Source organism: Orbicella franksi, chromosome 6 (assembly GCF_964199315.1).
Source record: "Orbicella franksi chromosome 6, jaOrbFran1.1, whole genome shotgun sequence".
Classification (NCBI taxonomy): domain Eukaryota; kingdom Metazoa; phylum Cnidaria; class Anthozoa; order Scleractinia; family Merulinidae; genus Orbicella; species Orbicella franksi.
Genome location: NC_138150.1, coordinates 10,217,150 through 10,288,874, shown reverse-complemented (window position 1 = coordinate 10,288,874; position 71,725 = coordinate 10,217,150). Strand labels below are relative to the sequence as shown.

Here is a 71,725-nt window from a genome sequence, read left to right as displayed (position 1 = left end):
TGGCTCGGAAAAAACAAAACAACGCGCGCTGTTAACTTTGGATAACTAATAAACCATTCAGACAAGCTATTCGCTTTTAGCGACGATCCAGTTATTAAATTATCAATATGCAGTGCCTTGGGGCAAATTATTTGATCTTTTAGTTGACCCGTTCATGCCTGTACTTTCTGCACAACTTGCTCCGAGTCATCTGATGTAACGCGAGCAAACGGGTTCGTCTAATCAGAAATCTAGAGTAACCTGCGAGCATGCGCGGGGAGGCCGATGGTCAAGCGGAACACGTACACATGGAGCTTTGTTTCTTCTTATCGTACTTCAATATACAGGCAGTTCGTTAACAGAATTGTTCATTCAAGGTGAAAACAAAAGTACCAATAGACCCTTTTAGCATTGGCGGTTTGTTAATGCTCCATTTCAGACCATGTGATGACACTCTTGAGAATTCGTTTTATCAAATCATTAAATAGTCTCGTATATATGAATGAATAATTTTTAGATGAATAAAAGAATAATTCTCTAAAAAATATCACGCGGTCTGAGATGGGAAAACAAACCGGCCAAGCTAAAAAGGTTTATTTCTTCAAGATCCAATTAAAACAAGAATCTACACCGATGCACTGAAGACACCCTCTAATTCAATGAAGCTAGATACGCGGAAAATGGCATTTCCGAGCGCCTGAGAATAAAACTTTCTTTAGGTGGGAGGGGGGCGGATGCCCCTATCCTCCCCTAGCTTCGCGCGTTCTCGGCGCTGGATCATCAACCTTCGGTCGGGGCGTACTCCATAGAAAATGCACGCTCCGCTCCTGTGAGTGTTGTATCGTCAATTTTCTTGGACGACATCCAACGTATCTGGTTATTAACAGGATCCGACGACTGATAATTAACATGCTTGTCTGGTATTATGACAGCGGCAGACATATCGCAACTGGATACGGGTTTTCTATCATTTTTTTGACAATTAGAAATCGAAAACGAAACTGAACGATTTTATCGAAAAGCTTGTAAGAGCTGTAGGAATGAAGACTTTTGTTTCACATTGTAGATCCACCGTTTGACGCCGAGTTTGATTAACTAAGCTTGGAGTTGATAAGTGTGAATATAAATACTATACTGATTCATTAATGCCAAAGGTCCTTGTGATTGAAAGCTAGGAAACAGTACCAGGCAACTGTTGCTTGTTGTTTTTGTTTGATGAAGGGCTAGAGTGCTTGACCGAAACATCATTTCCAATGCGGCGGTTAATTCACCAGTTCTATGAATTTCACAGAGAATGTGAATGAAATATAATGAAATCTCAACGCAAGAAATGATGGGATATTGAATCTCAGCTTATCTCCTCAGCTGTAATCGAGCTATATGTTGTCCAAGGTTATGATATACCGGGGGGGGGGGGGGTACTCCCAGAAAAATTTGGTGGGAGTAACCTCCCCCCCGGGTGATATACTACTGCTACTATTACATAATCAGCATGTTTGGGCAAACATCTTTCACAAAATTTAGGTTCGCTGAGATCGAAGAGACTGTAACAATTGACAGTTTATGTAGTAATTATTAGTCGTGGCCAATTTGACTTTTGAGAGGGTGTGTGTGGGTGATTGGTTATAGGCACGAATTTTTTTAACGTTTTCATGCAGTAAGAAATTTTCTTTTTGAGACGTGTATGTGCATGATATTTTTTTCTCCGTGTAATGTTTCTTTTTTTGGCTCACGTGCGTGAATATGTTTTTTTCGGTAGTGGTCGTGTGCATGTGGTACAAGTATGTTCTCAGGATATATCTTTTTCATAATCACCCTCCCCTCCCTCAAAAATCAAATGGTCCACCCCTTATAACTGAATGCTATGTCCTCAGAGGCACAAAATTCTGTTGTTATCTCTTTGAAGCTCCATGGAATATATAAAAAGAAACTGTCCGTGGTTTTACAATGGAAAATTCTGGATAATTTTCTGGTGAGCTTTGCGCATCCACCTTGACTATTTCAAATTATACAGAAGGATAAAGAAATAGAGGATTTATTAGATTTAAAATAAATACAGAGAAATAACGATATAGAATTTCAATTTTCGGATAATCACTCATGGATTAACCTCTTTCTGAAGTGCTCAAGTTTTGGGAGCTAGTAGTCGAACGAGAAAACAGAGAAGCAAAACCTATCAATAATGAAGTTCAACCTTAAAGGTTGAATAGCTTATGGGTCTTTCAATGATCGTAATGTATTAAAGACGATCTTCGCGCCTGGTGCAGCGATAGGAGTACAAAAACAACTTTGTGGGAATGCCGAACATGGTAAATCTTCGTTCAATTGACAAGAAAGTAAAACAAGGGCTGAATTGAAATAAAATTTAAGACGTTACTTACCTGATGTATGTTAGCTGTCCGAGAATGCTTTGTTATCCACGGGAACTGACTAGAAAAAAAAGAATCGAAGCTTCAATATGTCTTCAAACACAAGGCTCCGCTCTTGTAAAAGCAATGTTTACCCAAATTTTACGCAAACACTTACTGGAGAAATTGTTATTACTCAGTATTTAACTCTAATATAAACAATACCCAATGCTTTGCATTGGTCAATATTTATGGAGCACGGAGCCTCATGTCATGTCACGAGAATTTTCATAAAAAATGACCGACACGCGCTTAAGACAACTGAGCTTCACGTGGGAATCAAACCATTTTATGGAATGAGTGCACATGCAATTAGTTAATTGATTAGCTGTAGAAGCCACTGAAACAGGCAAGCATAATCCTGGGCCGCGAAGTCGAAGAGTCACTAACGCGAAAGATACCTCGAGATTTAACAAGCAGGTCTGGACTCTTAGATCTCAACTCAGACTGTTCACTAATTCAAAATGAAGGTTGATCCTTCCTTTTTTTGGCAGACATATGGTATTTTACGTCTTTTTTAAACCGTAATGATACAGAAAATTCACACTTAGCCAAAGAAATGCTTAAGATACCCCGATGAAAGATTTACTACCTTTCTCTTGATCCGTACATTGAACCCGGTTAATATCTCTACAGCGTGTACAATGCCACGCAATACGAACGAGCACTAGATAAATCAGTTATGTAAAATGCACCAACTCGTTGGACTGTTTTGTTCATCAAGATATGACTCATTATAAAAGTGTTCAGTTTCATTAATCTAGATGGCAGATTGTTTTTATCACTGTTTTGAAAAACATATGACAAATTACTACGGAGTATTTAGAAATCTTAACTCTGTTCCTCAAATTACGCGCGAGAAGAGCGCAATTTGGCTCGAAAATATGCTCAGATACTTGTAACATCTCGGATAATGTGAGATTCGAGGAACAGGTAATGTCCAAGGACAAATATCCGGGCATATTTTTTAAGTCAAATAGAGGCTGTTGTGTTTATTATCCTTCAAATATTTTCGTAGCACGCGGGATTTTCTGAAAATTTGGGGATATCATCACAAAGATATTTCCCAGTTTTAGCTGGGGCATATTCAGTAACGTAACGTGTTAAGTCCAATCGCTTGCGAGCGAAAATATTTTATTGATTATCATTCACAATATTTTTATTCTGGGAGATTTGTTTAACAGGTGTTTTGTTGTTTTATTAGTTCTCCGGATCATAAGCGTCCGACACACAGTTCAAAGTTTGGGTTTCAGTGAAGAAGAGCGTGGGCTAATTTATAGTCTATCATGAGACATCTTGGTGTGAAGGTTGTTTACACATCTTACTCAAGTACTGCAATACGTGCACACGTAAACATATCCGGCAATACGACACACTAAAATGTGGAGCGTGAAGATATTAATGTCAGAGCAAAAACAACTTGTCCATAAGCACTACTCAAGGAATATGGATAAACCTTAGATCTACGTACTCACGTGTAACTTCCGAGCACTTCATGCACAAATAATTATTAAGACCCTACTAAGGGAACTTCAATTCTTCCTGGTGGAGTTTGCAAAGTGATTTCAAATCGTCAAAAATTGCCAATCCGGTTCAGGCTCCACCTTAGTGGCCATGATAACTACAGAACAAAACTCAACTGTATTTGCAAGAGGCGCAATGCTCGTAGCGTAGCGTAGCGAGTTTTACACTAAAAACGTTTGTCCCTGTCGCAGTCTCCTGAGAAAGAGCATAGGAATAGCTACAGTTTCAGCTAAAAAAAAAAGCACACTGGTGAACCAGCCTTAAGAATCAGTACAATGTTGATTGCCTCTCTTATGTAATTCTTGCTGGGAATCCCAAACGATCGCTCCTACTACTCGCTCCCTGACAATCGCACGTGCCCTGTAGCGTCCTTACGCATTCTGTCTAGCTTGTACCAACGTGACACTTGAAGGCCATTACCAACTCATGACTCTAACTCATTTGTTGTCCTTTGATCTGAGTGCATGTCACGCAGTAAATTTGTCACTTCTGTGTATTTATGTCACCTGACGGCTCTCTCCCTGCTCAGTTACAAGTACGTCAGTTTGATGATCAGTCAAGTTTATAAGTGAATACAGCGTTTAGTGAGTTGGGTCCCCGACCTTGACTGGATAAGACTGTGTATAACAGAAAAATTTACGCCGTGCTATTAACTGGGCCTATCATTAGCAAAAGGCGCACTGGGCGTAGCAAAGCGAATTTCCACTAAGAACTGTCGCAGTCTACTGAGAAACTGCACAGGAACTAACTGACGCTAAAAAGCTGAAAAGGTATACTGGCCAACCAGCCTTACGATTAGAACGACGTCGATTGCCTCTCCACTAATTAACTCCTACTACAGTGTACTCGCTTCCCGATAACTCGCACCTGCCCACTAGCATCTAACGCAACCTGTCTCTCGCTTCAACGTGACACCAGGGACCTCGGATCACGACGCCCACGTGTACTCATTTTTTTATCCTTTGATCTGCTGAGTACACGACAAAAAGTAAATTTATCACTTATGTGGTATTTCGGTCACCTGATTTGAGCCCTATCCCTCAGTCCCTGGGTCAGTCACGGGTATGTTTAGTTTACACTCTTTTTTTATAAAAATACTGCTTTTTCGGCCAAGGCTGAATATTCTTGTTTTTCTACCAATTTTAGGCTGAAAATGTTCTTGTAGATATTCTTAAATTATAGCGTATGATATTTCCGTTTTAAAATATATTGGAATATCAATTACAAGTGTTTGGTGTCTGAATGGCGTTTTGGAACGCGGGGCATTTGCTCACGTTGTCAGTCCCGGGGGTGGGGCATCCGCAATTTTATCGCGGCCCGGGGGCTGGGCATTTGCGTACCCCGGGGCGACCCCCCGGGCATTCGACACAAGTGTTTTGGAAAGTGCCATGGATGAGTTCATCGTGAAAGACGAGGCGTTTGTCGAACAATGGCTTGTCCGTCAGGGACTAGAGAAACTTGCAGATGTTTTTAAAGTACGTTTTCTCAATTTTAGATATTTCTTCATTACTTGTAAGCATATAAATAAAAGCGACAAAGTGAGCTATATTTTGGGATGGGCACTGCTGGAATTGACTGATGCATAACTTCTTGCGGAAATGTTGTTAGCATCGAACATACAGCTAGTGCTATTTTTGTTGTTTCTTAGCTAGTTTACCTTTTAGAGAAAAGAAGAATTTCATACGGTTTAGTTTTAAACATATAATTGTATTGTAGTTACAACTTTTCAACACAACAAAATTATATTCATACTTTGGAAAATCTCAGCCTCGGGTTTAGTCTTAATATATTCTTAAAATTTCGCAAATTTCAGCCTGGATATTCTTATAAAATATATTCTTGTATGAAAAAAGGGTATAGCTGATATTCCACATCAATCCATGATTACTCAAGTTTTCAAGTGTTTACTCGACATGAGCAGATTAATTAAAGGAAAGAAGATTAGTGATTCGGAATTCTTCGACCTTAACCGGCCAAGGTTATGGACATAAAAAAGCGTGCTTTCAGCTAGACCTTTGAATTTACCCTGAGAACAACTGAGTCTGTCGCCGTCTCATGCGAAACAGCATAAGAATAGCTACTAGTCCGGCGTCAAGAATTAGTTCCAAGTTGTGTGTTTCTATGTTGTTAATGATTTTGTCACTGTTGGGTAACTCTTGCGGGGGAATCCGAACTGCTCACTTCTGCGCGCGTCCCGACACTCGCACGTGCACGTGCCCACTAGCTAGCGTCTGCACGCGCCTCATGCCTTGTACCAACGTGAGAACAGATACTTTTACGGGCTTTTCCTGAATCATGACGCCCACTCATTTGACTTATTTTTTCCAGTGCTTTAGGTACACGCAACGCAGTAATGTGTGACTTCTGTGGAACGTTTTTCGGCCGTCTGAACTGACACCGAGTCATTAAACGGCGGGTACATTTTGTTGCTTGCAGTTTTTTCGTTCTTGAAATACTCTCCAGGGCTCGTTGCCCGGGGGGGGGGGGACTCCCATATGGAATGGACGGGGATGCTCGTCGTCTCGCTTAGGGGTGTAAATTTCGGATTTTCGTCTCGCTTAGGGTGTTCTGGGCAAAATGTCATTATTTTTAGCCGTCAAGGTCTCGTTAAGGGTTGCACACGAAGAAATAACAAAACAGAAAGAATTTTGATTCTTTATATTTACTCAATTCATATAAACAAATTCGCCATCATTAAATGTCACTGTACTTTTTATTTGTCTGTTTTATAAACTGGTCTCTTTTAGGGGTCTGCATAAGCTTCGGCCACGCCCAGATTGGTCTCTTTTAGGGGTTAAATTCAAAATTTCCGACGAGCATCCCCGTCCACTCCATATGGGAGTCCCCCCCCCCCCGGGGCTCGTTGTGACAAGAAATGATGTTTCATGGAGTGAGGTGAGGTTTGTCATGCGGTCAGTTAGAGCATTACTTCTTGTCCTAGCATATCGATCTCGACTTGCAAAGTTCTCAGTTATAAAATGTGTTCTACAAAAGAGAGTTAGTGATATTCCAAATCACTCGATGATCACTCAAGCTTTTAAGTGGATACGACATAAGTAGATTAAAGGAAAGAAGATTAGTGATCCGGGACCCTTCGACCTTAACTGGCCGATGATACAACATTAAAAAACGTGCTTTCAACTGGACCTTCGAATCTACACTGAGAACAACTGTGTCTGTCGCCGTCTCATGCAAAACAGCATAAGAATAGCTACTAGTCCGACGTCAAGAATTAGTTCCAAGTTGTGTGTCTCTAGGCCTTTCGCTACTGTTAGGTAACATTCTTGCGGGGAATCTCGAACTGCTCACTTCTAAGCGCGTCCCGACAATCGCACGTGCACACTGGTTTCTGCACGCGCCCTATCTCTTGTACCAACGTGAGACCAGAGACATTCACAGGCCATTCCCGAATCATGACGCCCATTTACTTGATTTTACTTATTTACTCAGTACTTTAGGTACAATAAATGTTTCACTTCTGTGGCGCGTTTTTCGGTCATATGAACCTGGGTACGTATCGTTGAGAGGCCATATCACTCACTTGCCCAAAGTCCTGTTTACTCGCCGCTGTTATATACTGTCCAGTTGCAGTTTTTTCATTCTTGGAATAGTCTCTTGGGCTCGTTTTGACAATAAATGATGTTTTATGGAGTGAGGTGAGGTTCGTCATGCGTCACTGGAGCATTACTTCTTGCCTTAGCCTATCTATTTCGACTTGCTAAACTCTGTTCTCCAAGTCGGTCTAGTGGATTTACTGCGATTGATTATCACACGACCCTTTTTTTCCTTTTTAAAAAGAAAATTTAGTTTATCTGTACCAATCAACTTCAATATCAAACTTATCTTGCGCACTTTTTTTGTAAGAATACCTAATTTTCTTGCCCTTGAAAGGTTGGAAACATCCTAGGTTGAAAACATCCTAAATATAGTTCTGAAATAACAGAGTATAGAAAGATTGTCTTTGTCTTGCCATTTTCCTTTTTCATACTTCTAACAGTAAACATCTATAAATGACCTGAGCTGTGCAACGAAAACAATAAAAATGATACATATTTTGGAGCGGTTCAGTGTAGTGGGCAAATGACGACTTGAACCCTTTAAGGAACACAGGAATAACGAAAAAGGTTTATAAAGAATATTACTGGCCATTGAGGTTTCTCCACCTTAGCTGTTCAAGACTATAACAGGAAACTTCACGCCGTGTTATCATATTAACTGCACCTTTGCGAGAGGTGCAATGCGCGAATCGGTCTCACTAAGAACATGATACAGCTGCCTCTGTCACCACCGCTTGCCAGTGAGATAATTCATGTACATAGCTAACTCTCAGCTATATAGGAAAGAACACCAGCAAACCGGTTTTAAGAATCAGTGCCATGTTAATGCCTGTGTGCCGTTTACACTCTCGCCCCTCTTACGTAATTTTGGCGGGGAATCCCAAACAGTTCCCCATATGCGCGTCCCGGCAATCGCACGTGCCCACCAGCCCCAGCCACCAGCCTTCTCTTGCGCCAACGTGAGACTACAGACTTGAAGACCATTACCAACTCATGACTCTAACTCATTTGTTGTTCTTTGATCTGAGTATATGTGACACATAAACTCGTCACTTCATTTTTTTCACGTGAATTGAAACTTTCACCCGCTTCCCCGGGTCAGTCATGGGTGCGTATTGTTGACAAGCCTCATCATCACTCAATGAGCCAAAAGACCTGCTAACTAGCTGCCCTCATGTAGTGCTTGCAGTTTTCTCGTTCTTGAAATAGTCTCGTTGTGACAAGAAATCATGGTGTTTTATGGAGTGAGGTGAGGGGCGTCATGTGGCATTAAGGCATTACGTCTTGCCTTGGCATATCAATCTCGAAGTTTCTCAAGTCAGTCTGGTCAGTATAGTACGTAGCTTCACTGCAATTAATTATGGCACATCCTTTTATTCCTTTTTAATAGAAAATTAAAAGCAAAAACAACTTCAAGGAATATAGATAAACCTTAGACCTACTCACGTGTGACTTCCGGCGCAACGGGGTAAGATACACATGTGCCGTTTTTCCTTGCCCGAGGCAGGAGGCCATTACGCAATGAGCTACTACCAGGGGTAAACATCCTTATTTTTCCGCTGAGTTTACGTTGAAAACATTCTTTACAATACATCCTTCGATTAAAGAGTTTAGTACGATCACATCTTTGTCTCATCATTTTTCTTGTACTCACTTGTAACAGTATTACTGTCACGAATAACCTGAGGATCCCTGAGCTGTACAAGATTACAAATTGCTGTATTCTATGTTAAAATGTTCCATGTTAGTAAGAGTTCATTTACCTATCTCCATTAAGCATGCGCCCTTCGTCACAGTCGTGCTTTCGCGCTCGTACAATGCACGGTCGAGGGCGCACAGTTTTAGAAACAATTTTGTAAGGAAATAGTCGACTTGCTCCTCGTACATTGTTGCGTTATATATAAGCGCTTGTGAACTGTGTTTGAGTAGGAAACGCTGGGAAGAAAGTACAAATAGCATAAAGCCTATCATGATATGCAAACGTAGATGACTCTTGAGAAGATAGCAGCCAGAAAGAAGGTGGAAGAGGTGTTGAACTGCTGCAGAACGAGAGCCAAGAAAGCAGCAGCCCAGATCAGATGCTTTGAAACCAAGAAACATCAGAGAGAAGACGTAACTTCGAATCTTGATGACCATAGAAGATAGACAGAGGAAGAAGCAAGCATCTAAAGACATCTAAAGCACGGAAATGCAGTTTGTGCCGATGGCATAACATCAGGAACCATAAAGGCAGATTTGAACACCTCGACCAAGATGCTACAAGAACTGTTTGGCAAGAGCTAGGTAACGATCGAACTGAGTTACAAGATCTCGGTGATTTGAAAGACAGCTACCTGATCAAACTTACGAAGAAGGGATATATGAAGGAATGCAAGAACAGAAGAGACACAATGCTGCTATCGACTCAGTGCCGGAAATGTGGCCGGTGAATAGAATAATCTTGGAGATAATGAAAGTGGAACTGAATAAAATGTTACAGGATGAACAGGCTGGGTTCCGGAAGGAATGATCGTGAACAGATCATATTGTCATTTTGATTATCATCTTGGGGCAAATGCTGCAAGGAATTTTTTTGTTTACGCGACTTTTGAGGATTATGAGAAAGCCTTTGACGGCGTCGACAGTACAGTGTTGTGGAAGCTGCCAAGTTACTATGGCCGCATCCCAGTGAAATACATGGTGATCCTCATCAGTATGTTCAGAAGACCTATAAGAAATACACCTGCAGAGTCAATCACAACGGAGTTCCCTTGGAAATGTATGAGATGCTAAATGGAGTGTGCCAGGGATGCTTCTTGTCGGTCTTTTCAGTTCCGGCTAGTCATCAACTGGATCGATGCGGACGACAACGGAGAAACATTAAGATGGCATACAGTGGACTCTCATGACCCGGCTAGAGGGTCTGGACTCTGCTGACGACATTGCGCTCCTCTCAAATAACCGCCTCGCAGAAATAATCTCAGCCAAGACGAGCCTTAGAATCAGCAACCTCACGACAAAGGTGACAAGGGTTAGCAACAGGAATGCAGACAACATGGAACTGGATGTGTTAAAATGTTAAATGTTGAGCTTTAAGTGGTCAATGCGCTTCGCTACAACTTCGGATAAGCCATTCAAAGTTGATGGTATTAGCATATCGACCAAGGTGGGGGAAGCACTAGTTGATAAAGTCAGTGGAGGACTTCGCATACCTTTGCAATAACATTATCCAAGGATCATGGTTCTGATCTGGATATATCTGGGAAGGCAAGAACTGCATTCACGATCCTGATGCCTTAATGAAGATCACCTGTGATATTCAGGAAGACCAATCTGTGGATATTCAACGCCAATGTGAAGTCTGTCCTCCTGGATGGCTCAGAAACGTGGATAGCAGCAAAATCAACCTTCAATAAACTGCAGCCCTTCATCAACAGATGCGTGAGGTCCATCGTGGGCATCCATTGGCTAGAGGACAGAGGCGATGAAGAACCGACTCTGGTAAAGGGCTGAACAGGAAAGAATCAAAATCCAGGAAAGAAGGCCCAAGTGGGGTTGGATTGGGCGCACCCTCAGGAAGCCTATCAGCAATGTCATCGGCCATGCACTTGCCGGGGTGGAACCCACAAGAGAAGGGGAGCCTGGGCCATCCCAGGAACATCTGGATCGAGAAGAACCGTGGATAACTAGGCTGGCGTGGCAGGCTACACCTCAGTGGGGGCCGTAGATCGATACGTTAACCCAACACAGAAAAGGGATGGCGTGCGGTTTCCATGGACTTATACTCCACGGAGAGTTGAAGGGAATACAAATACGTCAAGTCAGTAGAGATGTGCGAGAGACACTCGGATACATACGCCTCGTTTCTCTCGCCCGGCGGTGTTTTGAAAGCTTCCCGCGTGTTTACTTATTATGTTGTTTTGGACTAGCTATTCAATGTCTTCAATTTCCTTATTATATGCAATCAGGAGCCTATGGCTTCTGATGCAATCAGTCAATTCGAAACCTCAACTTCTCCTGGGCATGAGACATTTTGAATTTTCAGTTGGTGAAATTCCTCGATCCTCACCTTACTGCCATACTAGGTGATCAAATGCCCCTAGCCCTCTACTTTAAAGAATTTTTTTTTTTTCGGTACAGGTTGAATATTCACATTTTTCTGCCGATTGTAGGATGAAAATATTCCTGTATATATTTTTAGATTATGGCGAATGACATTTCTGATTTTTGATGTACAGTGGAACCTAGATTTAACGACCATCTATATAACGAAGTCTTTGGTATATAATGAACGATATTCCTCGCCCCAGTAATGGTAAAATCTAGATCTATGGAAAAGGACCTCGATACAACGAAACCCCGTCATAGCGAACATATTTCGCCAGTCCCTTGGCCCTTCGTTATATCGAAGTTCCACTGTATTGGAGTAGCAATTACAAGTTTTAGGTACACAAAATTAAATTCTTTTTTTTTTGAAAACTCTCAGCCTCGGGTTATTCTTAAAATATTCTTGAAATTTTGCAAAATTTCAGCCTCGATATTATGATATTATAAAATAATTCTCAAAAAACGAAAGAATGTACATGGCAAAAATGAGTACAGAGTAATGTAAAAGAAACAGAATCACCCCTATGTCCCAAATATTGTTTACATCACATCATTAGAATATGAAAGTGATTAAATTTTCATAAGCAAAACTGCTAATAATTATTTTCAGACACAACACACAGTTTTTTAAGCCCTCTTTTGGGTGTTTCCTAGCTCAGTCACCAAGGCTACGGGGCAAAGGGTGTAACTCAGAAACACGGTATATTTCAATCAGCTTACTTCTGTTATGGAAAAATGCAAAGCGGTAACCAAACTACTTACCTCGTTCCACAGTATCAATATTTACACTTGCATTCTGGTGAGCTTGTCAAAAGGCCATGGCCTGTGTCGAAGGCTGATATTCGTGATCAAGATAACACGATCACTACCCCCGAGAGGCAGGCCCTTGTTCGTTCCTACCTAATTATCGATTCGGTGCTATACGACTCGTGAGATTATTATGGAAAATTTACATGTCCATTGATTACGTTAGTGGGCACACGATTGACGCAGGAAGGACAGCAACGTCCCTCAAATGGATTTAAATGACTCGTCTCTGTTCACACCGACCATCACGCCTGCCAACGATCCGTTCGAGTTCGTCGAAGAAAGCGCCGTAAACAAGCCAGGTGTTGTGGAAATGAGCGGTTACGAGGTGAGTTCGGTAACCAAAACAACGCAGTGTGGCGATTCACGATTCATTTTAATGCTGCGGTTTATTTAGCAATTTTATTTAACTTTCAAGCAGCTTTGAATGTTTATGATTGCTACTTCGAGCCATTTACCCGTATCAAATGACACACAATTAGATTTTGGCCTTCCTTGTTTTTTGCAGACAGACAGCTCTGGGAGCGACTGGGAGATCGAAAATGCTTCGGCTGCTGGCTTCATCCCGATAGATCCTGGTATGAAATAAAACTATTCAGGCTTCATTGTTTAGCGACCTGTGTTTCAATGTTTTCAATTCGAACACCTGACCATATCTTGCCTTATAATAAGCCCTAGATCTGTTCTTGAATTTTGATGGGAGTTGGGTGACGGGACCTCGAGCACCGGAAATGCCGCAATTTCTGTCACGAAAAGCTGTTTATACAGCGGGCTCGCCGGTTGCCCGTGCTGATTAAACAGGAAAGGCGATTGTAGGTGGAAACTAACGATTTTTACCTGTTAAGGAGCACAGGAATAACGAAAAAGTTGATACAGCATAAAATTAGCGATAATTGTCTCAAGATATGCAAAATATGGTGTGTCAATCTTATCCAGCGTGAAATTTGACGTCAAATTCTGTTGAGTAGTGTTGCCATAGGCCGCCGCCATATTGAAGGACCTTTGGTTTTTGCAAACCGTTCGGTGGAGGTACTGCTCAGGCAGGCCTCAGTGTGAAGGATATACCCAGAAATGAGTGTACGAAAGAACGAGGAGAAAGGTATTTTTTTTGTTCTTTTAAAATCCTCTGGGAATACTTAGGAATTATCTGGTGCGAAATTTCACATTAGCAAGGACATTGACTCTATCAGTCAGACAATGAAGGTTGTGCTTATTCAATTCTTTACCTGCGTAAATTTTGTCTTGCACACAGCCTTAGTTTATTTTCCTTTACTTTCCTATCGTTTTTTCTGTTTTTAAGGCAATGGAAAGTGATTGTTTATATATTGCAAGTTTCCTTTGTTTTTGACCGCGCAGTGAAATTTATACTACCAAGATGGCGTAATGGAGAGCGTTTTCACTCGATTGATAAGTGACTTCTTATCCCACTTTTCGTGCACTTTATACTTTGTCAGTTATTCTTTTAATGTGTATTTTTCACTCGACGAATCATTCAAAGTGGCTGCCTGTTTTATCGGGCAACAAGCCAACGCAAGTTAGCAATGCGAGCTTATTCAAGATCAATATTTCCTTCTGGAATATTTTTAAACTTGTTCGCACGGAGAATTGTTTATCTTGTCTGGCTCGTTTTTCTCCAACGTAAATAAATAAAGAAATAAATAAGTAAATAAACGATGAATTTGACGGTTACATTTCAGAACAGACTCGGCGTTTCGGACGAACATAAAAAAAATAAACTTTCAAGTATTGTAAATAGCCAATGTGAAATTTGCATAGTGTCATTGCATCTGCTCCGATTTCCTCAAAGCTAAATAGCTATCGAACACTTTCGTTGTGTCTTCCTGTGGGGGTTCTAGAAAGAGAAATCTGGCTGTTTCGCGATCCGAATATCAAAATATTGCCGTATGCGATCTCGTTAAAAAGGAAATGAATTATTTGTGAGGTGCGGATCCTGGGACTTGCTGCGGTCAGCCCTCGGGGATTTAGCATTATGTTCTGTTAGCAATGGGGAAATCAGACCGGTTAGAAGGTTAACACTGGCATTCCCATTCGAAATATGTCGAATAGCAATAATGTGGAGTCGAAAGACGAAAATGCAGAAGGAAAGCGGGTTAAGAACACTCTGAAACGAAAAAAATTCCGCTCCTTTTCTCTCGGTAAGTACATGTCTAAACACGACATATTTTGATGGGGTTCGACAAAGTCCTCGAAATTTGCGTTAGTAAGCTTAGTTCGATTTTGTTTGATTGATCTGTTGGATTTGAAATATTTTATTCAAAGCTTATTGATTTCTTTGAATGGCCCAGGAAGCAGTCAAAAGTTCTTTGTGGGAAATAACTGATAATGCGTGATGTGCGTTTTTGATTTTACACGGAAACAAGACAACTTTTGAAAACATAATTCAAAATTATCGAAGGAGTGGTAGATTTGACACAAGGTAAGGCATTCAGTGTGAAATTGATAGCATCATTTGCAACCAGTGGCTGAGTTTTTTTCAAGAATGGGTTATTCTCTTCTGGGTATGATTACTGCAGTATATTGCACTTTCAATTTAAAATGATAATTTAGTTTACACAATGGACTTGTCACATCTATTTTTGGAAAGGAAGTGTAAAAGGTATTGCTTTGTCCAAGTTGGACAGGGTAGAGACATAAAGTAGCAGTTGAGATGGACAATTTGATATTGAGAGCTGGGCACATTTACCTTTCATGTATCTTTAATAACACGAAAACAGTTTGCTGCCAACTCAGTCAAACCAAAACATTTACATTGTTATGATAGTAGTAAGTGAACTGCAGGCTTGAATCTGCATCTATAACAAACTAGGCAAATGTGACTAATCCATTAAACACTAAATTTGTGGTATTAATTTTTCTTTCTATATAGTTTACCTAACTAGTATGATTCTGAGTTTTAACAACACCCACTTGATTTATTAGAATTCTTGTCCATCATTGATGTCAAGACTTGTTTTAGAAGCTTTTGCAGGATGCTAATGCCAAAATGGTTTTGATTTTTGATTTAGGTATTTAAGGACAGGTGAACTGTTGGTAGAATATTTATTTAAACACAAAAAGACCTCTTCTAAGAGCAAACAGAATGCCACACAGAGGGTAGTATCAGTTTTCAAGATAATTATTTATTACTTGTGGTTCTATACAATCACTACAGCTTTTGCACAGAAGGGACTAACCTAATAGTTATGAAAAAGTAATTGAAGTTCCCATGGACAGGGCTGTGGTCTAAGACAAATTATGAAGAGCCCAAAGGCTACTGAAATCCTGTGTGCCCAGCACTTTGAGCTTATATCATGCAAAAATAAGTTTTTCGAGTCGCACAAAGGGAAAAGTTAGTTGCCTGTGGCACCCATACACCTCTAGAGCACAGTCCTGCATGGGGCACCCACTTCTGTTCCATGGAAGCCTGGTGTAACTAAGCTGACATAGTGTCGTGTAACCTGCTGGTAGTTCACCATATCTGCAGATTTAAAACAAATCAGTCTGTGCTAGTCATTTCCAACTTGAGCGATGTAGTTGTATAGTGGATTTTGTGCTTTTTTAACAATTCACCAGAGAATATAATGTAAAGTTAACAGATTGGTAAACAAAATATTTATTGAAACTTGTCTTCACTGGCCATGAATAAGTGATGACAATTGGTTTGCAAATAGCTTGCGTTGAAAACAGGCCTGCATGCAGTGTAATTTTCACAGTCTATACTCTTTTCTACTATAGGTCTTAAACAATATACTGTAGCATTTAAGTATGTGGTTGGCAAATTAAGAAGACAGTACAATTTTATCCAATGTGACAAGCTTGCGATGTCTTTGACACAAATTGCTTTGTGCAAATCAAGCTTTTACAAGTGTACACAATGTTGTAGAATGAGAGGAACAAAAGTACAAATGGAAGAATGACTAGTCCCCATGTGATATTAATGATAATCATGTAAATACGACACAAAGAATGTGGATTGCCATAGAATTTTGAGGCATGTGTTAGTTAATACCCTACCACAATCATAGCATTAGGTGATGTTATATATGCAAAGCTATACAAAATCTTTGCATGGCACAAGCAGCAAACACTTGTTCTAAAAGAGGTAGGAGACAAATTTGAAGTGTCTAAATTGGTCTTTATCACAACATACTGAAACACTAGTTATTCCTGCAATTACAGTTAATCAAATTGAAATAACAGTGAAACCTCTCTGTTGGACACCTGTCTACTATATAAATACTTCTGTATTAGACAGTTACATGTAGTCTACAATATGAACACCTCTGTAATATGAATAATTAACAATCATTCCATGAGCGTGCATTGGACATGAGATGGTAGATAGCCAACAAGGCGTGTAGCACTTAGTTGGCTATAATTATTTCATATCCAACAAATGCAAGGGAAATAATTGTCTCACTAAAAAGTCCCCTAAATACACAAAACTAAACTTAGTCTAATAAAAATAAAAATAAAAATGCCCCCAAAAATTACTCTTATGTATACCATATTTCTAGAGTATGGCATAATGGCTCGTATACTGAGATGGCTAAGCCAATGAAACTCTTGATTTGCATTATCCAATGATTTAGTTTTTAATAATGGATACCATATGACTCTGCTACATATAGCAATATTATTTACTAAACGTTTTCAGTGCTTTTAATAAGATTTGAAGCAGGTGTCTGCTCTACTGCAGCACCTGTTGACCAGCACTAAGAGAGGTCCACAACAACTTCCTCTCAAGGGCACATTTTTTCAAGAAAATGCTGGTGATTCACAACACAAAACCCACCAGAGCTTGGATGCATGCCTGCCAGGTCTTTAATATTGAATACATTGCGATTCAGGGAGACAGTAAAGTGTGTGGATAGAAGATGATATTATAGTATATATCTTCTGCCTATGATTTTAACATACTGTTATAGCATTTTTATTGCATATGTTCACTCTTTTTAGTGCTCTAATATTTTGTCTTGTCAGTCAAATACTCTGCAGACTTCTTAGTTAATTCTGCTGTCTTAATGTTTTCTTGCTTTTCTAATTAATTTACTCCATTTGAATAGACTGCTTTCAAGTTGCTTTTATTTTAAGCTCAATGTCAAAACAGGTTTTGTGTATTTAACTAAAAAGATTCATGAAAAATGTATTTCACCTAACTCATTCATTTCCATGCAATCCAAAGTTCTCCAGTCTGACTCGTTTTAAACTGTGAAGGCAAAAGGTATCTTGTAAATAGCCTAATTGTTTTGACCGAATGAAATATACACTTTTCTCTTGTATTTGGATAATTTGCAAGAAACAATATAGGCTTATTACAGCCTCTGAGAACCTTTTGGAATGATCTCACAGCTGTATAATATTAAAGATGCTCTTGTCTACCTCAAACCTTTCTTGCCCTTCAGTGTCTGATTTGTAGGGGTTCAACTAATTGTACAGTTTGTAAGTTTGTTTTGTGGCAAAGTTTGGTCAACAATGTGACTGTTAACATTCATAGTGTCACAGTTTGTTAATGTGGTAAACATATCTCCAGTTTCTCTAGCATAAAGCACTAGTTTTTACCATATACATGTGTATTGCCAGCTCAAACTGTTTAATTTTGTTTTTAGCGGACACTGCATTACTTATTGGAAATCTATCGCGGAGCAAGGCCAGTAATGATAATGGTGAAGAGGATCGAAGCTTACCCCTCGGAGGAAGTCCATCAGGTTAGTGATGCTTATGTTACCTTATCATTGTGCCAAGATAGGCTTTTATAAAAAATGTTTGTATCAGTAAATATTTTCTTTATCTGTGGCAAAACACTGTACAGTTCATGAGATGTCAGGGCGTTTAATATGCAGATTATTTAAATTAAAGCTCAGTTGAAAAGGTAAATGAGATTTACAGTCAATGCAAGGCAAGCAACATTTATTTGTTCTGTGATTTAAAAAATATATATATACGCCACTCGGAAATAGCTGTAAAGCTTTAGAGTTACTACCATTTATTGACTGAAAATAAACAGACAAGTCAGAAAATAGGCTTAACTAAATTAAACACTTGTAAACAGGTGGGCAAGGAGGGTGAATAGAAAAGGTATCATTGAGAAACTCGCTTTACAAAGTGAATATTACATACCACAGGGGTTGGGGGATGGGTGGGTACAAGTCTATTATTAATTGATGTTGTTTTGCGAGAAGAACATTTTTTTTTATTTCTGTGGGGATTCTATATAAATATCTGGGAATCAGGAAACTCGCAAACTTTTCCAGGAAATTTCAGATGTTACATAAACATAGTGCAAAATATATCATGAACATCTTGCCTAATTTTCTGGAAGTCACAAGAATGCTTGGAAATGTTTATTAAACTCCTCTCTTATACTGCAAAAAATGTTCAATACCCAGTTAACCCTCTGCACTGCATAAGTTGCCAAATTGCAACTGGTGACCTACTGCAAACTTTGGGATGCAGTTGTTCACCTTCGATTGGTTTAAGCTTGGAGTGCTCTGATTGGTGGACTAAATGAAAATTTAATTTAGATATACGAGTAACTAGTACAAACACACTTAGTGCTGCATCATAATGCATGTCAACGTTAATTAATTAGATATTTCACATGAACCATAACTTCTGTCAAAAACCATTTTGCTCAAAAAAATTGTGGAGTATGTTAATGAACAGTATTATGCAAAAGTAGTGCAAGTGAGATGTGAGAATTTCAATCTTTGTTCTTGCAAACTTTTTCGCATAACAGTTTGAGAAGAATCTTGCAGTATGTCATGTGATGATTTGTGGGAACAAAGGGCGATATTCATCTAATTTTTGGCCACTCGATGAAAATTTGCGAGTACATGGGTAATTTAGTAAGGCATTGAATGGCAGTTCATCAGCGTTTGCACAAAGTTCTCTTTGCAACCAATAATAACTACATGTGACCGTCATGGAACTCACACAAAATAAATTTTGATACATGTAATTGTTTGTAAATGTGTCCTGGAGTACACAGTTTGCAGTCACCAATCACCAATTAAATGGATATAACATAGCTTGATTTGTTATTTTCACTGTCTCAGGCTCGTTATGTTATTTTGAAACAAAGGGACTCAGAAAACTACATTTAGTTTGAAAGATTTTTTTGTGACTGAAAGCAAAATTAGAACTTGTAAGTCTACAACATAATGTCTTCACCTTGTTGTGCAATGGTAAAGCAGCCTTCACGTGGCAAACTTAAGTTGGCAAACTCATGTTGGCAAATTAACTTCAAAAAGTTGGCAAACTCATACCTTCACAGGTCAAACTTGCGTCATTTCACAACACACGGTAATTTGCAACACGGCCAACTTGGTACAGTGGCACTCACGTATGACAGTGAAACAGAAGAAGAGAAGAGAAGAAACAGAAAGCGGTGGAGAAATAGAAAGGTTTGGATGAAACCTAGTTTGTCCGCCAGCTCCTCCATTTTCTTTTGTTCGTTTTTTGTATCTTTGTAGACTACAGATGAAACGTTCCACATAGCCGGACAATTGTGAACCTCTTCGATAAATTTAAAAGTGGCCTCATGTTCATCTTGAATTGCATCCGCCATTTTGGGAAGTGTCACGCGAATAAATCCCTTGAATAGAGCACATGTTTTGATTGGTTGACAGTTAACAACACGTGTTTGTCAAGCGTTGACACGTCAGAAATGAGTTTACCAAACATGGAAAATGTTGGTGAAAAAGTTAGCAAGAATAGAGGCAAGTTTTATTTGTCGCCAACAGTTTGCCGACATGTTTGCCGACTGTATTTGTGCCGTTCACACACACCAACTTGAGTTTGCCAACGTGAGTTTGCCAACTTTAGTTTGCCGAGTGAAGGCTGCTTAAGACTGAACTGTGCCACTCACTTTCTAATTTTTACCTTTTTATCAGGGGTATCTTCCTTCATGTCATCCAAGATATTAATAAAGGAGGCAGAACTAATCAGTAATAATTTCGAAAGACACAGGCTTGCAAGCAAAAATGAATGTAGAACATCTCTACAAATCACCTTGATAATGGTGTCATGATAACCCCAAAATGTTAGTTTTTATGGTTCATTTTCGTTTGCCTATAAGCAGGTCTAAAAGTCGTTAGATGTTATTTTGTCAAGGTGTGAAACGCTTTATGAGGCTTCTTGATGGCGTAAGGTTTTGCCTATTCCATCCTATCTTTTGTATTCAAGTCAATACACCTATTATAATAATCATGCATTGTCTCAATTTAAGCAAATTATATCAAATGCTGCATTTTCTAGTTGAAATATATGTTGTATTTTGTTTGAATAAATTTGTTTCTCAATACTCATAAAATGTTTGACAGGTTTTTTTTTTTTTTTTAATTAAATTGCATTTCAGATTTTTAAATTAGTAAGAAATATAAGTCAGACAGAGGAACATACAAGTCAAATGGAGGTTTAGAATTTCAAAGCAAGCATGGATTTGGACCAGAACATGCATGCACACTTCATGAAGTTTTCCCATCTCTGATATAATATAATAATAAAAGTCATCAATATAATAATAGAAAACTGTTTTGTTGAGATCAGGTTGATTGAAATTTATGTACCTACAACTCTTGTATTTAAGCAGGTTGTAAACATTCTGTTGAATGTCTTATTTTAAATCCGTTTGTTGATTTTTTCACTATTTTATCCATTACTGATCAAGTCCTTTTAAAAAAAGGCACAGGTGTTTGATAAATATTGATTCACTGAATAAATAGAAAGAAAATAAAATTAATTTGGAATTGCCTTGCATGTGTAAGAGTTTCAAGAATTATTAGCCATTGAATAATTCATATTTAGGAAAGATTTTGTTGATACCACATGTTTGGTTTCTCGTGTCAATGATTGGTTTTGTGATTTTTAGCTTAAAAGCAAGGATTAAAATATTTGGATTCCAGCCTCATTCAACCTCTGTGCATAATTTCCCGAATGTCTTCTAATCATTATCAAGAGTGACAATGACAACTTTGGTTGCAACAGGAAATAGGTATTTTATGGACATGGTAATTAATGCATCTCGCAAGAGTGAATGTTTGTATATACATTGATGTATATATTGTGCTGGGATGAAGCTTGGGTGCATGTAATTTTTTATGACCGTTGTTATGTCAGCAAAGAAGGATAAGTCAGGCAAGCACAGACAAGTTCCACTGCAAGTTTTAGTTACAGGTAATATGGCAATTGTCACATTTTCAGTTCCCAAACAAGCTTACATGTGTATTTAGCAGGCAATTTGCCCAATACTTGAAAGAGCTCAGCTATTAGACACTCCTCTGGGTTTATGTCTGGTATATATATATCTACACCTGCAAGCTAATGATTGAGTTAGTTCTGTGACAATAATTTATTGTAAGTTCTGTTTTACATTTTTGCATCATGAAATTTGGGACTAGATTAAATGTTCTCAAGAACATTCATTTGTTATTTGATCATTTTCTATGATTTCTTCTTTGTTCAAAATGTGTTGTTATCAAGCTACTGCCACAGTGATGGCAACATATGGCTGTTTCAATTTATGTATTGAATCAACTTTGTTTGAATCGAGAGCAAATCACATTTAATAGGTGTGTTTATTTGATTTCGTAGTAGTTTGCTGTGGACATTTTTTTGTGTACATTTCTCTAGAAGTCAATCAATTGCAAGTTAGTTTAAGCCATAAATGTTCTTGGGTGTCTCATCTTCAATAAGACAGGGAAACTTTAACATGTTTCTTAATGCCTTCAAAGGTAGACTTTGAATATATGGTGTTAATAACAGCATTTAACAAACTGTGGTGTAAATTATCATTTTTAACAGCTGGAAGTGAAAGCTTTTTTTCTGAGCAGGCTTTTTTCAGAAGCCTTTGTGTTGTACCTCCTTCCTTGTGTGTTTCTCACTGATCAAGACTTGCAGCTTAAACTACTGGTTGTTGTGTTGAAATGATATCCCTGGGAGTGTTTTGTTTGTCATCTGTGGCAAATTTTTATTCGTTTGTGATAAACCCAGTGATCAAGCAACAATAAATAATTAACTGAAATCAAATCTTTGATATTTATTCATCAGATAGTTGCTTCTCGTATTTTTAATGCATCGTTGTTTTGGTATCAGGTTAAAAAGTGACTTGATTTGTAGATCTGGCTAAAAATAAAGAACAAATTTTTGTAATGTTAATTTTAAAGACCTTGTACTTGTGATTAGTACATACTCTTGAAGTCACTATGCAAGCTAATCTGTTATTGTTGGTGTGTGATTCTGATCTAGAAATTCTGGATTTCCTTTATTAAAAGTTATAGCTACCTTTAAAATAAACAAGATATGTGTCAAACTAAAACTACGTGCATGCTTAAAACCTTTTGTTAGTCAATTCTCAACACAGCAGGGTAGCTGTGATAGGTTTTTGATCTCATAAATAAATTGATCTGTTCTTCTCAGCTTAGTACATTTTTAAGAAAATTAAATGAAAAAGTACTGTCAGTAATATTTATAGAAGTGTTACTGTGTACCCGAAAATTAAAATGAGTGCAAATGCAATGCTTAACACTGCACATGAATAACAGTCATGACTGTGCATTACAAAAAACATTGTCAAAGCTAGGTTTCAGCAAAACATATGTCCAGGATCGTAAATGTCTATTTAGCACAAAGCTCTCTTAAGGGTGATTTACTTGTCATTTGACCAATCTTAAGGTAATTCCACTGAAATAGAACTGCACTGAGATTTTTGTGAAACTTAGCCTATTGATTGTTTATATTATAGGAAATTAAATTTTGAATTAAAAATGAGGGGTCCCCATCTTCATTTAGGAGCAACAGCACCTTGTTTATACCCATATGAATCCTTATAATATCACCATGATTGTAGTCACGATTGCTTGCAAAATTCATGTTTCCGACGATTATATATATTTTACACAGAGAAATTAATTACTCAATTCAAAACAACAGAACGAAATGATAGGTCACCATACTCATTTGCGAGAAAATGACGATTTACCTCTATGTCGAGGCCTAGCCGTAAAGAAAAAGCCGCCATTTTTTAATGCGCGTGTGCTAATCACGCGTGAAATTATGCGCAGTAGGGATGTCCAATGCAATACTGGGAAATGACCTTAATGTGTAGACAGGTTTTTTCACTGGTAATAATATTCTGATGTATATTTGCATTCATTTTGTTCGTTATATGGATGAATTTGCTGCAGTTGTATAATGATATGTTTTATTGTATGTACACATGACGATTGTGCACATGGAGATAAAAAATTAATGCAAGCCAGTACTTTAGAAATGTTAATTTGCCTTAGAGGAGCTAGTCACGTTTTGCACAAGTTTAGCCTACATTTTTCAAGTTTATTGTTTGTGTGACAATCTTCTCAGTCCTTAACCATCCTTTCTCCTTTATGGATTATTTTTATCTCTTTCATTGTTGTTTTTCAATCTCAGTAAACTATTATTTTCAGGTTTCCTTCAATTTAAAGTGGCTGAAATAACTCAAGCTCCTTATACGATCAGTTATGTTGCTTTATCTGCTAACAAGTACAACTATATGTTCGTAACCTTACATTGCTGTGAATTTGACAATGCCATTTTCCTTCAGCTCAAGATGATGCAGAGGGTAATTTTAAATTTGATGGATCCAGCTCAAGGAATTCGACCCCACTTGTCAAGTCAGACAAGAGGGATAGAGATAAAGAGAGATTGGTATGTAATATATATGGCAGCAGCCAGATTATTAAACCTTGATGTATACAGTCGAACCTCGATTATCCGTACCTCAATTATCCGGATTTCTCGATTATCTGGACTTTTTCCCTAGTCCCAGTTTTGTCATGAATATTTATTAGTCATGTGCAAGATCCGTAGCAATATTCTTTTTAAAACTATAGCATTTAAAAGTGCAGTCAAAAGTGTGTTTGTTTTGTTTTTAAAGAGCAAAAGCAGCGCTCGATCACATGCGTTGTAACTAAAGAAGAACACTCGAATGAGCTCTGATTGGCTCAGAGTTGAGTGGTTCAAGATGTACAGTAAACCATATTGTTTTCCAAACGATTTGTAACGATTAAATGTTGCTTGATTTAAACAGTTTGTCATTAATATTCATATTTTCGGTTATCCGGACCCTCGATTATCCAGACTATTTCATCTAGTCCCAACCTAATTGAGATTCAACTGTACCAAAAATAAGGCAATCAACATATTTATTCTCCTTACACTGTAAGTTAAAATCCTTATTGGAAATGACCACCAGGACAAAAAATCACTCATTTGAGGGTTTCATGTTACGTTTTTGCAAATTTATTCACTAAATTTTACTTTTCAAGTACAGTATTCTGTTACCGGTCATGTTAGTTAGTTGCGTATAAACAGGGGTTATTTTAGGTCTTGTAGGAAAAAGAGGGGCATCTGTCAGGAGGCCTTATTTGTATGTTTATGGTGCTTATAAGTGGGGCCATTGTATCTGGGATTTTATGGTATATGGTAATAATATAAATTTAGCCAAACCTAAAAGCGGAACTCTCAGTTGTTCAAAGCTCAATTAAGCTAACCCAAGATAAGCGATAATTTTGATTTAAGTTTTGTAAATTTGCATTGAAGTTTTCTGTATATTGTGTGGCCTTCTGGTATGAGTTTGAGTAATCTCAAACTGCACGAAACAAAAGCAGTGAAAAACATTTGTATACAGGAGAAATTTATACTTTGGTTGACTTTTGATCCTGGGTTAGCTTTAACCGGCTTCCAAACAACTATTTACAACAAGTTAACCCGAAATGAACCCGTGATCCAACCAAAAACCAGCCTTTGGTCAGCAGTCAACTTAAAAAAAACGTGTGAACCTTATGAGCTCTAAACTTGAGCCTGTGATATAGTCACGTGATATTGGTCAACAGGTACCTTGTTTTGACAGGTGTCAATTGACTATAACTGGAGTGTGGCTGCCATCTTGCGCAACTCCGCCGTCGTTGTTGTCATGCGTACATGTCCACAGGCAATACCGCCTGATCACCTTGAGAAAATCAATTCATGGGTTTCCTTTACTTTCCTTTATGGGTATGGTGTTCTGCCGGAGCTCCGCTAAAAATGTGTGTTGAGTATTGATGTCTAGAGTTTGCAGTTGAGGATCTTCAATTTATTGTTATGATATTGGCATGTCGATCATATTCTCCCTACTAACACAATACAAAATGCAGTGAAATCCCTGGGGAGAATTTTCATGCTGGGACATAAAAGTTAAACTGTTTAGTACATAATTGTCTAAGAGATCCATTTTTGAAACAGCAGCATCTGGAGAAGAAACTCTCACAGACTGAAAGATCTCCTAACTTTCCAAGGAAGACAACCAAGGAGTCTTTCAAGGTATGCTAGACAATTAACCCTTATATATTGAATGTTTATCTCGAAAGTTTGGCCTGCTGTTATGGAACTTGATGTTGTTGATCTTGCAAATGAAATTTCTTCTTCAGTTATGGTAGTTGTAAGGAATATTTTGTTAAGGTACAAGCAGAAACTTGTGCAATAAAGCAAAAAATGATATAATATAGTAGTTTACCATTACAGTGTACTGAACTGATTAAGAAGCTTCTTAGCAGATTTAGTTTCTCAGAGTTAATTTAAATATTCACAATGCATTATTATTTTTATTCTTTCTTAATTAAATTACTTGTGCAGGCCATGAAAGAGAGTTACAGACAAGAACAGAAGCGAAGAATAAAGGAGTTATCAAGTGCATTGAAGGACCCTTCAGTTATTATTCTTTCATCTTGGCTCAAGGTAGAAGACAATGTTGCTTTTAAGTGCTCCCACAAGTGACCAGCTCGAGTTACTACCACCACTGTGAAACCCTGCTAGAATATCAATTCAGTTGTACATGTAATTTAAAGCCCCTGTGACCACTCCTAAGCTCGCTGTTGTAAACAACCAAAAATGGTCTCGCAAAATTTTTGTTGAATTTCACGGGTCTTGCAGTCTCATTTTTTTTAGCTGTTATGTGCATCCCGTGGTCTTGATTTTTTGGCAAAACTGTCTGGCAGTCTTGATTTTTAGCAATGGTAAGAAAGTCTTAAAGTACCAGTTTGTTTGTTTGTTTGTTTTTTTATTTAAAAGACGTCTGAATGTCTTAGAATCTGAAGGTCTCAAGCTCCCATTTTAAACATTTTAAAGTCTCAGTCTCTCAATTAAAGAAGTCAAAACGTCTTGGGCTTGCAAAAAAAAAAAAAAAAAACTTCATGCAAAGTCTCGCATTTACCATTCACCACCCCACTATTTGCCACCACTATTTTGAATCCCCAAGTTGTTCTTTCACTAGAGTTTCAACTGCATATTATATATTTTCTGTATTTGTAGAGGTGGCTAGTATAATGTGGTTCTAGGAACTTGTGGCAATGTGTTTGTTTAATTTTAATTTCAGGTACGTGGTACACTGAAAGGTTGGGCTAAGTTCTGGTGTGTTGTGAAGCCGGGAATGCTGCTTATTTACAAAAGTGCAAAGGTATTATCAAAATCCATCTGTCTACTATCAAATCAATAATTCTATGAAACAAAACAAAAATGTTTATGACTTCATCTCTGCGTCTGTACTGTGATTGATCACAAGTTAGAACCAATCAAACTGCAAGAGAATAATAGACCATTTTCGTATTCTCAGTATTGGACTGGAACTACCTTGCAACTGAGGCTAATTAACAATTAGACCCGTAGCCCGCAAGGGCTACAGGTCAATAGCCCATGAGGCCAAGCCGAATGGGCTATAGACCCGTGGCCCTTGAGGGCGAAGGGTCTAATTGTTTTAGTATCACCCAACTAGTCGGACAGAAAAGGCAACAATAATGTTAGCAAATGCAAGTTGAAGAAATATTTATTTGGGAATAAAACGAAAGAAAGCGTCAAGCTCGATGGCGCCAATTTCGCTACTCAATGACTATTACTAATAGTCCCCTAGTAGCGTAGCCAATCAAAATGCAAGATTTGCATTAGTCCACTAGTTGGGTGATACTAATACACCTTATTCCGAAATGGCCGTCATTTTAGTCTTCTTTTGTTGACTTGCAAATTAGCCCCTGTTGCCTCAATTTAGGGAAAATATTCCTTTGAATTTTAAGTTTAAGAACGAGGCAACAAGGGCTAATTTGCAAGTAAACAAAAGAATACCAAAAAGGCGGCCATTTTGGAATAAGGTATATGGGGGGGGGGGGGGGGATCTTTTCAAAGGCAAATGGGATTCATCTCTTTTTAATGATATTTCACAGCATGAGCCTCCATTGCAAGCTACTTCCAGTCCAATACCGAGAATACGAAATGGCCTCTTCAACATACCATATAAAAATTAACATACCTATTTACAAGTATTTTTGTTACTAAGAAATCTATTTTCTCATGCAGAAAATACTTATTATCGTGGTCCCTTATTTGTTTGTGGCTGATGTACTGGACTCTTATTTCTCTTTCATGGTAATATTGTATTCCTGCTTGTAATGTTGATGACCCTTTACTCTTTTCTTTGTCTTTTCTCAATCTCTAATGACTCTGTAAGTCACAAAAAAAAAACAGCCCATTGTAATGTGAATGATCACAAGCAAAATTTGTGATAATTTATATCTGGTACTATTAATCAAATGATACATTACTGGGCTCAGTAGTTCAAAAGCCTGTTAATGCTAACCCAGTCCATAAAAATCAAACAAAATATAAAATTTTCTGGCATGAAAATGTTTTATGTCTTGTGTAGTTTGAGATTATTTAGACTCAAAGCAAAAGGCCAAACAATATAAACAATATGTTACTGCAATGATACAAAACTGAAATAAAGATTCTTGCTAATCATGGGTTAGCTTAAAATCAGGCTTTGAATAACCCGGCCCAGGAGACTACATTGTACTTCATATATTGACACATCCCTGCTTTGATTTGACAGCATGGCCAGTGGGTGGGTACTGTGCTCTTGACTGGTTGTGAAATTCTGCAGAGGCCATCCAAGAAAGAAGGATTTTGCTTTAAGATCTACCATCCCCTGGAGCACTACATTTGGTCAACAAAGGGTCCCAAGGGGGAGTTAGCAGGGTCAATTGCTCAACCCATGCCTAAGGATCATCTAATCTTACGGGCAGATTCAGAATCTGATGGTGAGAATCACATCTGATTAGAAATTAAGTTTGATTTGCAATGGCAATATTGGCAAGATAAGAAGTCTTCCTGGTCTTGTCGCTGTCATATCTCATTACTTGATGATTGATAGTCTATTCATGCTTAAGTGCGCATCATCAGGTTATGATGCACATGGGAAGTTTGAAGAGCCTGAAAAAAACATAAGAGTAGCTTAAGGCACAGACTGGCTTCTTGAGTGCTCTTTAAACTTCTCAAGTGCATCAATATATGCACAGCTAAATTAAAAGCACAAATCAGTTGTCTTACCAACCTGCCAATGCCAATAAATGTACTGTTGAATCCTGCTTTTTCAAACTCTCAAGGGAAACAAAAAATAGTTCCAATCCAAGGGAAATGGTTCGACTTCTAAGTAACTGAGAATTTGAATTAGCAGGGTCTAACTGTACAATGACATCACACACTCAAAATGAAAAATTTCTCTGGCAAAGCAAAATTAACTTTGCTCTTGCCATGAGCACATGTATGATGCATGTATCTAGGTATACTGAGACAGTGGGGCTTTGTTAGCTATGACATAAGTTATGTTGAACATTTCAAAATACAAGCAAGCTCTGAAGAAAGAATCTGTGACAAAGCTCTACCCACTTAAGTCATGTTACAGGCTTGCTATATGAGACACTAGATCTTGGTGCAATACTTGTGATTCAGGTCACTGTTGGCTGGATGCATTAGAGGTTGCTCAAAACCAGGGATACACCATTCAAAAGGACAACAAGGGAATGTATGTGTCTTAAATTAATAATTAAGCAGGGCTCAAAATTAACTTTTTCGTTCGGGAGCCAGCTGGCGACTAACGGAAAAATTTTGGTCGCCAGATCGTAAATTTTGGTTGCCAACTTATTTTATAAATAACTTACACAAGAACACGATTTTATACGTTACTTTGCATGCAAGAAAAGTCACAATTGAAGAACGAAAGCAATTAGAAACAACATGAGTAACACTTAGTTATAAAGCTACCGTTGTTCTCAGTTGATATGTCTCTGGTCCGAAGGTGATGGTTGTCTCCATAGTCATTTTATTTTTAAATGAAGCGAAGCATAAAACGTTTTAAGTCCGTGGTTTTCATTGTGAGACAAACACGGGTCCTTGCATATTTTCCCTTTGCTACTTCTTCGAAATGCCGTTCTTTATGTTTGACTTGCTTTCCTCGAAGGATTCAAAGTTTGGATTAACCTTTTGCCTGAATCTTTATTCCCCGCACATAAAAACTCACGTAATTCCTTCAACTGATTGGTATCTGCCGCCATTTTCGCGGCAAATGAAAAGCACATGGTGTTGAAGTGCGCCTGCGATCCCAGTTTCAGAAGAAGCCGCTGAAACAATATGGTGCACCGTGAACGCAGTATCGACGTGTCGAAATACATTCAATTTTTCCGATTATCTTGTAATATTCAGACATTATTTTACTGGGAAAGGAAAGGTGAGTTTTATACTAGCTACCATATCCGATTGATTTCCTAATATAAAGGTTTAAAAACAAAAGTTGTGTCGTGGTTTTCTTTAGTTATCGGACAAAACGCGAGTTGCCAGTGCTCAATTTTTGGTCGCAATTTCGAGCCCTGTTAAGTTGTATTTTAGACTGTTGAAATATTAATGAAGAGTTAGTGTTGACATGCTCACAATATTAATCTAATGTATTGATCCATGTGGTGTTTTCAGAATGAGCTGCCTGATATATCAAAACGCCAACAAAATTGAGGGCAGAAAGTGATTCAGTATTAACTATAAAGTATGCTTAATTGCAGGTTAAGTGAGCTCTATGGAAAAGATGACAAGGAAGACAGAGACGATGAAAGTGGGATTCCAGGCATTCAAGGTAAAACATTTTTGTTCCCTGATTTTTGTTTCGTATGCCTACTTGTATTAGACAACCAATGAACTTGTATGTCCTGGTAGGATTATTTGTCACTTAGTATTAACAAGCTACTAGCTGTTTTGGTTTACCATTTAAAATATTATGTTTCTTCTTTTCACAGATCAGGATGATGATAGCAATGACGCCATGGTCAGTGTTTATTTATTGCCTTGTGACATAAAATAGTATCACATCCCACTCGAAATTGTAGTGTAGTTCATACTGCTTTTAAAACTTTGATGGAATTTTCATGAGTTCTTATTAAAAACATAAATTTTACAGTTTGGTTAACAATATTGACTGTGTTGTACTGTCTCTTACTTTGAACATTGTAACATTTGATATCTAATTAGATCATGTTTTTTCATGTGTTGCTTACAATCAGATGTAAACCAATGGTTCATTTATATATTCTTCCAGTGTACAAACTGTTTATGTAAAAGGTGAATGATTGGAGCTCACTGATTGGGTTTGAAAGATTAAATATCTCAGTTATTGCAAAGCACGTGATTTACTCAGGGTCTTGAAGATCATTAATTGTTGGGGTACCACTGACAAAATTTGATTTAATTGTTTTGCTCAACCTTGTCCAATGATTGCTTGTTATTCACAGGATAAATCAGACTCTGAGAATGAATTGGATGATACTATAGGACCACTGGGTAGAGGTAGGTTAACTCAGTCCTTCCACATTAATTGCATTCAACATTTTGCATGCTACAGACTTCAGGCCTACTTTAGGGACTGGAACTAGAACCATGTGCCAAATAAGATATTATCAATTTAATCTCAGCTCCACTTGGTAAAGTGCAGTAAGCCTGTCCAACAATATTTTTAGTGCAGGAAACCAGTTTAACTGGCCATTTGTAGTTCCCTTAGGTCACTTTACTGCATGCAACACAGAACATTAAAACGTCTGGACTTTGGAAAAGCAAAACCTTCCCTATCAGACCTGTTACTATTAGCTTAGACCTTAGTATGATTTTTATAATTTTATTCTGCTCTCCGTGAGTTACAACCTTTTTGGAAGCCTTTAATCTTATCTCTTCCCAAACCACAAACTTAACTACTAGTGGACTTCAATCATTCAGTTATTTATCAGCAAAACTATGGAATTCTCTCTAAGATAATTTGCAAACCTGTTCCCAGTTACAGGAATTTAATCCGTAACTTAGATAATATTTAATGCTTGACAAAGAATTATGTGCTAGGTATAATTACATTCACCCTGGGGTTTATAGTTACTGTCTTATATTGTATTTTTTGCTTGGAGACATTAGCTTGATAAATAGCTACTCTTAAATTTTAATTGAAGTAAAGTTTAGGTATCTATGATGACAATGAGGGTACTAAAATGTACCAAGACAAAAAAAATGCAGCTTTAAGATATAGAATTATAACATGGTAAAGATCAGATCAAACAGTAATGTAGAAACAAATTAACCCACATAGTGTTCTCTTTCACACAGAAGGTGATGATGAGGTGGAAGAAGGACCTATCGTAGAAACAGTTTACATCAGTGAGAAGGGAGAGGAGTATTTAGGACAGGTTAATACTTCTATTTGTTTCCTTCTATGTTTAAACTGCTAGATACATTCTAGAGACATACTTAAAAACTTTTTGCACATTTTGGTAAAAACAAAATAAAGTAGTTATAGGCAAGTTAAGGTCACGTTTTCTCCAGTTTCATGTGTGTTTCGTTAACATAAAATCAGGCTTTCACTCACAAATTGAAAAGTGAGGAGTCCACTAAATATGCTTTTCAATAAAACTTTAAAAGCTCCCTGAGTAAATTTTTGATTAAAAATAGGAGACCACAGGACACTCCCACATGCTCAGAGTCTCGCATTTGACTAAAATTGCAAAATAAAATGCAACACAGTGCTATAAGAAAGAGACCCAAAGCTGAGTAAGGAGGATTTATGTGCTTCAAGAATGCTCAAAGGTTGAATGAATTTTCAACATCACAAGAAATGTTTGGAGATCGGACAGGAGAATTTTTGTTGCCCATGATTTCACAGATTGAACTTGAGCAGACCTGTTATTTTTTTGTAATAGGAAGGTGAGGCATTGGAGGAGATTGAAGATGAAAACAAGAGTATTCTTTGGGCACTTCTCAAACAGGTTAGCATGTGTAAATAGTCTATCCTTAATTTTGGTATAAATTAAGCTTGCCTATTACATATACTTCTTTAAATTGTTCTGATACAGTAGTAGTATTGCTTTCCAAACCATTGCAATAACTGCAGTTATGGCTAGTTTTGAGGGTTACTGTTGTAAACATTGTCTTTGAAGAACTTCACTAAGATACCACAATTGGAAGGTGGCTCCCTATAGTTTTACGATCGCATGTGCACATAGGAGGAAAGCTCAAGCAATCTGCGCGTGCTCAAAGGAAAATGTAAGTGTTTCTCGATTTTTATGACGTCAACATGAGCACAAAAAGCAAAACTGACAGTAAATTTTCCCGCATTTCCTTCGGTGAATGTTTTTAAAATTTGGCTCAGTTGCAACCACATACAATTCCTATAAAATACCGTATTTTTGTTAAAATCTGTTAGAGCTAATCTAATGTATTTTGAAGAATGGCAAGTTACAGAATATTGGATAAACTGTGTGAACAACCTTAACTTTTTACCAATTCAAAATGTCAGGCAATATCATTTCCATGATGTGGCAAAGTATGAAAAAGTTTCACCAAAGGAAAGTATAAATATTTAGGAGTTTAGGCTGAAATGAGAAATATATCTGCCTGCCATTGGATGAGATGTTGCCATGGTAACAGCCTTGATCCAAAAATTGACAATCCAAAAATAAGCCTTATTTTAACAGTACCCATACTTAGTAAATCTCAACAGGGAAAACTTTAAGACAAATTAACTAAGGTTCTTTTTCTAACTCGCGCTCTATACGGAGGGTGTTCATAAATACTCTTGGGAGCCACCTTAATTCAGTCATGCATCTACAGAACTTGTGAGACAGTCAAGAATATAATTACTTAACATTATTTGACTAAAATGATCAAATGTTTTCACATCATAATTATCTCCCCAAAGATGGCTTACTGGGAAGAGTAGTTACCCAGAACTCTGGTATGTTGATGGTGCAGTGTTCCACCCAAAGGGAGAAAGGCAGTGTAACATTGTAATCAGTGTAGAGTTTATTTGATGATTTGCTGTGTTTTGGCTAACAGGTTAAACCAGGAATGGATCTTTCCAGAGTAACTTTGCCAACCTTCATTCTGGAACCCAGGTCATTTCTTGACAAACTGTCTGATTTCTATTTCCATGCTGATATTCTGTCGAGGTAAATACTATGACCCACTAGTCTGTAATACTGTAATATTACACAATAATTTATTGTAAAACCCTAACTTTAAGTCAAAGGTTTATCCAGTATGTTCTGCTTTGGAAAACCTATGTCCAGTTGAACTCATGCTGCATTTGTTTCGCCACAACGCATTGCACAAGTTTTACAGTGATAGAAGATATTTGATCAAAAGGACGCATGTTTCCTATTAACAGAAAATGGTGTTTAAGCTTCATAGCCTTTTGCATGCTTTGAGTTCTTGTGACATTAACCAACATTCTTTATAATCTTTATCATCAGGGACAATTTAGGGTTCAAAATGTAACTTTCTGTAGTTAATTTCTTGATTGTTTTGTTACATTGTCATTATAGAGCTGCCAGAGAAGAGAATGCCTACAGCAGGATGAAAGAAGTAGTGAGATGGTATGTGTCAGGATTCTACAAGAAACCAAAGGTTAGTAAAGAAAATCTGAAGAATATTTCACTATGATAATGAAGAAAAAAGTCACAAATTTCATCTTTTTAAGCATGGTGAAAATCAGGACAAATCAGTGGCGCTGTCTACTTGCAAACAGAAAAAATATTATATTGTCACACACGCTTTTTACTCGTTTCCGATCTTCCCGTAGAAATTTATTCCACCCACTTTAAATTGAAACACGGTAACTGAAAATAACAAAATTACAAACACGGGAATGAACATAAAATAACTAGCAATGACCGAACATGAAGAATGCGGAAAAGCGGCAAAGTGAAATAAACGAAGAAACTTACAAGATGAATTTGATGAACCAAAGACGAACCGAAAAGCTGTAACAAATCCAAAGATGCTCACAGAACCCAAAGACGCTACTAACTAAAATAAATTACATGCGAACTGAACTTGTAGAGTATGCAAATGGGCATAACATATCAGGGCTTGAAATTAACTTTTTCGTTCGGGAGCCAGCTGGCGACAAACGGAAAAATTTTGGTCGCCAGATCGTAAATTTTGGTTGCCAACTTATGTTATAAATAACTTACACAAGAACACGATTTTATACGTTACTTTGCATGCAAGAAAAGTCACAATTGAAGAACGAAAACAATTAGAAACAACGTGAGTAACACTTAGTTATAAAGCTACCGTTGTTCTCAGTTGATATGTTCCTGGTCCGAAGGTGATGGTTGTCTCCATAGTCATTTTATTTTTAAATGAAGCGAAGCATAAAACGTTTTAAGTCCGTGGTTTTCATTGTGAGACAAACATGGGTCCTTGCATATTTTCCCTTTGCTACTTCTTCGAAATGCCGTTCTTTATTTTTGACTTGCTTTCCTCGAAGGATTCAAAGTTTGGATTAACCTTTTGGCTGAATCTTTATTCCCCACATGTAAAAACTCACGTAATTCCTTCAACTGATTGGTATCTGCCGCCATTTTCGCGGCAAATGAAAAGCACATGGTGTTGAAGTGCGCCTGCGATCCCAGTTTTGGAAGAAGCCGCTGAAACAATATGGTGCACCGTGAACGCAGTATCGACGTGTTGAAATACATTCAATTTTTCCGATTATCTTGTAATATTCAGACATTATTTTACTGGGAACGGAAAGGTGATTTTTATACTAGCTACCATATCTGATTGATTTCCTAATATAAAGGTTTAAAAACAAAAGTTGTGTCGTGGTTTTCTTTAGTTATCGGACAAAACACGAGTCGCCAGCTGGCGACCAGTTCTGAAAATTTAGTCGCCAGTGCTCAATTTTTGGTCGCATTGGTGACCAGTGAGTTGCAATCTCGAGCCCTGCATATACAAAATGCCACAAAACAAAGGAAACTAATTACACAAAACTTAACACCAAACACAAAGCTAAAAGCACAAACAAATCTCACAAATTCTGGCACCTACATATTATGAGCATTGTTCTGCTAAAGAAAGAGTTGAAACCATGATTACAGTATATATCTGGCTCTGCACACCACTGAAAGCGATCGTCTGTAGGAAAAAAGATGGCAGCTGACCATTTTTCCACAATATCTTCCAAACTTAACACATCCCATTAGGGACAGGGAAAGCCATATTTTGGCAATATGGACCCTATACTAACCAGTACTGTGTATGCTAGTTTGAGGTTTTTAGAATGTTTCAGTATTTTTGAATGTTGGTAAGGTTTTCATGTATTAGGAATTGTGGGCAAATGTACCAATGCTAACTTTTTCCCATGGAGGATTCCACTGAGCTACAAGAGCATTAAGGGAGCTGGCAATAAGTGGGAAGTTTGTTGTATTTGATTTTAATTGCATGGCATAGCTCCCAGGAGTCTCCTGTTTCTGTTGTGTCTTGTATAGTGTATTTTGTTGTGGGCAAAAAGGCCTTTTTGTTTGTCATTGTTGCCTGGCACTTTTGAACTTGTTAAACAATTGACTGATGCTACCATTTGCTTGGTCACTACCAGGGCTTAAAGAAACCTTACAATCCTATTCTGGGTGAGACATTTCGCTGCTTTTGGCTTCACCCAAATGGTACCAAGACACACTTTGTAGCCGAACAGGTTTCACATCATCCTCCGGTGTCAGCATTTTATGTGTCCAACAGAAAGGAGGGGTACGTGGTCAACTGTTCATGCCTGGCCAAGTCAAAATTTTATGGTGAGCTCTAGTTTTTCAGCTGTTTTAAAGGATGCCTTGTTGTCAACTTGTTTGTGCTCAAAGCAAATTATTGATAAATGAAGATGTGGACTGTCAACTTTGATTTGTATTTAAATGGCATAACACCATTTCTTAGAACTTTTTGAAAACAATTTGTGAATGTACAATCCCTTGTAATCTTTATTCTATTTCGCTTGTTATGCCTGAATATGGACTTTTATCTACACTGTGTATTAGTTAGTTTTTGTATAGAGAGAGCCTTCTGGTAAACCAGAAAAGAGTTCCTCTCTTCAAGCAGACTTTTTGTGCTATGTGGAAGACTTCTGATCATCTAAAAATCAGATTTTTTTTTTTGTCAACCCCTTTCTGCAGTCACTCAATATTTTACATCAATGTTTTGGAACAATGTTTTTTTTCTTCCCCCAGGAAATTCATCTTCTGCCATTTTGGATGGAACTGCAACAATGACTCTTCTGCGGTTTGGAGAAGAATATGTGATGTCCATGCCTTATGCTCACTGCAAAGGTTTGTTCTAATATATCAGGGAGCGTAACCAAACTCTGATCCAATCAGATGTTGACCTGAACTAGTACGTCACTTAGCAAATGTAATGTATAGTACAATAGCTTTACATGTGTGCTATACCTTTTAGTTCATTTCTTAGCAACCTTCTTCAGAACATTATTACTTCTTCAATATTTTTCTCAACTGTTCAGTGTTTAGTGAGTTGCTGTTGTATAATATGCTGTTACCGTAATGGGAGCTTACAATATTTTTTGTTTTTTGTTCTCCAGGTATTTTGATCGGCACTCTAACAATGGAATTGGGAGGTGTCGTCACCATAAACTGCGAGAAGACTGGGTACAAGGCTGAAATTGAATTTAAACTCAAGGTATAAGCAGAAATTTTCTTGATGTGATTAAATGGCCTAATTTTATTAGCATAACCCCATGTGTGCTTTACACTTGATAAACACACAAGCAGTAATTGACATGGTGTGTATCGGTATACTGCTCAGATTCTCTATCAAGGTTTTCAAAATGCTGTTTAATTGTTTCTTTTTTGTAGCCCTTCTGGAAGAAGAGTGGAGAATCCAATTACATTAATGGCAAGATAAAAATGGGCAAGGAGACGCTGTGTAGGATAGAAGGAAAATGGGTTAGTCTGTCCATCAGTCTAGATTTCTGTTTGGTGTTTTTCTAAATTCTTTAGTTCTTTACTAGCTGTCATATTAGCATTGGTAACTGCACAGACTTTCTGTAGTATGGCAGCTGGTAACTGACACAACAATTGGTGAACCAGCAAGACAATTTTGAAGATCAGAAGAACAGCCTGGCCTGTAATGAATTGCTAATTATTTTTCATCTTTACTTATACAAACATAAAAAAGACATTCACAGTCTGGTTACCAAATGCTCTGTATTTGGGTTTTAGATCCATAGATAGAAACTCAAGTATGAGTGTCTTAAGCATTTCAGTGCTATTTGTTTTTTCATCAGTTATTTCTTTCTTGTTGTTTTTTTTTTTTAGGATAGCGAGATTGTTATCACAGACTTGAAATCCCCAATTCCTGCAGGGGTGAGTAGAGGGTTATTTCTGAAAAAAAATTCTTCATTTTATGTTATTATGAATACACTTGTCTAGTTTTATTTTCTGCACTGGGCAATTTCTAATGTACACTTACTTGTGGGTCTCTTCCTACTGCGAAGATTAAAGTATTAATTCTCCTTAGTGTTTGCTCTACAGTTCCTATCATATGTTAGTTTTGAGAATTCAGTGGAACATCAAGACAATATCTCCTAGTTGGTGATTTTCTTTATTGCCATCAGTGTCATCATTTTGAATGGGATACAGTAAAGAAAAAAAAAATCCATATTAATCCCTTGAGACACTTTTTGTGTGATAATTTTTGTAAGATAGGGAAATATTTTTTGGTTGTTTTAGGAGACTGAACCTCTGCCTGAACTGTTTTGGGATCCAACCCCTGAAATCAGAAACCAGAGACTTCCAAGACATTTGGTGGACTACAGCACTCAAGGAGAATTTGAATCTGAGAAGTAAGTATCATGACCTAGTGGATGAGATGAAAGATATCTGATACACTTTTGCCCCTTTGGTAACTGAATGGTAGCCTTGTAAAATCATATTCATTTGATGGTCTACAATCATGGACAAAAGCAGTTGAGATACTCCTCAAAAAAGACCTGTTTCATTGAATGGGTGTGTTTTTCAATCTCCAATTTGACATTTCGACTCCTCTCCCCTTTTCAGTGTTGTAACCACGTGACAGTGTCCACAGAGCGTATTTCAACATTGAAAAGGGGGAGAGGGGGGTTTGGCTATCAACAAAAAAGATATTTTTTGAAATTATGGAAGGACGCCGATAGAAAGCGTTTGTTTTGCTCAAATGTGTCAACACTTTTGTTCATGATTGTAGCTCTCTGCTGTCCTCCTCCCCCCAATTTGTCTCCTTACACAAGGGATATTACAATAACAAGCCCCTGCTCCCCCTTCAAATATTTATTTGTCAATTAACTTACCTAACACTTTTATCACAGAACATTTTATCTCATTTGTATATATTGTGCATGTCACTTAACAAAAAGACATTAGGCTTAGGGAATTTTGTAGGTAAAGTGCAGATTTAAACATTTAATTAGAAAGGCTTTCTCATTGTATATATTGCCAATGTTTAGTTTTTCCATGAGCTGGGTATGTTTTTGAGCTTCACTAAATTACCGCACAAAATTGATGACAGTCCGATTCTGCATTGTGTGTCACTGTGTGGTACTTCTTACATCAAACATCACTATTTACCTTACAGGCTATGGACACATGTCAGTGATGCTATCAGAATGAATGATCAGGTAGGAGAGCTTTGCTTGTTTACAGGCAGTCATCCTAGAGTCACTCTGTTCAGTAGTAAAGCTCAAGAATCTGAATCTTGATCTGAATGAATCTTGAATTATCTGCTGGACAAAGATGGAAAAAGGCTGTTATGACAACTTTTGGGCTTTTTGGATTGCTGACATATTTTTGTGATTTGATAGTAAGAATTTGTAACAGAGCAACGATCTAAGCAGTCTGTTGTCATTATTATCAAATATAATAAGTCAATTTATTCTAGCATTTTCATTGGTTCTTACTTATGAATAAATGGAGGACAGAAGCATAGATGACGTCATTAAGAATTTTTGGTTTCTTTAATATATAGAACAAGTAGAATCTATACCTGACACACAAAATGATCGAAATTAGCGTAGAGTTTTTCGGCTCCTGTGCGACCTCTACGGCTTCTTGTACACTTGAGTAGAACAGTTCCGTATAGAGTAGAGTAGAGCATATGAGTAGATCTCATAGACTATACTTAAGAGTACGATAGATTAGTGTAGCGTAGAGTAGAGTACAGTAGGTTACTTAATTGCAAGGGAAGTCTATCTATCAGTAGATTTAGTAGATTACTGTAGAGTAGAGTACTGTAAAGTCATACAGACTGTTCAATCATGAGGCTTTTGTTCCTTCATTGCAAGGGAAATCTACTCCACTCTACTTGACTCTTCCTCTCTACAAAATTCAGTGTACACTACTTTATTGTACTCTAATATGCTATATAAGTCGCCATACTTTGGTTCCTTATTCAATAGAAATTTACTCCACTGTACTCATATGTAAAGGGTTAATGCACTGGGAGATGTTTGTTCCTTTGTTTATAGTGAAATCCATTTCACTGTACTTTACATTCTACGTTGCTATGCTACGATAAACTACTTGAAAAAAAAAACTACTATATTATATTTCGACTCGACTGTATGCTTAGCTACCCTTCATTACGCTCTTATTATTGATTTTACATGTTATTGGAGGCTAAAATTGTATGCTCATTTTGTGCTGGGCATACTACTCAACCTTGCCAGCTCTACTCTACTCTATGCTACACAGTACGGTCGTGGACCTTCAAACAAAAATCTTGGCATGTTTGTTTTCTCCATTGATGTATGCCAGGCTTCATAACCAGTCCCCTCTATTAACTATGCTCTGCTCTACTCTACTCTACTCCACTCCACTCCACTCCACTCCACTCCGCTCCGCTCCGTGCCGCGCCGCACCACTCGGCGCCACTCTGCGCCACTCTACTCTACACTACTCTACTCCATGCTACTCTACTCTATGCTACTCTATGCTATGCTACTCTACTCTATGCTATGCTACTCTACTCTACTCTAAAATTCGATCATTTTTTGGGACACATTTGGTAGAGTCCATGTTGCTGTGCATCTGTTCAGTAATAGATCACAGATGTCAAAATGAGGCAAGAACATGAGTTACACACTTGCCTTATAGCTTGTGTGCCACTTTGTTGTTCTTACCACACTTTGACGTCATTTGTGGTATATTACTGAACAGACACACAGCAACATGGAATCTATTTGCTAATCCGACAACTAAAGTTCACAGTTCTAACAGATTGCAATATAAAAATCTGGCTCTCATTTCAATTTTTTACCAAAGAATACTCATTTCTCTTTCTCTGTCAAAAATGGTTTAGGAAAAGGCAACAAATGAGAAGTTTATTCTTGAAGAAGCACAGCGGAAGGGTCACAGGGAGAGAAGAGAAGCAGGAGTGGAATGGATTCCTAAACTGTTTGAACGAGATCCAGTTGCACCTAATGCAATCAACCGGTGGCTTTACAAGTACAGAGAGTAAGTGATGTATAAACTGTCATTTGCATTATTTTGTTGTCCTCTGTTTGGTAAGTGTTCTCCCCAAAATTTGAAGTCGGCAGAGAATGACTAGTAATAGCCAGCACTGAGCAGTCAGAACCATATAATGTCATTACCAAAAGTCTCATCATTATAACCTCTATATGTCTAGTAAGTTTGGTTGAAGTAGTGAGAAAGGTATTTTTAGGTGATACACATTCGGAGGCAGTGTAGTGTCACATGAGGTATAAACTGAAGCCAAAAGTAGTTGCTGGTTTATGTACAGTTTACACAAGGACACTAGCTAATATCATTGAGATTCTTGAGTTTTCATCCAATTTCTCAAACTCATTAAGTGTAAACAAAGGAAATCATGACCGTGACGGTGTTTAGATATCTGCTCTTAATTAGCATAGATTTTTATGATTTTACATCTCCATTTTCTCCTTAGTTTTAGTTTCGATTGAGAAGATATATCAACCACTCAAGACAGTGTTTGACCACATTTCCAAACACCTCGAAGTTCGTCCAAAATACTGTGCTGCACATCGTTTTTTCAACTCTCTTCTCAGTGTTTGGAAATGTGGTCAAACATGGTCTTCCGTGTCTGATATATTGCGTGCATTTTGCTGTTCCAGAAAATATCCATACTCCCCCCACAGAAAGGATTGGAATTTCCTGGGGAGTGGGGAGTTCTGGAAGACAAAAAAATTTTTAAGAAATATCCTAAAGCTTAACTGGAATTTCCAGAGGAATGGGGAGGTCTTAGAAAAAATCCCTTCCGTGGGGGAGGTATCTATATTTTCTGGAACTACACATTGCTTTCAGCCTGGAGGGGCAATGTAAAGGTATTAGAAGCCAAAAAAAAAAACTTAAAGAATTTTTCCTAGGTTCATTAATTTTTGCATCCTGAAAATTTCAAGAGCAGCCAGTGTGCTCAGGACTACTGGATGGTGATTTTAGCTGGTCATTGGTGAAGAAAACTGCATGGTGTGGCTGGTCATATGCATCCTCGCCCCCCCCCCCCCCCTCCTTGAACATTCCCTATGTTGCAGGGCAATATTGCTTACCCCTAACATATTGAGGGAATATGAGCTTTCATTTCAGTGTTTTCTTTTGCTGTCTTCCTTCTGGTTGGTGGGGGTGGGGAGGAGGGCATAGCTCACCTTCATGTTAATCTCAAGATGAGTGAATGCCGCGACAAATGACAGGCAAAGAGCCACAATTAGCTTATCAAACAGTAGATACTGGACTTCCACTCAACAACAACACTATTCATATTTACTTGATATATCTTTCTAGTGTAAGACCATGGGACCCAATGACAGACCTAAAGGAATATGAACATGATGGTATTGTCAAGACACAGTACAGACTTAAAGCACCCATGGTGCGAACAACCAGCCTTCTTAGTGTCCAAGCACCGGATGCCAAGAAACCAATATCAAAACGAAAACGGCCCTTGTCAGGTCGATCTCGGGGCAGCAGTCAAGTGAAAGGATCACGACGGAATTCAATAGACCGTTCAGGTGCGTCTACACCTGATCCCGAAGCCGAACACTCAAGCAGTGTCGAGGACGATGACGATGATTCAAGCATCAAGGAAAGTATTGACCTGGCAAGTCTAGAGAAGGTATTTCAACCACTGAAGGATTTGCAGAAGGAATGCGTGCAGCAAATGAGAGCCATCAGAAGTGATCTACGTCGCCATTACTCCTCTCATCAGGATGACCTTACTACACTGCAATTCAAAGACTGGCTCTTGCTACTCCTGTTTGTTATCACTCAGGGTTTCTTCCATTGGTACTACAGATGATCGTGGGTGTTTGTGATTTGGGTTCAAGTACTTTAAACGATCTGAAAAAATTTGAAGAATAATTTGAGTATAGCAAAAAAGAAGTGCCATCATCTTTAAATATTTTATCATCCCAACATGAAGTAAGAGGTTGGCTCTCATTGCAGAATATATTGCCATAAGGAAAGCTCGTTTCTTGAGTATATTTGTAAGGGAAAATGATTCAAAACAAAGTCTGTAAAATACCATCATCTTTAAATATTTTATCATCCCATATTTTAACAAATATGACGAAGTAAGAGGTTGGCTCTCATTGCAAAATATGTTGCCATGAGGAGAGCTTGTGTCTTGAGTATATTTGTGAGGGAAAGTGATTCAAAAAAACAACAAGCATTTTTTCTTGATTAATCATTGAAATACTACAGCGCAAAAATGTTGGAAATCGAGAATTCATTTAGTTTTGCTGCAAACGTTTTAGTATATCATGCAGGAATTTAAGTGGAGAATTTGTCTAAAATGGGTGTCATTGGTTATAAGACCACTGCTACACATGAGGAAATGAAAATGAATTTCATTAAGGCTTTTTTTTTTTCATGTCTGGTGATTTTCCAGGTAATGCTTAACCTTTACATTGTTTTTTTGAAAATGCTACTAACCATCAAATGGCTGCTTTGCAGCATATTCAGAGTGATTCTGGATGATATCCTGAAGAAAACAATTGGTTCTCAAAGTATGTTCATAGCACACTCGTAGTTGTTATGGGCACTGAGTTTTGCCAAAAAACAATTGGTGTGCAAACTATGCTTGTGGTATGTACAGATCAGTGATAATGCGTATTATCTGTGGAAAAGACTTGACTCCAAAGTATGTTTGTAACAGTTCAGGTTAAGCATGCAAGCAGTTCGCACTAGCTAAACATGCCTGCTGCATTTAATTTAGCATCGCTGAGGACAGCGAAGGAGAAATGGATAAAAGCTAAATGATGTTTCTCTTTACTCTTTGTTGGGTATTATTGAAATGTATTCAACATTAATTTTAAAGAATGGCTACAAAGTTGAACAAATGTGATTTCACTTTTGTTCATGCTTTGTAATTGTACATGTATTGTTAATAATACGGATATCGAATGTTGTATTTTTATATCATGCAAGATAGTTGAGATTGTTGTTGGAGGTGACACTTAATGATGTTAAGTAATAGAATCTCAGGGCTGGTCAGATGGCACGACTTTTACTTCCAAATAGTGTGTATCTGTGTAACTGGGACCCAGTTTTGTCGTAAGCAAAAGTTGTGTTGTCTTGATTGGCACCTGTAGATATCTAATGTGATTTTTTTAGATTTTGGGAACCAAGATATAATGATAATAGTAGCTAAGAAAAACAAAACCTGTAAATATCCATCAAATGCCACATCTTTCTTTTCATTTAACCCCCAAACAGGGATATTTTCCCTCATGACATTGTCCATAACCCAGTACACAAGTGTACATGTGTTACTGACAGTAATTTGAGTGAAAAAAAAGTGGCACTATTTGCTGTAATACTCTAACACAAAACATGAACTCACACAACATGCCTCAGTCCATCAGAGTAAGAGTAGCTATTTTGTTTATCCGATCGGGACAAAACCAGTGGAATGTTTTCCCATGTTTTGTGCCAAGCGGATGTCAAATTTTCAGTCATACTTTGTATAAATAAGTACATTAGCAAATTCAAATTGGGGCTTGAAGTGTGAAATTGGCTCTTTTTCAGAGTTGAACTACGTAATATTGCAGCGACCTTTTTGTGGCAAGGAGACATGGGTTTTGTTGTCCCATATTGACAGGTAAGCTACTACTCACATCTTGAGAGCAAGGGAGGACTTGCAGATAAAACATTTCTGCTCTGACAATGGCAAAAACATCTCTTGGTTTACTTGAAAGAATAATGAAAATTGGAAACTCTTCCAGTATTGAAGATTGTTTTCAACAATGGTACTCACCATCACAAATTTAAGAAACAAAATTAGAGATATATATTCAAAGTTCATTATAAACGTTTTTAAAAATTTGTCACAGTGCCCTGCAATATCAGAAACCCTGTACAAAAACAGTCATATTACTGATTAAGAAGATATTTTACCCTTCTATTTATAAAAGTGACACAAATTTATTGGAAAAGTTAAAATTATTTATGATCATGATGTGGGTGTTACTTAATGATAAGAAGTTTTAAGAGCAATTATGTCAAGTTTTTGCTTGATTTTTTTGAAACCCAGTCAATTATTGGACAAATTAAAAGGGTAATCATTGTAATTTGCACTGTATTTGAAATAAACATTATTGGAAATGGAAATAGTTAAGTTCATGAAGTTATTGATAGCAATTAAATTTGAGTTTAAGTCGGTACACTAGCTAGTTAGTGAAGTTTATTTGTTTGTCAATGGATCAGTTTTTTACTATAGCATACATTTTTGGAAATTTAAGATGATTTCTGCTGAACATTTGAGTAATAATGACAAAAATAAAGTTACCAAAAAAACCTCATAGCATGGTAATATTTTGAATACAGTTAAGAAGAATTTATCGAGACTTAGGCTCTCAAGCTGACCCCACGAGAAGAAATTGAATTTGAAGTTATCCATATTTTGATAAAAACAGACATTTCACGTCAGTTCAAAACACAATAACACATGCTTTAAGCATTCTTACAAGGTTTGACCCTAACTTTCTCGAGAATGCTTGAGAATTTAACTGTGGGGTCTCTTACAGAACTGGATTAAAGTGAAATATTTCAAATAGTTTTTTTTTCTTTTTTTTTTTGCACTTATTGCTCAAACTTTGAGCAGAATCAATCTTAATTGTTTAAATTTTACCAATTCACAGCAAAAAACCTCTGAACCAGGTAGAGTTAGTTGGGCAATGATTGTTTTGAAACAAATTGAATATCTACCCATTTTAAATTGCACTGTAGTTACAATTTAATGGCATCGTTTACATCTGATTAATAAAATTGATTTTTCTCATCTGTTGTTGTGTCTGTTGGAAATATGCCAACTGCCTTGTCACTCCTTTGTGGTGTGGTACACTTGGAGTTCTGTGGTTGATGGTGGTTTGGTCCTATTCCATCAAGTCATACTCTCTTTGTTTTTGGGAAATTGTGATTTAATATCATTTCAAATTTTCGTTTCCCTTAGAGGTTTGAAAAATAATTGGTGTTTCCATTGAGTACGCATTTCACATTTCACCAAAAAGGGGGAAAGGTTTCACGCAAACTTACCTAACTTAAACTAAAAAGATTTTGAAACTTCATGCCCAAAATAGAACCCTATTTGACACGTCCATTCCCCTCCCGGTTTTTTTCACCACGGAGCGAAAACCACGTACCACAAAGGAATAATTACAGTAATGCAAAGAGATCAAAGATTGGCATGTCTCAGATAAGCAATGTTTATGACGTGATAATTTTGCGGTCTAAAACAATGATAGAAGGCATAATCAAAATAACAGTTCAGGACAAATTAAGAGCATGTCCACCAGAGGACCAGGCAGAGGTGATACATGCCATCTCACCGATTTCAGTGAAACTTGGCCAGATTGAAGGGCATACCCAATAACTCAAAAAGCCAAAACGGTTTCAAAATTGCAATTTTCCGGGGGGAGTTACACCACCCCCCTACTTTTTTCATATAAATTTCTTTAAATACTACACTAAATGAGGGTAAAAGTAGGGGGCTCTTAAACCTGAGCAATTCATCCAATTCAATTGTGGCTATACATGAGTGTAGATTAGTCCTACATGAGTTATGTACGGGAGTTTCATGTAATTTGATTGATTACCTGTCAATCAATGTAAGCTAATAACTACCCATGTAAAATGGCATAGCAAAGTATGGTGATTTTGAGGCCAAATATCTCCTGTGGCCAAGTCCCTCCCAAAGAGATATCTATACCACGGTTCAGTTCCACCTTTGGTCTGTACGAATTATCAAAAAAAAATTTGGGACCTGCAATTTTTTGTTCGCAGATCGAGCTCAAACCCTGCACATCTTGCACAAGATTTTAGTTTAATGACTGACATCGTAAAAGTTCCTGCATAAACCGCACCCGTAGATTAGCCATAACCCCAAGATGGAAGCTCAATTATTGAAAAGCAACGTAAAGACAATAAAGTTTGAAGTTCCAGTGAAGTTCTAATTGGTATAAAAACCAAGTGCGGTTTCAGAACACTGATACAGCGGCTGTTGCGAGCCTTCAAATGCATTTAAAAGTCTTTAGATAACAAATTTTCACTTGTTATACCTTCTCGTCTTCCTAATTCACTCCTCTTAAACTTGAGATTTTCTCTTGATAACATTATCGCTTCGCCGGAACACTCCATGACATTAAACTTCGTACACCATATCGAAACGATACGAATTAGTGCTTAGTAGCCAAGCTTTGAAATGTGGAGAGGAGTCTGGGCATCACAACACTGAAGAGGACACCTATTTACTTTAGAGGAGTACTACGTACCATCAAGATCTTTGAACGACTACAGCAGGAGAAAAACTTCACACAGACGAGTAGTTGGATAATCCAATGGATAAATGTGGCTGTAAAAGTGATAGCATTCGCAGCTAAACTAGAAGAACTAATAATGATAATTATTTACAATGCTAATAATTTTATCAAAAAGGATCAACAGTGCATTATGATTCTCAAATATTAAATATTTTAACGCTAATTGGGCATATACTCATCTCTTCTGCAGTTAATGAGCTGTGTAACCAAAGGCATGTATTCCTCATCTGCCTCTTCAAAACTCTCCTTTCAAAAATCGACTCGAAAATCTCTTGGAACCGTATGTACGTATAAAATACTCTTGTGTTACCATAACAAACTAATAGATAACTGAGTACACATGTGTAATACCTCACTTGATGGTTCTTCCGGTGGTAACAAGAATCGCACGTGCGCTTGTGGATCAACAATGGTGCTGTCAGCCTTCTCCATGGGTAGGTCTGCTGAACTTTGTTCCTGTCCCTGCTCCTGGGGCGGTGAAGCATTTGCTACAAATTTCATGGCAGCTTGATGTTTCCCACGACAAATTCTAGAAATACCTGTGTTCATAGAATATGACATCATTTATTTGTAAGGCCAGATTTTCTCCGCTTTCTCGAACACCGACTGGTAATCGAGCTTATAATTCTTGAAAACAAATCAAGGTAGGAATTCGTACTTTAGCTGGATTCGAAGATAAAGAGACAAAGTAGTTTACCTGCTCCAACGGGGACAACAACATTCCATTTATTCTTGATTTCCTTTGACATTCGCAGGTTAACACCCCTCTCCCTCTTACCCATACGATTTCCATGGAGTGGATGCTGACATTTTATCGAGGCCTTGAACTTGACGCCTAACTGATCCCGGTGTTTTGGACAAATTGTGAAGTCACGGCCGCCTTCATCAAACAACCCCACGCGTGCAAGAATTAGTTCTTTCTCAGAAGAGACACTTGTTTGGGATACAGAGATTTGTCGAAGATGAGCACTTATATCTCTAGCAAGAGCTCAGAGGAAGAAGCTCGTTTCCTTGGGATGAAATATCGCAGTGAGAGTCACAGTGCGAGGCAAAGGAACAGGAAAGATTAGACATTGTTTTCACAACGTAAAGGTCACGAAGAAAATGACTTTGTTGTGCCAAGGTCCCACTTACAATCGCAGACAAAGTTGTTTACTTTTCAGTGTAGACGTAATTATTTGGCGCACGAAACATCACAGGTCATGTTTCGCTGAAGTTTTTAAACAATAAGTTCAAGAACCATTTCACAAAAATATATTTAATAACAGTCGTTAAGAAATGCTGTTAAAAAGAAAAAGGCAAGGTACTTTGAAATAAACAAGGCGAGGAAGTGCTTTATTTAAGCTGAAAATGGACAGTAACTATGAATATCAGTAATTTTCTGTCTCGGCTTATTGGAGTAATAGTTTTCTGAATTTTTTCAGGGAATGTCGGGTTAATTTCTTTTTTCCAAGTTCAGGGTCATGAAATTGTTCTTGAACTTACTATTCAAAAACCTCGGTGAAACATGAACTGGGATATTTCGTGACGCCAGATAATTATCTTTGCGCCAAAAAGTAAACAAAGCAAGAAACCTCGGCGCATCAGTGAAAATGTTTACAGTAGGAATAGTGATTTATTTCCCCTTTTCAATCAATATTTTTGCCCGTCAGAAACGCAAATGTTTTGGGGAAATGCTAACATTTTTTTTCGTTTTATGCTGTGATGTTCTCAAGTCTCTCAGTGAACGCGCAAACGATATAACGCACGTGAAAATTATCGCTCGGCTCATACACGTTATGTATGCGTAATAACACTGTGCGGTATTGAAAAATAATTTTTTCCTTGGGTAAGTCGGCCTTAATGTATATTTTTCTTTAATTATTATTTCCAGTGAATTTTAGAGGGGGTCGGTAAGGGGGGTAAGTAGGGGGTCAGTTGACCAGGGGTCAGTGTTTTGTCGTAGCCCCTCTATTACGCGTTGGGATGCCCAGACTCCTCTCCACATTTCAAAGCTTGGCTACTAAGCACTAATTCGTATCGTTTCGATATGGTGTACGAAGTTTAATGTCATGGAGTGTTCCGGCGAAGCGATAATGTTATCAAGAGAAAATCTCAAGTTTAAGAAGAGTGAATTAGGAAGACGAGAAGGTATAACAAGTGAAAATTTGTTATCTAAAGACTTTTAAATGCATTTGAAGGCTCGCAACAGCCGCTGTATCAGTGTTCTGAAACCGCACTTGGTTGTCTTTGTTTTTATACCAATTAGAACTTCACTGGAACTTCAAACTTTATTGTCTTTACGTTGCTTTTCAATATTTGAGCTTCCATCTTGGGGTTATGGCTAATCTACGGGTGCGGTTTATGCAGGAACTTTTACGATGTCAGTCATTAAACTAAAATCTTGTGCAAGATGTGCAGGGTTTGAGCTCGATCTGCGAACAAAAAATTGCAGGTCCCAAATTTTTTTTTGATAATTCGTACAGACCAAAGGTGGAACTGAACCGTGGTATAGATATCTCTTTGGGAGGGACTTGGCCACAGGAGATATTTGGCCTCAAAATCACCATACTTTGCTATGCCATTTTACATGGGTAGTTATTAGCTTACATTGATTGACAGGTAATCAATCAAATTACATAAAACTCCCGTACATAACTCATGTAGGACTAATCTACACTCATGTATAGCCACAATTGAATTGGATGAATTGCTCAGGTTTAAGAGCCCCCTACTTTTACCCTCATTTAGTGTAGTATTTAAAGAAATTTATGTGAAAAAAGTTGGGGGGTGGTGTAGCTCCCCCCGGAAAATTGCAATTTTGAAACCGTTTTGGCTTTTTGAGTTATTGGGTATGCCCTTCAATCTGGCCAAGTTTCACTGAAATCGGTGAGATGGCATGTATCACCTCTGCCTGGTCCTCTGGTGGACATGCTCTTAAATGTTTCTCATTTCCCTGCAAATTCTTTCAGGAAATCAAATTTCCAGGCTACTAACAAATTCAGGATTCACAGGAAGAAAACCTAATCATTTTACCGGAAAAAATAAGGCCACTCACGGATCCATATTGTGAAGGTATCTGTAAAGAGATGCTTTAATAGTGAAGACTTTCCACGGCCAAAAAAAATCCTACTCAACAAAACTAACACTCAGTCTTAAATAAAATAATGGCAAGCTCCAAAAACTATTCAACGCACATAAATAATATTAACAGTTTAAGAGCATAATAACCATGCAGAAAACGCAGGCAGTTTTTTTTTCATTGAATTTTCGTAACCAAAACAAAAGCTTACTGATTTCTCGAAAACTGAATCACCCATCACTTCTCATTTAAACCACATTCCTGAAGGGTCGTTGAAAGTTACCCACTAAGATCTTTCAAATTACACACAGCTATATCATTTTCCTGTTCAAATGATAAAAAAATGCAGTAGCTAAAATGAGAAAATTAAGCTTATTTACATGATGACTTGCAATAAATAAGAAAAGAGCTAGGATGGAATGTTTTGATAATTTCAATTACATTTAACTTTTCAATCTGACAGCTGATTTAAGCAGCTTTTCATCATAGATGATTCTCGCTTTACAATCAATCACTGCCAATTGCTAAGTGTCGGTGAAACGAAACCGCTTTCATTGTCAGCTAATATGAATACTACTATTCTCTCCATCACGGAAATTTTCTATCCGATAGCGCGATCCACGTAAAAGAAAGTTGTAGTGAAGTCTGATATTTAAGCTTGAGCTTAACTAAAAATGTTGTACACAAACTTGATCCAAACACGTTATGTTCAAGGTCTTGAAAGGAATTAAGTGCTTCTTGATCTGTTGTAGCTACAAAGCTTCTGGTACCTTGAAACACTCGGGTGTCTTCACCGCAAGTCACGGGCAACCTCTTGAAAATGTTCGTCTCATACTGTGTTAGCTACGTACTCCATAGTGGCAGATCTGTCGTATCTTGGTTTTCGGTACCGCAAAATTGGAATAAGCCCGAAGAAAATATAAAACAAGCCAGCAAAAACCAAAGCATAACCAACCGATATCCAAGATCTTTGCTTCGACAAGAATGCATAGTGGAAGATCAGTGAAAGAGCCGTGCCGAGTAGCAACATCACTAGTCCGGCGAAAACCACTTGCCAACCACGACGCCGCCAAAACGACGAGAATTCTCGCCCAGTGTTCACGTCTGTTCCATCTATAAAAAGTCGAAATCCTCCAAAGTAGTTCGTCCACGACAGAGAGTTGTAAATAAGCAAGAACGAATGGCCATCTTGTTCCCACTCGTACTGGCCGCCACCGCAACACAGGGGACTGCACGGATTGTAAGTCAAACCGTGGTGTTCCAATTCGTGCCCGTTCACGTAGATACGGTAATCTTCACAAATACAGCCGATTTCTCGGATTAGCTGAACTGTATACTGTCGATATTCAGGACCAACCTTGAGGTTTTGCGCCCAGGTACAAGTTGTTTTACAGCAGGAAGGCATCTCGTCGGGACTACAGCAAGTATCGTCCTTCGCCTGAAACTTTGTAATCAATTTCGGATTAAAAGGTCTTAAGAAACCCTTTGCCTAGTCGCTTTTCCTTTATCTGCGGGTTTTCTTCGAACCAATGGCAAGTTGAAGTGTAATTACGAATAGTTATCCGCAAACCAAGAACGTAATGGTGATCGATGATCAGTATCCCAAATGCAAATAAAAATGTACAGAGCGTGACAACTTCCCTCGCAATGCATTTGTGTTAATCCTTGGTGCGTAACGCAACCAAACCTTTTACTTTTTCATGGAATTATTGTTCATGTGAAAGTCAAAAAAGCCTTTGTAGCCAATACAAGAAACTGTGAGCTGGACAGTTGTCTTTTGCTCAAGAGAATAAAACAATCCTTGAATTTATGTATCATCTAAAATTTCTTCCACAAAACAAAAACATAATTAGAAATGAATTGGGGGCAATTTTCCTAGACATTCACCCGCGCTACCTTTAAATTAGAGAACATTAAATTCGTTTTTTGATAATTCTTCCAGACCTGTCGGCTCCGAAGTTTCATTTGACGTCCCTCCGGAGTTTTATCAGAAATCACTGAAAAAAGTAAGAAAATAAAATAAAAACACACGTAAGAGACTCTCTCCCGTTTTCGAAGAAAATGCTGGTTTTCACTAAGGGTCGCCATAAGGCGCTACAAACAGCACAGCACCTTTTGTGCTTAGTGAAAAACAGCCTTTTCTGCGCCAAGGGGAGAGACAAAAGGCGGTTTCTAAGCAACATCTTACTGAGTCTGTGAATGTTGATTGCGCTAACCAGCCTAAGTACTAGTAATATAATGAACGTTTAATACAATGAATTACACAAAGTCGATGAAGCACTGAACGCTTGAAACGTGTTTCGCGCGTGCTGGTTCCAAGCCACCCGTTTAACAGATTATTGTGGAAATATAATAGTTATCTTGCATATGAGGAAATAAATAATTCATTGCTTGTGGTTGAATGTGGCAAAGGCGCGATATTCTTAACATATTACTAAAGAGAATTTTCATCCGTGGTTAAAATAAACACGGTTTTATTGTGATTTCTTACTGTGGAGGTCTTTCAAAAGAGGCGTTGCTGAGAACAATAATTAAGGCAGGCATCTTTAAAGGCGCCGTTCGCAGGTTTGAATGATAAGAAAGGAGTACGGTTTCTAAAGAGATGGAAAGAAACAAACAACGCTTATCTTTTGAACGGGCTAAAAGGCCGTAAACGCGCTTTATAGTGGTATTGAAAAAAAGGTTGTTTACTTTACGTCTCTTTTTAACTGCACGCTTTGCTTCACATAGTTCCCTGAATATTCTAAACACTTCACTGCGCCGTATATTTGCATGCGTTTTACGCTGTGTCTAAATTAAATCATAAATTTAAATGACTGTGCAGAAATGGATTGTGATCGCGAAACAAGTGTGAAGTGCGACCCTTTTAATTTTTTTTTTTATTTATTTATTTTTCTCAGTTCCGCGGTAGATATTTCCGTGTTGTAGACACGAATTCCACGTAGGCAATGTAAACAAGTTCATATTCTTAACATTTCTCCGTTCGTGACAACATTTCAAGTATTTTAATACATGTATAACCGTGTTTAACGGCGATGTTATGTCGTTTGGATTTTTCGCTAAACTCACAGCACAAGTGCCGTTAGTTTATGATTTGTGCTGTGTCATCACATCTTGTTTCTTTCTCTTCTCCGTAGCATTTAAATGGTTTGAATAAGTAATATGCGGTTTAAAGTTTCCTTACACCGTGTAAACTGGTCCGTAACGATTAGAATGTATCGCCACATGCGATGTTAAACCCTCCACAATCTTTAACAAGCCAAAGATTAATAAAACCCGGCCTAGGAGTTCCCATAAGACAAAATAAGGCACGGTGTCTTCGAAGTATCTTATTGATTCCAATAAGATTCCAATCAACACTTCGATTAGTCCAAAATAAACCAGCACCCATCCTCGCCGCCTCCACAACTCTGACGGAGTGAGATCCCTCTCGATCTGTAAACCATCGATTAGTAAATGATACTCAGTCATGGACCAAACTCCAGGCACTACCATCAGTAGAAATGAACGGCCGTCGAAAACCCAGGCGTGTTGTTCGCTTCTACTACACACAGCTAAGCCATTCAGGCGCTTAAATGTTGTGTGATGAATTTGCAAACCGTTCGTAAATATGCACAACTCTTCGCCGCACCATCGCTTAAGGCGGACTAATTCTACAGAATAATGTTTCTTTCCTGAGATAAAGTTGAAACTTTTTTCCCATTTTTTGATGGTTTTCCATAAGCACGCTTGCATTTCTCTAAGATTGTCACTACGCAATTACGAACGACCTCCGCAATGCGTGTGGCTGAGGCGGCCAGATTATTGTAATACCTGTCACGTCATTCCCAGATAACAACTCGTGACGACAACCTCTTCCAATCATATTTGTCACATGAGCGGCCCCTATCTACAGTATCGTAGCTTAATTAAGCGATGCTGGCAATGGCTTGTTTTCGCGATTTTTTTTTTCTGTTAATGAACTTCATCGTTATACAACAAAAACTTTGAAACTCTTTTTTTTCCTCTCCGTCTTTCTTTGACCTTCTTTACCTTGGTCTCCACAGATTCGAAATTATGTTTATGCATGTCTGAATAAGCCAAATTTGATCATACAAGTTCAACACACAACAGAAAGAGAACAATAATACATAGGGAGAAGAATGAATAATAACACGTGAAAGCAACGGTGCTGTTTTGTAAACAAGCTCCGGATTTAATACAATTTGATGGTTATGTAAGTAAATAATATACAGTTACGTCCGCTTATACTCCGGTGGACTCTACACCCGGAAACTGGCAGGGTATGATCTGTCAGTGTGCTTGTCAGTGTTCGAACTATTTTCAGCTCAATTTGTAAAAACAAGAGTCCATTATAATTATAGACTCGGACATGTAAAGACAGTGTTCAGATTGTCAGTTCGTCATCTCGGCACACACTGGTGTCCGAAAAAGCTGAGAATTTGGTCTCCTCGCGTTGCTTTCAGTTGAGAATTTGAAATGGGCTAAGATGTGTAGTGCTCGTGCAAAGCCGTTGTACTGTGGTTTGCGTAGGGCTAGGTCGTCTTTCGCCCTGCGCGTTTGCGTTTCTGCCGTAAGCCGGAATACATTAGGCGCGCAGTTTGGTTGCTCCTATACACTCCACGTACGGTCCACGCGCACCGCCCACGACCGCTCAATGAAGGAACCTGTGGACGTGGAGTACCAGGCCCCACACCTTTTCCCCATGCGTAGGCCCCACCTGCTATAACAAGCCTGACACTCAGATTGGTCTGTGAGATAGGGGTCGGATTAATCAGCATCCTGGTCCTCAAGGTTGGGGATTCCGTATGGGGCTAGTGACCTCGATTCACTACCCCAGAAACCTTACAACTGAAGCTAATGCTCAAATGGATCCCGGCGACAGCAACTCCTGTGAAATCTGCCCCGCTCCGCTGACCATCGATCGACTGGTTTGCAATCTTTATCAGTGCCGACATAGTAACCATGGAAACCAATCAGTCACTCTTTTGTTCGCCAAACTTTTGGTTTCTGGGATCAAACCTTGCTAACCAGTTGAAATATTTGATTTGACTTTTCGACTTCATGTAGATTTAAACAAGAGAGGATTAATTAAGGCTAAAAATAGTTAATGCCCCATATACAGGCCTTGTTCCTCTTTTAACACCACTCCCAGCTTCAGAAATCCCAGCAGGATCTAGAAAGTCAATCCTGTGACGAAAATTTTGCTCATGTAGATAGTCCAAGTGGGTTAACAAGAATGATCATTTTCCATCTACACAACGCGCGTGATAAGATTATCCGCGGCAAAACTGAGCGCAATCTCTAAATTAAGCCAGTGATTATCTTAGGCATAAGGCCTATATGGCTTATATGCAGGATTAACTCTCTTATCCCTTTTAAAGCATTTTTTCAAAAGTGTACAGGGGCTTTAGAGTTGGGTCGTTTTCCTCGGTAGCTGGACGAGAGATACACTGTAACCTCCAATTTGCTCCTTTTTGCATGAACTGTAGCCTGTTCATGAATGAAATTCTTGACTCGCTTGCTTCATAAACAAGCAGAACTAGACATAATCAAAATAGTTACTAAGGAAAATTGTCATAAACGATTTGGGCCCAATAGTCTCGAATTGAGTTACTGGTAAGCACGGAGGAATTTTAATAATACTTTTCTCACCCTTGCCGGAACCTGCAGAGCTCATATTTTATTCGAAAGCTGCAGGTGCAGATCAGAACACCTGTACAGCTAGCTTTAAGATTACAAAAGATTGTGCCATTTAAAATAAACCTTGTATCTACCTTTTACCGAGAAACGTTCCATGTATCCCATAGCGAGCATTTCATGATGAGCTAGAGGAAATCAGAGGACAGAGAGGGAGGCTTCAAGTCAGGGCCTTCCACGCGGTCCCCCATTATCATTAAAAGCTTTTCACTCACGACCTCACATCGAGGTTGGACTCCATGCGGACATCTATGGGATCAGATTTCCATTCCTTCTAAAACTAAAAATAACTTTAGAGGAATCGACATATCCCAGCCAACGCTTGCAAATGTCTCCTCTCTCATTTTATCTTGATGATGAGTGAAATCAGACGAAAGGGTTTTTTTCCTCTTTGGCAATCATATGTCAAGGAAATGTGACGAACTGCGATAGAACATCTTTTTCCAAGAAATGCACTGTTTTCGGTTTCAAACTAAATTTTGCAGTTTCTAACAACTCAGCTAGATGACAGCTATATTGTGTGCAATTTTGCAAATAGCCAGGGACATCCATCCAGCGAGGGTTTTCTCTTAAATTGATGTTTTAAAATGCTGTTTTAGGTTATCTAGATCGGAGTGCATGCTTTTCAAGCTCTGTAGGTTAACTTTAGGCTTCACTTGAAAATGACCAAATGGGCTTTACAAACTCTCGCTAAAAACTCAAACTAGAAATAAAAAACTACATAAATAAATAAATAAATAAATAAATAAATAAATAAATAAATAAATAAAAGCTGTCCTACAACAAAACTATCGATAAAAATAAACCTGTTCCTCGTATAGAGAAATTTTCATGAGCAGATATTTTTGGATAGGGTACGTTGTCATCGATCAATAGGCAGTCATTTCTTTAAGAAAATCTCCTAGCTTATAGCAGTAAGCAAGACCTAGCTTATAATATATTATCCCGCGTCGTATTTTGATAAGTATCATGAGTCATTTGAAGTGAAGTAGTTCCATGCCTTGCGTTGGACAGTATATATGAGTTCTTGACCAAGCTTGAAGTGAAGGTAGCAGGACTCTATAGTTTGTTTTAAATGGACCGAGGCGCATTCTCTTGTTCAATGGCTTGGAAACTGATTTCAATTTCGCTTTCCTTGTGTTTTGGTTTCTCTGGAAAACGGAAGTGAAATTTGTATTTTCCTGACATCCGTTGGTCATCAAAGTTGATTACTGTTCCTCCACCTTTTTCGCAAAAATCGAAATTCAGCAATGAAGTTATTTAAAAAACCTTTAGTTTTCACTGCTTTTAATTAATAGGCGTTGTTTTGCAGGGAGGGAAAACAGAAGAGGTTTATTAGTTACTTTACAAAAACGAACAAGTTCAAAGCAGTAATAAACACCCCATACATCAAATAAACACCTCATGATATATATAGACGTGACGAACAATGTTACCTGGTTACTGACCTTCAGCTTCTTATTATCCTATCATTTTCCGGGATATCATGCAAATTCCAATTTGTTTGTATTGATCATGGTTTTGTAGTTAAATTAAGTAAATTCAACTGCTTCTTGATTCGGGGAGGTGAAACGGGGACGAGTCCCATCGTGTGTACACATAGGGTGTATGATACAGGGAAAGTACACAAGCTGGTGCACACATAACGGATGTTGGTTATTTCTTATTGTTGTAACGGGGACAGTTTGCAAGATCCGAGTACACAGGATGCGATATTGAAAATAGGTCCAATCTCCCCTCCAAAAGAGAAGCCTTACGCCCCATCCACATTACGCCGGAGAAATGTGAAAACGCAGCTTTATTTCCACGGTTTGGCCGACCGTCCACACTAATCCGTCACGAAATCCGGCTCTTCAAACCGAAGGAATTTAAAAACGCCGGCATTTCGTTTTCGTGCGGACAGAAAACATTTTGAAAATGGAGCTTTTCGAAAACGATGACGTCACGATAGTCATGTGATTTTCCCGGCCTGACCGAGTTTTCCTCGAACACAAATCCAAAATGAGCGTTGACTGTTGCGTTTTGAAATTCCCCCGGCGTAGTGTGGACAGAAAACATTTGATGCGAGTTTCAGAGTGAAACCTCCGTTTTCAAATTTTTCCGGCATAGTGTGGACGGGCCCAGGTAAATGTAACTGGTTCTCGTTGCGCGGACGTGAAGAGGGGACAAGTCCCATCGTGTGTTCGCATAGGCCATATAGGACGCATGTCGCTGCGCACGAAGTGGATGTACAAGGTCATGATTTGAAAGTGAAAGTAATTCTGAAATTTCTGACTATATAAGCTTGCTTTTAAACTCGTTAGTGCCTGACTATTTCATTTTTGGAGGGACAAAAAAAGTGTCTAGTCGAAGTGTGTATTGCGATCGTCATACAGCTGGATGCGGTTTTCCATTTCAAGCATGGCCATCTCTACTGGCGCTCACCTGTTTTGCTACTCGTGCCTTTTCCAATAGTAATTTATTAAATTTAATTAGAGCCCGTTTGACGCTTATTTAAATTAAAAATGGAGCGGTAATCTTTTTTTATACTTTGTGTGCCATTTAATGAATTTTATAATTTGTCCGCTTCTCGGAAAAACTGACAGAAAAGATCGAAATAGAGCTCTAAGAGTCTTAGGTCTGCACGCGTTGTCACACAGGAAGCAGTTTTTCAATTCTGCCTGGAAAAAATGAGGGGCGCTTGTTCGAGGAGGCGCTAAATTGGGTGGAGGGCGTCTAAATTGGATCATTCTTATTTCATTATGTAATGCCAAGTATCTTGGTTATACCGAATTAACTTTAGGGTTTGGAAGAACTGCTTCTTTCTAACAATATATATTGCTATATGGTCAAATTTAGCTTCTGTAGCAGGTCGGGGGTTTCCCGCCAAATTAGGCGAAAATACGCCGACTGCAAGTTTCGTGTTTGTTCCGGATTCAGTGGGGTTTGACCTCACTCAGGCTTGGCCCTTAGTTATCGGAAGTGTCGGCGAGTACATGTCAATTTTATGCATGCACTCTTTACTGTCTGTCTATGCTTGCTCTGCGTGTCTTTTCGCGTTGGCGCTGTGTCCATGCTCCGACTTGATTGCCCAGAACGGCACTTTTTTAATTATACAAAAGTGGTCAAGGAGCTGATTAAGGATAGCGTCCAGTAAATATTACTTAAAATAAGATACCGCGCTGAATAGTGAAGTTATTCGAATCTGAGATGACAACAAAGGAATTGAAGGGCCCTGAAATATTCATAAATGCGAGATGCTACTGTGGTGACGTCACACGGTGATTTCTTGTCAATGGAAGCTCGGAAGCCATGTTCATTATCCCGCCATTTTGAGAGAGCGCGAACAAGCGGCTGATAGTTGGGAGGCCTTTTGGGCGTTAAAAAGGCGATATTTTTAACTCCAAGATGAGCGAAGGTGGCGCTTCGGGTAGCTCGGAAGATCTTGAAGAAGAATCCGTGTATATGCTATGTGGGTTGTGTAAAAAGCCGCCGGTGGACACGAGTCCGAAGCTTCTCCCTTGCCTTCACTCTTTCTGTTTGAAGTGCTTGGAAGAGCGTTTCGCCGAACAACAGCAAGAGAAGGTCCCTCCGACAACAGCCAGTACTTCGTCGAACTCGATTCCAAGGCTCAAATGCCCGAATTGTGGTCAAGAGTTTTTAGTCCCTCCGAAAGGAGTCCATGGCTTCCTGGATAATCAGTTCGTGTTAGAAAACATAGGAAAATTGCAGAGAAAACAGGAAGATGTGAGGCGGTTTTGTACTTCTTGCGAAGACAACAGTCCGGCTTCGTCGTTCTGTTTGAACTGTAGTGACTGGCTTTGCGATGCCTGTGTTTCTGCTCATCAGAGAGTTCGAGTAACTAAAGACCACAAGATTCAGTCGGAGGCACAGTATTTGGAAAACTCCGAGTCCGCAGACGCGAAACCCATTTTCTGTAGCACTCATCCACAAGAGGCTTTAAAACTGTTCTGTGCAAACTGCGAGAAATTGACTTGTCGGGACTGTCAACTTCTTGAACATAAAGATCATAAATATCAGTTTATTAAGGAAGCGGCAGTTAGTTACAAAGATTACCTACGAGGACAGCTGAATCGGTTGTACGAACAAGCACAACCGTTAACAGAATCAATCCGCGAAGTCGAAAAAGCCGCGAAAGGTTTACAAGAACGGGAAGAAAGCATTGCATCTGAAATAAAAAAGTCATCAGAGATGCTTGTTAAGGCTGTTAAACAGAGGGAGAATGTCTTGTTAACAGAGTTGAAAGCTCTTGTACATTTTAAACACAAGCTTTTGTCCAAACAAAATAAAGACCTTAGACTGATGCAAAAGATTTTACAGCACAATTACGGATTTACCAGACACGTACTAAAGAATGGCAGTGATATGGGATTGTTGTACAGCAAGAGACAGCTTAGCTCAAGAATTCAAAATTTATTAAGCCTCAAGTACAATGTCTTGCCAGTGGCTCACAGTGATTTGAAATTTTCTGTAGAAACAGAAAAGCTGTGTTCTGTCATCTCAAAACTTGGAAGTGTCATGACTCCAGCAGACAGGAATAATGCCACTTCAAGCAGGCCAGATGCATCCTTTCGTGGTTTATCCAATGCCAGTAGCTATGCACCTCTTCCAAGCAGTTCACTCCCCTCAGCAGTGTCCAGCCGTCCTGTCAGTTCAGGAACCCCAATGCGGCCCAACCCTATTGAAGCCCTCTCTGCCGTCAACAAGCGCTTAGGCCCACCAAGCAGTCAGTCTTATTCTACGAACAAATATCCTTCTCTTCAAGCTGCAATTGTACACCCGTCTGGTGCTAATTTAACTATAAACACTAAAGTTGGTGTTGTACCTGCAAACAGTGCATCTCGACCAGCACTAGCATCAGGTGGGCGAAACCTTCAAATGAAGTCAGGCAGTGGCCTTTCCAACAGCAGTTTTACTTTTGGACAGAGAAATCCGACTGTTAGTAATCTGTCAAATATGACATCCTTGTCCCATCCGCGTCCTGTTCGAAATGGCAACACCCTCCCTTTGCGACACTTTCAGGATATTGGGAGCAAAATTGGGAAGTCACCACCACCGAGACCGCCAAGCACAGGAAGCAACCACAGTCATCAAAGCACATCACCGCTTAGTGATTCATCTGGTTCTTTGCCAAAACAGAATGGCTGGGAAGAGCAAACAGCTGCCAATGATTCACCTGGTCAAGTCTTGAAAGGTATCTTAATTTGTAATACAACTGTATGTGTATTTTGGTTAGTGTGTGCCAATCCTTTTCTATGTTCAGAAACTTGATACTTTTACAGATTTTCCAGGGAAACAGAAAAGGGCAATGAATATTCAAGCTTGCTTGTTTCCTCCTGTCAAGGAAGTTGGAGTTCTAACTTAAAAAAAAAAAAAAGATCTTAATCTGATTTAATCTTGTTTCTCTTGTGTTATCTTTTTCACTCAAGTGAATGTTTTTGTTGAAATATGTTCTCCAAGGTCAGTGTTGTAAGGCTACTGTACATGGAGATATGCCAGTTATTTTATGCGGCTTGTTTGTTCTTGTTCATGCAGATATGTATGTACATGGACCTTCAAAACAACTTCTCTGTCTTGGTTTGTAATGGGCTGTACATATACTGCTGAAATGAAAAAAAAAAGAGATTAAAGGGGAAAAATACAGCTACTGAGCCATGTCTGGGCAAAATTCAAAGGTCACATGTAAAAAATGTCATCTATTCACATTTAGAACATTTTTTAAACTCTCATTGACCAGATTGTAATATTTATTTTTAAAATTCAAATTGAAAGTAGCAGCTCATTTTCATTTTCCTTTGGTTTATATGATGGCCATCATTACTAAAATTTAATTGCAGTATTCCCTCTCAGACTAGCATATTTGCAAGACGTTCAATTTTATTTTTTTATGATTTTACATTTATTTTTCTAAAAATTCCTGTATTGTTGAAACCAGATACCTGCTGTAATACTTTGTTTAAACTCTATATTTCTCCAAGTTTTTTGTGTCATACTGATTCACAAAATTCAGTACAATGTTTTGACTGGGTGAAGTGATTTAATTATTATTAACAGTACCTGGTCAGTTGAATTATTTCCCTCTTTCTAGATTTGGTAAAATGTGAAAATTAATTGATATTATATTGAAAATTCTCTTGAAGGTGTGATAATTATCTTTCAAGGAAGACAAAATAAGGAACGTAAATTTTTCAGTTCCTTTCACCAAAGCAATGAACAGTTTTGTTATCAATAAACAATTTTTAGCAGCTTGAAATTTAGTTTAAAAAATATTTTAACTTTGTGAAGAATGCCACTCTCTTCCAAAGATATATTGTTCCATTAATTTTTGAATATATCTGTCATCTAGTTGTTATCTTTTTGTTGCTTTCAAGAGTAACCAGAAATCAGTTCTGTTTCTGAGATTTTGGAAAGCATATAATACATGTGGTTGCCTTATCACATGCCAATGAATTGCTCACTATGAAATATATTTTATCAATGACCTGTGTGCTGTTGTTATAATGCATTTCACTATACATAACAATCATAGTGTTTGTTGTCCATTTGCTCAACATATTGCTCTTTATTTATCTTTCAACTAATCTAAACAAATGTCACTTATGCCAACGTGCAATGAATGAGGTTTTGAACATGTTAGGGCTTTGGCCAAACTGATTGTAAGACAGGTCCTTGCAAGGTTTCTGGTGCTATCTTGACAGTGGTACACACAGAATTCAAATTGAAGTAAGTTCATGGGATGTTGCCTGGTTTTAAGCCTGTGTAACTCTGTGTAAATATATCTGAGTTTGATAGTATTTGCTTCAAAACTAGAGAACAGCCTATGACAGCTGTGAGCAGATTTCGTTTTACTTCATTACTTTCATGCCCTTCATATCAAATTACAAGCATCATGAGGAAAACATTTACAACAGTGTTTAAGGTTGTCAGAAGTAGTGATCTTACTTTTAGAAACATCAATGGCATAGTTGATTTCCTAATAAAAAAAAGAGTTTAAAAGTATAGTAAACCCAGCAAATCTGATCTGAGAGCAAAATTACAGTGGTTCAAAACCAGTCTGAGTTCCATACATTCACTGTAGTTTTATTGGATTTACCCTTGAGTCAAGGTGGTGGTGGAAACCATGGAAGGGTCCTCTAGCCCAATCTACTCACTAGCCCATAGACAGACTGACAGAGCATCCGAAAATGTACATATAAAATACTCTGATCGACTGACGGACCTTAGCAAATCTCTAGATCTTCGCCACCAGTCTAAACTGCTTTAGTTGCACTCTGTTATTAATATTTATGTTCATGATGCCAACTCCTAAAACCATGGTTTGTGTAACTTTGAGTCAGTGAATTTTTACAATCTGTGAGCTTACATGTACAACATATTTATAGAATGCAATGGCGTATCAAACCTGCTTAGTTCTGAAAATTTGTTTCATTACATCGGATGCTTGTTATATATTAATGTGACAAATTCTAGTCATTGTTTTGCTGGTGAAATAACTGGTTACACTAGGTTTATTTGTTATATCTAGAGGTTTGTTTTATATGGGTTTGTCATACTCTTGTTTCATGTCATTATTCCTTTCAATGTGACAACAAAATTGTACACTGTAGAAGACACATGTAGGATTAAGTTTTGGTTAACTGTGTAAGATCTTCTTTATCTCTTATACTTCATATCGTGTTTTAGTTCTGTTAAATTTTTAATCATACATGTAGCCCATTGACCACACAAGAGAAAGTACTGCTCATAGTTTTGATATAACACAGCCTAGGAATTATTCTGGGTAGAACCAGGGGTTTCATCAAGGGCCGGGAATCAGGAAAAATTTCTGTGAGGATGATTTTGCCCGGCTGATTTAACCATCTAGAGGTTTAAGGTTTTGTTATAAAGAAGATTAGTTCAAAATGTTTTGTTTGCCTGTGAAAACCAGAAATACCCTCCTGCAGAAAACGTTAATGCAACCCTTGGGTAGAACCACTTGGTATGGCATAATAAACAGTAACACATGAAAGTACAACTCAGTGGTTTTCATTTAAATGTTACATACTAGGAAGTTCTCTATGAAGTTACATATAGAACCAGGTCAATCGATGTAGGGTCTTTCTATTCCAGGATAATAGTCAAAAGTATAGAAATTGAATAAGGATACTTAGGCAGTTTTGCTTTTGTAAATGAATGGTGATTAGTGGACAGTTTAGAGTGCTAATGAGGAACCATCAGTTCAGGTGTAATGGCGAGTACTGATGAAAATGATGATGGCAAGCTATCTAATGAGATCTCATTAATTTGTTGCTTTGTTTAACTTGTCACTGTTTCATAAAGAAGTGTGATTACTGTGGAAACGATGTATGGCTGATGAGTGTAAAAATAGTATGAAAAGTGAAGAGGTAGATTAAAGTTACAAAGAGGAAAGAAAATCATAAGATAATGAAATTCTTGGACATCAGTGATTTCATGCATGTATATAATTTTTTTTGTACTGGACACCTACTGTACATGTATCTGATTTTTTTATGTGGTCCCTTACAAGTGAAAGCATATGGAATTGCGCACTATTTTTATTTTAAGTACATTTTTTTCTTAACAGAGATTGTGTTGCCCTGAGGATTTAGCTCTTATTGACCAAGCAGGAGGTCTGTATGGGAGAATGTTGACCGAAGCCATGAGTACAGCGTTTGGTCTGTACACATGACTGAGGTCAAGATTCTCCCAAATAGACCAACTAAGCTCGGTTAATGAGATACTTATTATATTGCAAACAAGAAAAATTTAATTTGTTTAATATAACTGGTTTGTTCTAGCTGAAATTTTGCTTACTAATGGTGACGAGCTGAACTTAAATCTGCCAAAGCTTGCTCATCCTCTTTCCCTCTTTTTTTTTTATCAGGCTTTTTGGTACTTGCATTATGTGAATATTTTCTGGAACTAATATTTTTAGAAGAAATTAGTCAATATGTTTGTATTTTAGTTTGCAACTTTTTCACCGCAAGATGTAATTGGTCTAGATGCCGGTCTAGATGGGAAAATCAAGACTGCGGTCGACATCGATTTCAGCTGATCTAATTCATGAATTTGGTAGTTCCCAGTCCTTGTGAGACACAGTCATGTAATAAGTGTGTAGTATAGAAAGTAAAATTTACTGCCGTGTGAAAAAGCATCCATATTGTTAGTTATGTTTAGCTTTTTCAGTTTTTGAGTCCTTGAATTTCGAAACCAAAATACAATTGAAAAGTGAAATTTAGCATGTCAAAGTTTTGATGGATCATTACAGCCCCCCAAGAAAACAGTTGTCTTACGTCATAAACTATTTCCATAAAATTCTTCCAAGACACATGAGGTTTGATCTAAACAACTGCAACAACAAACAAGATAATGACCTAGCACTATCCACGTGATCATGGAGTCTTCAGTTGTAAATACAGAAATGTTTAATATTTTTAATGTTTGCCTTTTTCAGGTGCAACATCACCTACTAGTGTTCCTGATTCGGTGCCCAAACTGCTCCCTGTGGTAAAGAGAAGCAATAGTTCCCAGGGAATACCAGACCCTGTGATACCACCTTCAGTGCCCAAACTGCTCCCTGTGTTGAAGAGGAGTAACAGTTCCCAGGGAATTCCCAACCCTGTGGTATCCCCTGTTGTATCTCCGACAGCAACCTCTCCACCACCAGTCAAGATCAAACAAGAGAAACCAGAATCTCCTATGGATTTCTCTCCTTGCCAAGAATCCAAGAAGGTATGGCATTGGTTTACTTACCAATTTATCACTTTCTAATTAGAATTCTAGAAGCCTTGGGCTGGGTTGTTCAAAGCCCTATAAGCTAACCCAGGATTAGCAAGTCTTCAGTTTTTTTTTTTCGGCGAGGCTTTCTGGTTAAATTGTTTGTCCGTCAGTCTTGAGCTTGATTAATCTCAAACTACACAAAGCTAAAGAGGTGGAAAATATCTTTGTACGAGAAGAATTGTTACTTTCTTGGTTAAGTTTTAATCCTGGGTTAATGTTAACTGGCTTTTGAACAACCCGGTACTGGTGATTAGCCAAGCATTACATTTAGTTACATGCAACTTTACACATTGACTCCTCACTGCCAATAGCACTGTGAACGAGTACCTAGGGTGGAACATGTCATAGAAATTGAAAAAGTTGTCTGGTTAAAAAACTTTATTGAGGTATAAGCTTTTCATTGCTGACTTGCAGCCTTTCATGAATGGTAAAAAAACAGGGTGAATTAATGCATGAATAAAATCATATAGTGGATTGTGAAAAAGTTACAGAATAAAACTGTGACTAAAAGAGTTAGCTGCTAAAAGACAAATATTTTAAAACTAGTGTAGCCCAAGGATATGAAATTGCTGCAGGTATTTTGGTCTATTTTGCATGTCTGTGAACTTTGTAATGTATGCGCTTTTAGTGTTTTCTAAGCCTGTACAATAATAGAGTTCTGCCTAGGTAATGGCTTTGCATTATTGTCCATTTTTGGAGATTTTTATATATTGATGTATAGTGTCTGCTCTAGGCCATTTTGCTTCATTTTTCAAGTTATAATTGATTATGACATACACTACAATCAAGATATTGTACATAAATAATTATTATGGTTAGTTTTGGTTTCATGCTATAACAAGTTGTCTCTATTGACCATTATCAACTTTATTAAGATGTACATGTAGTATGCCTGAATGCCTTTCTAGAAAGCCCATTGTCACTGCAATATTACATAACGTTACTGTCTGATTCATGTAATGCTATGCACTCCCATGATTGCAGTATTGTACTCTTTATTGGTATGTTAGACAGACAATTGAAGGGTGTCTAGTGACCTTGTGCCTCTGAACTAATAAAAATACAGGTAGAGTTACTGTAATTGGGTTTCTATAGTCTCATTCTCTCAAGTATTTGTTTGCATTACATTAATTAATTAATTCTAGAAGTGATGAAAAGTTCTCTTTTTCTCAAGAAGAGAATGTTAATATTGAAATTTGAGTTCGTTGTTTTGCTACATGTATTTCAGGACTTAAACTGAATTCAATCTGGCTTTGTGGAGGACAATAAATTAAAATAAATGGATTTGATTAGTGTTGTTCTGGATCTGTAGTTGATCATTATTTTGTTTACTGGCCAGGAGCTGAAAATCTGTTGCTACTTATAACTGATTCAGAAATCATGATCACCCGCTATGCTTTGCTTGTTTTATGACAATGGTCAACCATGAGAGTATTATAAATTCCCCAATCTCTTTTAAGTTCATTCTTTACCTGACTGATTTGAACATCCAACCTATAGCAGCAACAAGAAGATGCCACTAGTGGAGAGAGTGGAATTGACGAGACCAGTACAAACGACGACTGGTGTGCTGTGTGCCGTAATGGAGGAGAGCTACTTTGCTGTGACACTTGTCCAAGAGTCTTCCACTTACAGTGTCATGTTCCCTGCCTTGCCACCCTTCCAAGGTATCTTAGAAAACAGCTAAAAGAAAATACATACGTTGATTGGTTTAAAATCATGTTTCTATAACTTGATAGAAACAGAGTACACATTCTCTATTTCTTAAATATTGTGTTTAGAGATGTATAATTTGAACACTGCCTGAAGAAAGTCCAAGTATGTGGGGGTTATTTGCAGAATGCAGAGCAACCATTACCCTGACACTAACTAACCTTAATATAACAAAATCAACTCTACATGAGCCAACCCAAACCCTAGTAACCCCTAAACTAGAATAAAAAAGGCATTTGGTAGTTTTGTATGCTGCAAATTGCACACACCAAATGTTTTCCAGCAATTATAGTTAACAGCAGTAATCTTCGGAAATTTTTTACCACAAAAATACAGTATTAATACAGTAATAGTGCACCAGCTCTACATTGAAACTGATCTTGTTTTCCTACAGTGATTCATGGAGCTGTGGTTTATGTCAGCATGTTGACTGGACCTTCTTAAAGCAGAAAGGTATGTTGAGTGGGCAAAATTATCATTAATATGCAACTTATTGTCACCAATAGGCTAGAAATTGTTCCAGCTGCCAACCCCTTGCAGCCTGAATGATCTGGACTGGTTAGAATATTAGTAGACGTATCATCTAGGCGCTTTCAGACAAATAGGTTCTATTTTCAGTTACTGTAGATCTAGATGTTCTTTCTTTGGCTAATTACAAATAAATCACCTTGTTGGTTATTTTTTTTTTTTATCAACCCAGCTCAATGTTAAATCATCTGTTCAGCTAATTTGAGCAAACTATCATAATTATGTCCCATGTATTCTGGAATGGGGACATGAGGGAAGCTGATTATGTTTTGTACTGTTAGTCTGAATCTGAGCTATCAAGTGGGACTTGAATTAGTAAGTATTAGTAAGTATTATAATGTACTCTGAAGTGACGCATTTTTACCTAACAGATAAGGAAACCACCCTTCCAGGCAATAAAAGGCGATCTTCATGTAACGGTCTGACAGAGTATGAGAGAAAGGTAATATCATGATACAACCCTGGTATTAGTAGTGAACTTGGCTGATGTCAAAGACATTATTTACTTTGTACTTTTGCAATAATTAGCAACTAATTATGGTGCAGACATTGGTTGAAAGCTATATGGTTCATAAGGAGATAGAGTATGAAAATGGCATACCAGCAGGGCAAATTTCAGAAAACTTGAGAAATTTGTTGTGACTTTTTCAATAGCTGTTATTGTAGTTAAGCCTGCAGTCAAATATTCCTTTGTTTAAATAGGCATACAAACGAGGCGAACGGGTCAATACAAAGCAAAATTTATTCTTTCGCCTTGTTTGTATGTCAAACCACAGATAACTTCAATAACAGCTATGAACTGAACTTGAAGAGTTTTAAAATGTCAATTGGGACATTTTGGGTAAAATGTTTGACAGACTCAATTGGCTTCAAGCAAGAGGTTTAATCTTTCATGCCACTGCTTTCCTGCACAATTTTGAACTGATTTCTGGGGCCTGCTCTCAATACAAGTGGTAGAAATGAAATCGTAAAATCTTTAAAGCTTTACAATGAAATCAGTTGCTTTGCTAGTGATTCCAAGTGAGTTTTGAGCATTGTATTATATCATTTCTATGGTATGAGAGTCAATGAAAATTAAGCAAAAAATACCTTTATTTGTCTGCTGGGTGCCAATCTATGTTGTGTTCAAATAAATCCTGGGTCTACAAGGCCATGCTTAAAAAAAAAATCCCCTGTATTTATTGGAGAATATGGAATATGCATGGTGCAACTAAATCCTGAGATATTTAAGTGCCATCATCTCCGGGGTAGTTAAACCTTCAGTCTATGATCATATATTGATGTTTTAAATTTGTCACTGGTAAGTGTCATATCTTATCATGTCATGTTCAATGATGTATCGGTCAATGAATTGAAGTATTAAAGTACAGCATGATGGTTTTCTTTAAGGTTTGTGAAAAGATTCTACTTGAGCTGTTTTGTCATGCAGACAGTATTCCATTCCAACAGAAAGTCAGCAAATCGGTTAGTGGAACCTTCGATGTAAATAGATGTACCGTAAAAACTCGTGTATAAGCCGCACCTTTTTGCTGAAATTTTGGGCTCAAAATGGCAGGTGTGGCTTATATACGAGACCATTGCTTTCAGAGGGGGCTAATTGCCTAGTTAGGGGTCAGATATAGCACTTAAAAACGTAAGTAAATAAACATTCAACATTTTGAAACCTGTTGCTGTTGTTGATCATTACTTTTGATAGAAGTGGTGGCTCCTAAAGGAGCCTTTGTCTCTTCAGGTTTTAAACCTGAATCTTCTTCGCGAGTAGTTCTTTCAAGTGATTCATTTGTACTTCCTTTGCGCAGCTAAACTCTAACTGGCGTGGAATCTCCATTCCTCCACAAAGCTGCTTACAATGCCTTCTGCGACCGATCACTTCAATACTGATCTCTCCGCCATGTGCAAGAAAATACCCCGCTATTCGTGAGAACTCATGGGGCAAATGACCGACTGTTTCGGTGTTCTTCACAACTTGCACCGCGTGTTTATCCATAGGATTGTTAAACTCGTGTTGAGCAACAAGTTTTTCACCAATTGAAGGCTTCCATACATGTTTATAAACATGGTATCCACGCACAGCTGATGTGAAATGGAACTTTTCCATGTTGTTTATCGTTCGTTCGATTCGATCGATCTACGTGACTCGGCCCAGGCTTCTTATCGGTTTTTAGCTAGCCAATCAAAGTAGAGTGCATCTGTGAGGCGTTGCTAAGTGACCTAACCAAGCCGCATGCTTGTGGCTGTAAATAAACCTGTTTTTTTTGCATGAAAATTGATTCTCAAGGAACTTTATATTCAAATTTTCGATAATATGCTCAGCTTATACGGTTACCTATGTAGCATGGATCCTAAATCATTTTAGTTTTGTAGGTATATTTGTTCTATGATTGTGAAATGTCACAAAAACTTGTGCTAAGAAAACACAAGGATCAAGTCATTCGCAACTTGAGCATGGTTAACCGATTGTCTGTTTATTGTCTATTTAAACCAATCAGATTTTACTCTGTTTGATCCACGCAAGAGTCAAAACATTCAACACGTGTTTTCATACTGTCAGTTTATTGTCATCATGTCAGAAAGGGGTTCTCCCAGAGCATCGTACACTGTGTCTTTTAAACGTTGAGTTGTTGCATATGCTGTAGAAAGAGGAAATTGTGCCGCTGGAAAGCAGTTCAGTATAGATGAAAGCTGTGTGCGTCACTGGCGCTCGCAATGTGAAAAGCTGCTGAAAACACCGCGAAACAAGCGAGCTCTACGTGGTTGATCTGCTGCATTTCCTGAACTTGAAAAAGAAGTCGCTGCGTGGATAACCGAGAAATGCAAAGCTGGCACTGGCGTATCCACCAATGTCACATGCCTTAAAGCAAAATCAGTGGCGCAAAGGCTAGGACTGGAACAATTTAAGGCATCTAAATGCTGGTGTTATCGTTTCATGGACCGATGTGGCTTCTCCATCAGAAGGCGGACCACGATTGCTCAGAAACTTCCCCGAGACTATGAAGAGAAGTTGATCAAATTTCAGCGCTATGTGATGGCTAAACTGAAGGAGCATGACTTTGATCTTAAATACATTGGTAATGCAGACCAGACCCCACTTACGTTTGACATTGTAACAAACAGTACCGTTGCAGAGAAAGGAGTGAAGAGCGTCCCACTTCTAAGCACAGGTCATGAGAAGGATAGGTTTACTGTTATGCTCACCTGCCTCAGAGATGGAACAAAACTCCCACCTTACGTTGTGTTTAAACGGAAAACACTTCCTAAGAACTGGAACTTTCCCAAAGAGGTTGTTGTCAGGTGCCAGGCAAAGGGCTGGATGGACGAAGCACTCGTGCAGGACTGGTTACGGACCGTTTGGAGTAAAGTTGGTGGCATCAGCAGGCAAAAGTCCATGCTTGTGTGGGATTCGTTCCGAGCCCACTTATCCAAACCAATTCGCTGTACCTTGAGGTCTCTAAATACGGAGCCTGTAGTGATTCCTGGTGGCATGACCAGCATGCTTCAGCCATTGGATGTATCTATCAACAAACCCTTCAAGGACCGCATGAGGGCAAAGTGGCAAGAATGGACGTTAGCTGGAGAGCACACCTTTACTGCTGGAGGTCGTATTCAGAAA

General features: G+C 38.1%; 5 protein-coding genes across 8 annotated transcripts in view; 2 read left to right on the top strand and 3 right to left on the bottom strand.

The window, feature by feature from the left end:
• LOC145490274 (monocarboxylate transporter 10-like) overlaps nt 1-2,809 on the bottom strand; it is a 9,416-nt gene extending 6,607 nt beyond the window's left edge. Inside the window, exon 1 of the mRNA XM_081469401.1 lies at nt 2,361-2,809. The gene's annotated coding sequence lies outside the window, so the exon portion shown is untranslated. The remainder of the gene's footprint in view (nt 1-2,360) is intronic.
• Nucleotides 2,810-12,249: 9,440 nt separating this feature from the next.
• On the top strand, nt 12,250-46,289 carry LOC145491103 (oxysterol-binding protein-related protein 8-like). Of its 4 annotated transcripts, none has more exons than XM_081470240.1 (25): nt 12,250-12,689; nt 12,870-12,939; nt 17,971-18,069; nt 23,943-24,046; nt 25,622-25,699; nt 26,012-26,113; nt 26,751-26,831; nt 28,254-28,461; nt 29,153-29,225; nt 30,253-30,323; nt 30,484-30,512; nt 30,976-31,030; nt 31,832-31,911; nt 32,422-32,487; nt 33,557-33,669; nt 34,045-34,126; nt 36,105-36,297; nt 36,724-36,822; nt 37,092-37,189; nt 37,366-37,455; nt 37,828-37,875; nt 38,242-38,354; nt 39,122-39,164; nt 40,844-40,998; nt 42,301-46,289. In XM_081470240.1, the coding sequence occupies exons 1-25, from the start codon at nt 12,570-12,572 to the stop codon at nt 42,812-42,814; spliced, it is 2,784 nt and encodes a 927-aa protein (XP_081326366.1). In that variant the 5' UTR covers nt 12,250-12,569; the 3' UTR covers nt 42,815-46,289. The 4 variants fall into 4 exon arrangements, with proteins under 4 accessions (XP_081326366.1, XP_081326367.1, XP_081326369.1 ...); XM_081470241.1 differs by having other exon boundaries at nt 12,251-12,689; nt 25,625-25,699; XM_081470243.1 differs by lacking the exons at nt 12,250-12,689; nt 12,870-12,939 and adding an exon at nt 12,958-13,460.
• Nucleotides 46,290-50,390: 4,101 nt separating this feature from the next.
• Nucleotides 50,391-52,005, bottom strand: LOC145491539 (uncharacterized). The gene has a single exon (XM_081470784.1). The coding sequence runs from the start codon at nt 51,797-51,799 to the stop codon at nt 51,224-51,226; it is 576 nt and encodes a 191-aa protein (XP_081326910.1). The 5' UTR covers nt 51,800-52,005; the 3' UTR covers nt 50,391-51,223.
• Nucleotides 52,006-52,309: 304 nt separating this feature from the next.
• On the bottom strand, nt 52,310-54,540 carry LOC145491540 (uncharacterized). The gene has a single exon (XM_081470786.1). The coding sequence runs from the start codon at nt 54,127-54,129 to the stop codon at nt 53,575-53,577; it is 555 nt and encodes a 184-aa protein (XP_081326912.1). The 5' UTR covers nt 54,130-54,540; the 3' UTR covers nt 52,310-53,574.
• A 3,005-nt stretch (nt 54,541-57,545) lies between these two features.
• The window catches only part of LOC145491495 (transcription intermediary factor 1-alpha-like), a 21,003-nt gene continuing 6,823 nt past the window's right edge, over nt 57,546-71,725 (top strand). Inside the window, exons 1-6 of the mRNA XM_081470735.1 lie at nt 57,546-61,288; nt 65,549-65,826; nt 67,375-67,541; nt 67,982-68,040; nt 68,487-68,557; nt 69,505-69,579. Coding sequence (XP_081326861.1) covers nt 59,482-61,288; nt 65,549-65,826; nt 67,375-67,541; nt 67,982-68,040; nt 68,487-68,557; nt 69,505-69,579 — 2,457 coding nt within the window. The 5' untranslated portion in view covers nt 57,546-59,481. The remainder of the gene's footprint in view (nt 61,289-65,548; nt 65,827-67,374; nt 67,542-67,981; nt 68,041-68,486; nt 68,558-69,504; nt 69,580-71,725) is intronic.

Excerpts from the sequence above, each read along its gene's own strand:
- LOC145491103 (XM_081470240.1), top strand. The coding sequence starts at position 12,570 with ATGGATTTAAATGACTCGTCTCTGTTCACACCGACCATCACGCCTGCC. Across the intron at positions 26,832-28,253 it reads TTATTTACAAAAGTGCAAAG|CATGGCCAGTGGGTGGGTAC; the intron begins GTATTATCAAAA and ends TTGATTTGACAG. Across the intron at positions 29,226-30,252 it reads CAAAAGGACAACAAGGGAAT|GTTAAGTGAGCTCTATGGAA; the intron begins GTATGTGTCTTA and ends GCTTAATTGCAG.
- LOC145491539 (XM_081470784.1), bottom strand. The coding sequence starts at position 51,799 with ATGCCTTCCTGCTGTAAAACAACTTGTACCTGGGCGCAAAACCTCAAG.
- LOC145491540 (XM_081470786.1), bottom strand. The coding sequence starts at position 54,129 with ATGCAAGCGTGCTTATGGAAAACCATCAAAAAATGGGAAAAAAGTTTC.